The sequence below is a fragment of the Pistacia vera genome, unplaced genomic scaffold (genome assembly GCF_008641045.1).
Source record: "Pistacia vera cultivar Batoury unplaced genomic scaffold, PisVer_v2 Contig673, whole genome shotgun sequence".
Taxonomy (NCBI): Eukaryota; Viridiplantae; Streptophyta; class Magnoliopsida; order Sapindales; family Anacardiaceae; genus Pistacia; species Pistacia vera.
The window spans coordinates 785,540-847,380 of record NW_022196527.1 but is presented as its reverse complement, the minus strand read 5'-3'; the positions used below and the strand labels follow the sequence as shown (position 1 = coordinate 847,380).

At 35.2% G+C, this 61,841-nt stretch overlaps 7 protein-coding genes and 1 pseudogene across 8 annotated transcripts; 1 reads left to right on the top strand and 7 right to left on the bottom strand.

Annotated features, from left to right (window-relative positions):
- Positions 1 to 5,430: 5,430 nt before the first annotated feature.
- On the top strand, positions 5,431 to 8,105 carry LOC116113107 (inositol oxygenase 1-like). The gene is made up of 11 exons (XM_031399256.1): positions 5,431 to 5,461; positions 5,545 to 5,647; positions 6,296 to 6,377; positions 6,490 to 6,694; positions 6,799 to 6,858; positions 6,969 to 7,021; positions 7,149 to 7,271; positions 7,493 to 7,562; positions 7,664 to 7,742; positions 7,830 to 7,911; positions 8,065 to 8,105. The coding sequence occupies exons 1-11, from the start codon at positions 5,431 to 5,433 to the stop codon at positions 8,089 to 8,091; spliced, it is 915 nt and encodes a 304-aa protein (XP_031255116.1). The 3' UTR covers positions 8,092 to 8,105.
- An 877-nt stretch (positions 8,106 to 8,982) lies between these two features.
- Positions 8,983 to 9,388, bottom strand: LOC116113007. Its single transcript, XM_031399139.1, has one exon. It carries the CDS (start codon positions 9,352 to 9,354, stop codon positions 8,983 to 8,985), a length of 372 nt encoding a protein of 123 aa, XP_031254999.1. The 5' UTR covers positions 9,355 to 9,388.
- Positions 9,389 to 10,629: 1,241 nt separating this feature from the next.
- Positions 10,630 to 12,209, bottom strand: LOC116113171 (pentatricopeptide repeat-containing protein At5g66500, mitochondrial-like). Its single transcript, XM_031399331.1, has one exon. It carries the CDS (start codon positions 12,187 to 12,189, stop codon positions 10,630 to 10,632), a length of 1,560 nt encoding a protein of 519 aa, XP_031255191.1. The 5' UTR covers positions 12,190 to 12,209.
- Positions 12,210 to 17,456: 5,247 nt separating this feature from the next.
- On the bottom strand, positions 17,457 to 19,173 carry LOC116113167 (pentatricopeptide repeat-containing protein At5g66500, mitochondrial-like). Its single transcript, XM_031399325.1, has one exon. The coding sequence runs from the start codon at positions 19,123 to 19,125 to the stop codon at positions 17,542 to 17,544; it is 1,584 nt and encodes a 527-aa protein (XP_031255185.1). The 5' UTR covers positions 19,126 to 19,173; the 3' UTR covers positions 17,457 to 17,541.
- An 11,774-nt stretch (positions 19,174 to 30,947) lies between these two features.
- Positions 30,948 to 32,549, bottom strand: LOC116113106 (pentatricopeptide repeat-containing protein At5g66500, mitochondrial-like). Its single transcript, XM_031399255.1, has one exon. The coding sequence runs from the start codon at positions 32,529 to 32,531 to the stop codon at positions 30,948 to 30,950; it is 1,584 nt and encodes a 527-aa protein (XP_031255115.1). The 5' UTR covers positions 32,532 to 32,549.
- A 1,845-nt stretch (positions 32,550 to 34,394) lies between these two features.
- On the bottom strand, positions 34,395 to 40,659 carry LOC116113064 (auxilin-like protein 1). Of its 2 annotated transcripts, XM_031399220.1 has the most exons (9): positions 40,111 to 40,659; positions 37,526 to 39,254; positions 35,852 to 37,486; positions 35,706 to 35,778; positions 35,484 to 35,581; positions 35,339 to 35,404; positions 35,159 to 35,248; positions 34,754 to 34,930; positions 34,395 to 34,657 (listed from the first exon to the last, which is right to left on the bottom strand). In XM_031399220.1, exons 1-9 carry the CDS (start codon positions 40,503 to 40,505, stop codon positions 34,622 to 34,624), a joined length of 4,299 nt encoding a protein of 1,432 aa, XP_031255080.1. In that variant the 5' UTR covers positions 40,506 to 40,659; the 3' UTR covers positions 34,395 to 34,621. The 2 variants fall into 2 exon arrangements, with proteins under 2 accessions (XP_031255080.1, XP_031255079.1); XM_031399219.1 differs by having other exon boundaries at positions 35,852 to 39,254.
- A 7,380-nt stretch (positions 40,660 to 48,039) lies between these two features.
- On the bottom strand, positions 48,040 to 55,750 carry LOC116113069 (gamma carbonic anhydrase 1, mitochondrial-like). Its single transcript, XM_031399225.1, has 5 exons — positions 55,561 to 55,750; positions 54,362 to 54,505; positions 52,122 to 52,247; positions 51,871 to 52,022; positions 48,040 to 48,580 (listed from the first exon to the last, which is right to left on the bottom strand). Exons 1-5 carry the CDS (start codon positions 55,673 to 55,675, stop codon positions 48,302 to 48,304), a joined length of 816 nt encoding a protein of 271 aa, XP_031255085.1. The 5' UTR covers positions 55,676 to 55,750; the 3' UTR covers positions 48,040 to 48,301.
- Positions 55,751 to 58,011: 2,261 nt separating this feature from the next.
- On the bottom strand, positions 58,012 to 60,930 carry LOC116113105 (annotated as a pseudogene).
- Positions 60,931 to 61,841: the final 911 nt, after the last annotated feature.

The window sequence follows — 61,841 nt, the reverse complement described above, 5'->3', positions numbered from 1 at the left end:
GGAGGAGATGGAGGAGCAGCGTCTGAATGGCCTATCCAAATTTGACAAATACAAAGATCAGTTGCAGAAATTGGGTTTGGATGGATTGCTTAAAGATGCATCTCCAGAAGAAGCTGCAGAGCTGGCTCATCAGTTAGGGAGTCCAAAGTTTTTTTTTTTTTTTTTAAAATTTTTATATTTACATTATGGACGGGCATCCTTATTTGCGGACTTTCATCCAAAATTAAGGGATAGTCATCCATAACTGATAAACGGTCGTCCCTAAATATTTTTTAATTTTTTAAAAAGAGAATTGTTAATGGACGGGCGTCCATTAAAATATAAACGTCCGTCCAATATTTAAGGACAGCCGTCCATAACCTATGAACGACCGTCCCTTATTTTTATAAAAAAATTATTTCATTCTACTGATGGACGTGCATCCTTTAAATGGAGACAATCGTCCGTAGTAAATGGACCCCTGTCAATATAATATGGACGGGAGTCCATGTAAGTGAACGAACGTCCATATTTGATGAACGGTCGTTCACTAAAAAAAAATTTAATAACGTGAAACGTATCTAGTATGTTGGTGTGAATCACAGGACACGTAGGTCGATACGAGATTTTGGTATAAAAATACCGGTGTCTGTAACATTATTGTTTTCCTAAACCGTTTTATAAGAATTCATTATCAAACAGGGGAGTTCTTGCATAGAACATAAATTATTTAACGGAAGTCTGTTCCGGCTCTTATTAGTTATTATCAGTCTTTAATAATTATATATATAAGAATTATTTTATTTAGCTATTTTATCTCTTTAAAGTATCTAGTTTTACTAAAATACCGATCCACTATTTTTATCTAGATCAGATTGATTTAAAATTTGATAATCAAGGCTTCAACATTCTTTTTATTTAAATTAGTTTAACTTAATCATAAAATTTTAATAAACTAATTTTATAAATAATCATGTTTAATATAATGATGCGTCACACATCAAACTCAAACATAGAGTAAAACTCTCTCCATTTCAATATATATGTCGTTTTAGACTTATTATTTTTTTTTCTAAAATAAGTGTCGTTTATAAAAAAGTTGAGCAACCCCCTCTCTCTTTCTCGTTTTACAACCCTTGTCTCCTCTCTTTTTCTTTTTCTCTGACCTCTCGTCTCCTCTCTCTTTTTCTTTTTCTGTTTCTCGGTGTGCTCTTTATTTCTAGCAAATTCAAAATCCCTCATCTCAATTTTAAATCTGTCTCTATGGCTTAAATTGACACTTCACTTCAACAAAGATTCGAAAATAGCTTGTTTTTGTTCATTTGTGAGGTTTTTCTAGCTCACATGCATATTAACTTTCTCAGTTATGTCATCAACTTCATTCGTAGCTTCTAATATTGGAAGAACATTCAAATCGATTTTCCCAAGCATATATCTTCTACTATGACATTGTTCACCTATAGTGATTAGTGGGAAAAAAAAGAGAGAGAGAGAGAGATGGAATATGGTGAAAAAAGAAAAAATACTGTAATTTAGAAGGTGTTACTACTATAATGGCATAATGAGAGAAGGAGTAATACAAAGTTATGAGAGGGAAAATACAGTAAAACCAAAAAATTTCTCACCAGACTTTGAGAGGGAAGAGTAGTTTTAGATTTGATAATCTGTCAAATTTTCAAACATTGAAGAGTAAATAAGAGTCGACAAAATCAGAGAGAGACAATTTAAGTCAGCTTTTGCTAATGTAAAAGAGTCTACAAATTATTGATAGGGATTTGTTTACATTAGAAAAATACTGTCTTATAAGGGAGAAGTATGCCATCATTAGTTCATTAAAAATTGTATATTTCGCTGAAACGACAGATATTTTGAGACGGATGGAATATTATATATAATGTAGTCATATCTAAGTTTTAATCTAATATGACTCCACCCTCACAGCTTTACCAACACAATATATTGTACTGTGCTAATATCTTGATTTAGGGTTGGATTGTTTATTTGTTTTGCATCCCATTTTTTGAATGTGAGAGAGAGAGAGAGAGAGAGAGAGAAGGTTATACTTTGAGATAACTTTTAACTAAACAATTTTTATTTTATTTTTTATTTTTTTTATTATAAGTAAAACTAAGTGTTACTTAAGTGTGTGTTCGAGATTATTATAGTTTAAGAAATAATCAATTAACTTTTAAATTACAGAAGTAAAATTGTTCAATAAACAACTACTTTTATGAGTTGCTAAGTTCTTATCCTCACAGGCCATAATAAGGATGATCATTAAGGGGTTTATCTGGTTGTCAATTTCAGGATTTTGAAGGATTAGTTGAGGTGCACGCATACTAATCCAGACACCCTCGATCACCAAAAAAAAAAAAAAAAAAAACTATTTATGAAACTGATGATTAAGTTTGAAGTTGATTATAAAATAATTAGTTTTATAAAATGATTCTAAAAGCTTGTAGGGGTAACCTTTAAAAATCACATTATTTTTTAAATTGATTTTACATTGTAGAAGGTCAAATATACCTCCACACAATTATTCAAATTACAAAATAAACTTAAATCAACGTTTAATTTATTAAAGGGGCCATTTGGATCGGGGGTAAATCAAATAATAGGGGTAATCTTTGTTTATTTTACAAGATTCATGTGTTTGGTTTGCAAGTAATAAAATATTACGGTAATCTTTTATTGCAAATAGTGTTTAATGTTGGTAATGTGGGAGGTAATCTTATTACATTGTTAGGGGGTGTTATTAAAACATTACTGAGGTAATCTAATTATTCTACCCATTTTGCCTTTAATTAAAAACCATTTTAGACACAATTACCTTTAAATGTTTACCAACTAACAATTACCCAACCCTCTTACATTTAAGAAATTAGCTAAAATACACTAGTCACAAAAAATTTTAAAGTTAACAAAATACCCCCAGTCACCCAAGACTACCGCCGACCGTGACTCACCACGGCCAACTGCTGGCGTCAGTCACCATAATGCTGCACAACCAGCGGGATCTGGCAGGTCGTGCGCCGGGAAGGCCTTTTCTAGCCATGATTCATGGCCGAAAATGCCTAGATTTGTCGTTTCTATGGCTGTTTCACAGCAAAAAATGTGGCCATGAAATGGCACGACCACTTCTTTGGCTGTGAAATGGCCATAGATTTGGCTATTTTTCGACAATGGATTTGTGATCTATGGCCATTTCAGGCTTTGCCCGCGCACGACCGATCATATATGGCTAGTTGTGCACCATTTCATCGATTGCCAGCGGTGACCGATGGTGGTGGCTGGTTGCCGGCAGTGGCTTGGGGTGGGTGGGGGTGATTTTGCTACAAATTTAAGTTTTATATGGCTGAGATGTTTTAGCAAAATTTCAAATGTAGGGGGTTAAAAGAAATGATTCAAAAAATAATAATAAAAAATGTTATTATATTAATATTTAAAAAAGACGGTAATTTAGTAATCTATATAACATACCCACCAATTTATCCTCCCAACCAAACATATTATTCACCAATTTATTCGAACAAACTAAACACATTTCTAAACATTCACAATAATATTTATGGTGATCTTTCTTTCTGTTAATATAATATACCCATATAATAAAATATTATATGATCCAAACGTCCCCAAATAGATAATTTTTATAATTTATTTATAAATTTAGACAATATAAAAATAGAAATAGACTATCAATCAACAACAAAACCGATTAACAGTGACACTTCAAGTCATGGTCCCATCGAGACTATAAACTCTTGATCTATCGAAATTCAATAAAAATAATTCTAACATCTATTTTAGCCGTAGAAGGTGGTGAAAGATTCAACCCTTTTTTGTCATCAGTCACACACAAAAGTGGACGCACTTGTATCATGTTGAAGCAATGCTGCACTAACGTGACGTGTCTCCCGTGGGTCACACGTTAATGCAGCCTGGACTAGAGCGGGGCTTAATAAAAATTGGAAAATACTAGATGTATAAAGGCTAAAAGGTCTTTATATAAAGTGATGTGGCACCACTAGTTTCACATCAATTTTTTATTTCTTTTCATAAATTAGTGGTGTGACAGTTATCACATCACTTTATACAAAGACTCTTTGTAAAAGTCTTTGTATATCTAGCATTTTTTATCAAAATTAGTCCATTTTAAATAATACACCCATGCACTAACATTGAAGCAAAAGGCTATGGGCTTCTTTAATGCTGTCCAAAACATGTAAACAAACGGGCTTATTGTTGTATTGCACACTATATTGCACAATTTAGTGTTGTTCTACTCAAGGTTTTAAAACCCGACCTCGATCCTCGGGAGCAACCTAGCCAAGCCATTGGATCACGAGTTTCACGGGTCGAACGGTCTGACCCGTCGGATCGTGAGGTCAACATGATGACATCAACAAAAAAACAAATTTTTTTTTAAATGCATATTTTAATTTTTAATGGGTTTTTTTTTTTAATTTTTCTTCTCTCCTAGTGTTGGTTTTGTCGAATAAAAATGGGGAAGAGAGAAGAGAAAAGCCGAAAAGGGTTACTTTCAATTTTATTATTTTTTTAATATTTTGCTGTAGCAATCCGGGTTATACCGGTTGGACTGGTGGTTCATCGGAAAAAAAGCTGGTTCAACTGTAGGTGGAAGTGGGTCAATTGCTATTTTCAGTTTTTAACATTAACTGACCCGGTCTAGCCACTAGTTCTCAGCCAAACCAGTTCAACCGGCCGGGCCGGACCGGGTTTTAAAACCATGGTTCTACTAACGGTTTAAGACATTGTTAATAACTTAAAGGGAAAAAAATTGAATCACATCAACGTTGCTTGTGTAAGGAATCACAATTTCGAAAGTCAACTAAAATTTATTAACCAAAACCTTACTGCTATCAACTAAATTCTTTAAGTCAATGTAACAAAATGTTTGGTATTTGAAGTTTTGAGCAACTTAAATGATCAAAATGTCATTTTCTAAAATAAGTGTCCTCCATTAAAGTAAGCCGAAACATTCTGGACGGTAAAATTGTTATTTCCATAAATAGGGACTGAGAAAGTTTCCATAAAAAAATCATAAGATTGAAAAAGGACAAAGTAAATGAGTGGATGCCACATCAGATGGGTCCGAACCGATAGTTCTCAACCGCGGAAGTAGTCAAGTAGCTGATAGCTGAGTCAGCAATAAGGGGAGTGCACCCGTTAAGTATAAAAATATCTGAGAGTGCCAGCTAAAAGTTTGCATGCAATAGCAGTACTGCCTCTGTTCTTTCGATTGTGTGGTTTTATAGAATTTCAGAGAAGGACTTAATCAGAGTCCTTGGCAACAAAATATGGCAAGGACACACATAATCGTAATTCTCAGGGAAGGACTTCCCCGCTGTTATAAATACTGCCCAATTTTCACCACCAAAATGCATCACAAACACTCATCTTTCCTCTGGTTTAGCTCTCTAATTCAGAATGACGATCCTTGTTCTGCAGTCTGAATCTGGTATTTTAATTTTTCTTTCTTTTTATGTCTCTGTAGTTTTTTTTTTTTAATTTATTCAATTGTTTATTTTATTTCTTGAGTAGTTGAGAGTGATGAGCAGCAGAATGTTACTATAGAAGAAGAAGAACTGATTTTGGAGGGAGGATTCTCGGTCCCCAACACAAATTCATTCGGCCACAATTTCAGGTTCTCCTCTTTTAATTCCTGATATCATCGTTTATTTGTTTCTGTATCGTATGTTCTCAACCAATTTTCTGGTTGATTTATGGGTTCAAAATGCTGTATCAAACAATGATACATGTATTTTTTTTTTTTTTTAAGTAAAATTTCGTCCATAAAAAATGAATTTATCCCGCTTTTTCATTGTGCATTCCTTTTTATTATTTAACACACTAATTGTAATAAATATTTGCAGATCTACTTCTTTGAAAGTTATTAAAAATTAGCAATCATAAATTTCTCTCAGAAGTTTTTTGAGTTCTTGACAGTAGGGGTCTCTGCTTATATCCGAAGTAGATGAGTCTATTAGGTCTCACGGGACAGACACCCTTCACTTGTTGTTAGAGAATTTATGCTATCTACACATAATAGACAGTTAGTTTGTTCATGGTATTGCAAAGTCTGAAGGTTACAGACAAAGGATACAATGTTTGTTAACTATAATGAATGACAATACTTGGTTTTTTAACAGCATTTATGAAGAGATATTGGATAATTTTTTATGCTGTGATTTAGTGCAACTCAATTACCAAATCCTTTGGATTTATATCTATATATTTTTTGCCCTGAATCGATATGATAGTCATAACCAATTTAACCTGCAATGTCAAGCAGGGATTATAATGTGGAGAGTGATAGGCAGAAAGGTGTTGAGGAGTTTTATAGAACTCAACACATCAACCAGACGTACGACTTTGTAAGCAAGTTTACTTTGGATGTTATTTCATTCCAAGAATTGTCATTTATTTTTATTTTTGTAATTTATGATGTGGGGAAACTTAATACCATTGAATAACATCCTTTGGCAGGTGAAAAGGATGAGGGAGGACTATGGCAAACTGAATTGTGTAGAAATGAGTATATGGGACTGCTGTGAACTGCTTAATGAATTTGTAGATGAGAGTGATCCCGACCTGGATGAGCCTCAGATAGAGCATTTATTGCAGACTGCGGAGGCCATTCGCAAAGATTATCCTAACGAGGATTGGCTTCACTTAACTGGCCTAATTCATGGTAAAACTTCTCTTGATATTTTAATTAGGAAAGCTAATATTTACTGATTTTAGCCATGTTGCTGGAGAAGCAGTTTGTTAACTTTGTTTGTTGATGTATCTTAGATCTGGGAAAGGTCCTTTTGCATCCAGATTTTGGGGAGCTTCCTCAATGGGCAGTCGTGGGTGAGTTACCTTTTCTACATTACTGATTACATTGTTAAATAAAACAGACTCCATTCATTTGAATGTTTACGGTTTATTGCTTAATTTACTGACCGGGAATATAATTACAGGTGATACATTCCCTGTTGGATGTGCATTTGATGAATCAGTTGTTCACCACAAGGTCTTACTTTTCATGCATTTCAAGTTCAACTTCTTCTAAACATTATGAAGCAACTGCAATACCTGAACCTTTACTCATTTAATTTCTCTTTCAATAGTTCTTATATCATTTTGGCATGGTCCTACAGTATTTCAAGGAGAATCCAGACTATAACAATCCTTCTTACAACACTAAATTTGGAGTTTATTCAGAAGGCTGTGGACTAAACAATGTGATGATGTCATTTGGTCATGATGACTACATGTACTTGGTATTATTTCTGATCTTTCTATTGTAAAAGATCGTAGCTCTATATCTTTTCCACTTTATGATGCACACACCACTGTCCATTTTTTTTCATATAATCCTTTTTCTCAACAAGCTAGAGTGAAGATTATGTGGCCAATTAGATATGTATACTTATTATTATGATAATTATCTTAGTTTTAATAAAAGTACAAATGACATAATTATTGGCTTCCCTTTTTACAGGTAGCTAAGGAGAATAAGACTACTCTACCGTCAGCAGGTCTTTTCATAATCAGATACCATTCTTTCTATGGTGAGAAACTAGAGAAATTGAGGAATTTCCATACATTAGCTAGTGTGTCAAAAGCCATTCTTGTGACGAATTTATGTTAATGGAACCAATCTATCTTGCAGCTTTACACAGGGCAGATGCATATAAGCACTTAATGAGTGAAGAAGACATTGAGAATCTCAAGTGGCTCAAAATATTCAAGTAAGAATGCATGTTTCATAATGCTTTGGCATAAAAAAATCGTTGTTATATATGAAATTTCTAATTCATTTTGCGTTAAATATGCAGCAAGTATGATCTGTACAGCAAGAGCAAAGTTCGAATTGATGTAGAGAAGGTCAAGCCATACTATCTTTCCCTCATTGAAAAGGTAAACACCAGTTTATATTCCAATCCTTTCAAGAAGGAATGGATAAAGAAAGTGAACGTTGTTATTTTTGCAACCGAAATATAATTTAATTCTAATGTTTTAACTATTCCTATTCCACTTCTTCTAAAACAATTTAAATTTACTCTGTTGCAGTATTTTCCAGAAAAGCTGAGGTGGTGATAGTGGCAGTACCTTTTAAGATGTGCTTTCTAGGCGTTGCTCAGCTCTATTTCTTTTATGTATTGGAGATGTGGGCAGGTGGCTCTTATGTTTTCTTTCATTTTCAATAATATTTGTACTGAGATAATGTATTACATGCAATCGTTGATTGAGTCCAAATCTGCATTTATTCAATATATTAGTAAGTAATCAATATATTAATGATCATTATTAAACAATTTTTTAGTGTATAAATGAAGAAAAATTTATTCAAGTTATATTTAATAAATATATTAATAATCTGTGAACCGATGTGGGCATGAGTTTATGATATAATCTGTAAAGGTGAGATGAACTAATTGATTAATTTGTAAGGATGCATTATGTGGTTGTGGGTATTTGGTAAGCTCTCAAACACAAAGCAATGTGTGCTTTCATCATCTCCAAACACTGTGGGGGGTTGAGAAAGTTTGGTATCAGACAAGAACAGAGCAGCCACAAACAGTACACACTTTGAGTTTGAGTGGTCCAAAAGATAAGCCATTTTTCATTGAATCTCATTTGAGCAGCAACAAACACCTTGATTTGTATGTTTCGTAGAAATTATATCTTCTTCTTATAATTATATACAGAATAAATCCTTACTCTTCCAACTCAATTCTTTGTAATCTGTGGGAGAACAAATTTCACGTTTGTAAATGGTGGTGGAATCTATTTTCAGATAGATTTTGCATTTACTCTCATCCACTCTCTGGAACCAAATTAATTAACACTTCTGAATTGATACTTCACAAGATTGAAAACATCAAATCAACAGATGGAGATCATGGTAAATTTTGGCTTAAGCCAAAATTCTGATTCTTAAATTGCAATCTCCTAAAGAAAGAAAGAAACCAAAAAACAATTACATATTTATTTATGATGAATGATGGGCGTATTGGAATTACCATCCCACATCCCTCCCTGCTTTACATACTCCAAGTACCTAGCGAATTCTGGTTTCGCAGTAGTTTTCTTCTTACGTCGGCGGTCGAAAAGACTAAAGAGGGGATGAGTCTTGACAACCTCTTTGGCGGGCTTCGCCTTAGGCTTAGGATTATCTGCAACTGGGAACGTAACCTCTGCTTTTAATTTGGTTGAAGAACCAAATACGAATAGTCGAGAAGCTGGTACACTTGAAGCTCTTTTCAATTTTCCCTCCCATTCCAAAAGACCGATTGCAGGATCATCACCTACCCGTTCATATTTGTGACAGCTTCTTCGTGTACTCAAAGCTCTAAGCATGGTTTGATGTTGATGAAGAAACTAAAGTAGACTGCAGAGGTTCCTGGAATTAATGGTAGATAATAAGAATTTTGCATGAGAAAAATGAAGTATAGTGACACAGGAATTTAAGCAACAGAGCATAGTTTGATTAATTAGTCAGTCATATATGGTATGCAACCTGTCTTTTTTTCTGAATATCTTATGCATGCTTTGCAAAGCATGATTGAAATTCATTTAACTTATTGGCCTACAGATTAAGAAAATTGGGGGGTGTTCTTTTGACTTTGCTGCAATCTCAACAACTATAAGAAAAACGTTTGTTAAATCTTCATCTTTGATCAGACCAAGCCTACTAATTTTGACTCACCAACCTCTTCTTTTTAATTTAACATAAAAGGTTTGGGGTCATGTAATTAGGTTCAGCTACCTCAAGTTTGCATCAATGGTTGTCAAATTTTTGTTTGTAAAAAATGGTGGTGAAAAAAACCCCTTAACTGTAAAGGAATTGACTAAAAATTAATATAAACATCCATCTTGAAATTAAAGAATTAAAGTTTGAATCACTCGAAATACTTGAAATTAAGGAATTGTTATTAATTTACTACCATGAATAATGAATAAACACCGTTTACTCTTTGAACCAAAATTTATTTTTCTCCTGTTTCTTAAATGATCATTGACTTAATAATGGAGAAGTACAAAACAAGAATTCTACTCGTTTATACCTAAGAATGGTGACACATCCTTGTCATACATTGAAGTATAATGTAGAGTTTCTTGGAATGAAATGTTTCAATAAGATACAAATGACAAGGTCAAGCGCCGATTGATCCAAGAAATGGAGAATCAAATAACTCTTCAATAGCCTTCAAAACTGAACATTGTTAATGACTTTTCTTTAATTGGTGATTGCGAGAATTTCCAAGTGTAAACAGTAAACACTGATTACAAGAGAAAGATGGAGCATCTGGATGTGGTTGCAACAAAGGAAACGCAGATGAAACAGCTAATTTAGTTGAGGACCAAGACAAACGCAGTTTACGAGTCTTCTTATGGATTGAAATCCAATCTCTGTTCTTACTGTTCAGTAATCAAAATAAATAAAAACTCTGCACAAGTCATCTTCCTCAAAAGAAATGCCCAGCACTAATTTAAACACCCACTTCAACATCCTGATGTGCTTAACAATGAAAAGATAAAAATTTGACTGACTTAAAAAACATTTGAGGAATTTTTTGTAGCTAGTGATTGAATTTTCTCAAACTTAGTTTACTGGCATTTTCATGAGAGTTTTCAACTGACCCAGCTACTCCCTACTGCCTTAGGCAATCCTTTCTTTCTCATAATGCTTCTCAAGTGTTCTGCAGTTTCCCACTTTCCAATGGTTGCATAGAAATTTGAAAGCAGCACGATATACGCAGGCACATCTGGCTCTAATTCTAAGAGATGCTTTGCTGCAAACTCTCCCCTTGTGACATCTAAACTATAACTGCAAGCATTTACTAGCGCTGCCCATACAGCAGGTGTGATCTTGGTACCATTCTTGACCATATCATTGAACAAACACCATACTTCTTCTATTTGACCAGCCCGGCCTAAAGTGTCTATGAAGCAGACATAATGTTCTGGACCCGGATTCAAACCATACTTCTCCCTCATCAAATTAAAACATTCTCGGCCCTGCTCCACCAATCCAGAATGTGCACAAGCTGATAAAATAACAAGAAAGGTCACAGAATTTGGCGAAACCCCACTTCCTTCTTCACCCATCTTTTTGAACAATTTAAGAGCTTCAAGCCCATGCCCATGACTGCCGTATGCATCTATCATGCTTGTCCAAGAAACAACATCTTTCCGACAAATTCTATCAAATAAGGACCCAGCATTCGATATTTTACCACATTTTGAATACATGTCTAGCAGGACATTGCATATTTGGGTATCAGAAGTAAACCCAAAACGAATAGCCAAACAGTGGATCTGCTTCCCAATCCACAAATCTGAATTCTCAGAGCAAGCAGCAAGAGCACTAGTAAGTGCAACCACATTTAGTCTCATTGTACTGATAATCGAAAACGCCTCTTCATACTTCCTATTTCGAACACATCCAGAAATTAAGGAATTTCTCATAACATCATCCACTCTACCATCAAAACTATAGAACACTTTCATGGCATCACTAATACATCCTACAACCGAGTAGAAATCAATAAGTGCAGTACCCAAAACCACCATATCCCGACCTAACACAACAACCAAACTATGCACCTGTTTCCCTTGTTCAAATGCCTTCAAAGAAGCACAAGCCTTAAGAACAGCAGATAAAGTAAACTCACTAATCTCAACTCTTTCCCTTCTCATTGCCTCAAAAACACCAAACGCTTCCTTAGCAAGACCGTGCCTTAAGAAGCTAGAAAGCAAAGCATTCCACGTGACAACATCCTTAAACTCCATCTCTTGAAAAGCTTTAACCGATTCATTCAAGAACCCAAACTTGGAATACATGTCCATCAGCGCAGTCTTGGACACAGTTCCAGTATCTGAACCAGTTTTGATCATTAAACCATGGACTTGTTTGCCGCGTTCTGGTCCAGGCAAAGAAGAACAAGCGCCCAAAACTGGCGTGAAAGTATAAGCATCAAGGTTAAGGCATGCGCCATGCATGTGACAAAAGAGAGTCCATGTGGCAAGAAAATTGCGGGTGCGGACGAATGAAGCAAGTTGGGAGTTGAGGGAGCGGAGGTCTCTGTAAGGAATTTCATCAAACGAGTGGTGAGTGTATACGTTGCGTTTTTGGAGGTGTGTTACATTTACATTTGAGTCGCAAGTCCTGGGGCTTTTGGTGGGGAACATTCGGTGACGAATTAAACGGATCATGATTCATGGAAGGTTGGGTCTAACTTCTAAGGTTACCCCGTAAAACTTGGAGGGGACGTTTGGTTCAGGAATATTAGATTATTAAGAATGTTAGATTACTGGAAAGATAGATTATCTTAGAAGATTACTAGAAATCTGTAGGAAAGATAGATTATCTTAGAAGATTACTAGAAATCTGTAGGAAAATGTGTTTGGTTAGTTGATGGGTATGTTGTATTAATATGTTTGGTTATAGGGAATAAATTGGTGAGTATGTTATTTAAATTACTAAATTATCCCTTTTAAAAATATTAATATAATATTATTTTTATTATTAATCTTTGAATAATTTCTTTTAACCCTCAATATTTTAGATTTAGCTAAAACACCCCCGTTTATATTAAACTTTAATTTATGATGAAATCACCCCAACCTCTTGCCGCCACCGCAAACCACCGCTGGAAGTCTTCGAAAGTCCCCGTGAGTAGCTCACAGTGACTGAGAGGCTTCGATATGGTCGTTTCTGGCCATAATGATGGTAAAAAACAACCATATCAGGCCAGATCTGGACGAGATCTGGCCGTTAACGGCCATTGACCTGGACGTTAGCGGCCAGATCTATTCCGGCCAGAATAGATCTGGCCATTAACGGCCAGTTCCAATGATCTGGCCGGAGATGGCCAGAATAGATTTGGCCACTTCCGGCTAGATCTGGCCTGATATGGCTATTTTCGGCCACTAATATGGCCGGAAACGGCCACATCGAAGCCTCCCACCAAATCTGGTTCTTTTTTAGGGACTTCGGCGAGTTTCCGGCGGAGGCCCGTGATGGTTGGCCCACTATCGAAGGTGGTGGCTGGGTGGCAATGGTGGTCTGAAAATTGTTTTAAACATAAGGGCATTATTGTCTAAAATTTTAATTAAACAAGGGTAAAATTGAAATAAAATATTATTGTAAATTTCTTTTAAAATACGGGCATTATTGTCCAAAATTTTTATTAATAAGGGATAAAATTGTAACAAAAAAAGATAACTCTGGTAATCTTAGAAAACCTAAGAAAATTGAGGTAATCAGATTACCTCCAATATTACCAATAGTAATCACTATTAGTATTTAAAGATTACCGGTATCTTATATTACTTGACAACCAAACATGGAAATCAAGTAATATAAGATCACTTACCCCTAGTCATGACAGATACACCCGAACCAAACGCCCCCTAAGAGGGTGTTTGGTTCAAGAAGGTTAGATTACTGGAAATATAGATTACCTTGAGGGGGCGTTTGGTTCAGGAATGTTAGATTACTGGGAATGTTGGATTACCGGAAAGATAGATTACCTTGAAAGATTACTGGGAATCTTTAAGAAAATGTGTTTGGTTAGTTGGTGGGTATGTTATATTAATATGGTTAGTTATGGGGAATAAATTGGTGGGTATGTTATTTAAATTACTAAATTGTCCCCTTTACAAATATTAATATAATATTATTTTTATTATTAATTTTTTAATAATTTCTTTTAACCCCAATATTTCATATTTAGTTAAAACACCCCTGCTTATATAAAACTTTAATTTATTACGAAATCACCCCCACCTCCTGCCGTTGCCTGCCGCCACCGCAGACCACCGTCGGAAGTCTCCGAAAGTCCCCATCAGCAACTCACCGTGATCAAGAGGCTTCGATATGGCCGTTTCCGGCCATATTGATGGCTGAAAATGGCCATATCAGGCGAGATCTGGTCGGAAATGGCCAGAATAGATCTGGCCTGATATGGACGTTTTCGGCCATCAATATGGCCGAAAACGGCCATAGCGATGACTCCCAGAGCCTCCCACCGAAACTCGTTCTTTTTTAGGGACTCCGACTAGTTTTCCGAGGCGGTCCGTGGTGGTTGGCCGTTGTAGGCGATGGTAGCTAGGTGGCAGTGGTGGTGGTGGCTGAGTGGCAGTGGTTTGTAAATTGTTTTAAATTCAAGGACATTATTGTCCAAAATTTTAGTTAAATGAGGGTAAAATTGAAATAGGATATTAATGTAAATTTATTTTAAAATGAGGGCATTATTGTCCAAAATTTTCATTAATAAAGGATAAAATTGTAACAAAAAAGGATAACCCTGGTAATCTCAGAATATCTAAGAAAATGGAGGTAATCAGATTACCTCCAATATTACCAATAGTAGTTACTATTAGTATTTGAAGATTACCGGAATCTTATATTACTTGACAACCAAACGTGGTAATCAATTAATATCAGATGATATTAACCTAATAATCTGACATTACCGCCAACCAAACGCCTCCTGAAAATCTTTAGGAAAAGGGAGAGCTATTTTTTCCCACCCAAGGTTTGGCGAAACGACACTTTCCCACCCATCGTTAAGATCCGTTAATGAAATCTGTTATTTGACAAGAATAAAATTATAAAATACTATAATACCCTTTTTATTTGAGTTTATAATTTTATAAACTTTGCTATTATTAAAAAATATTCTAAATCTTTTTAAAAAAAAAAAAAAAAAAAACCCAATTCACTATCATCTTTATGCAAGAACATCTCTCTCACCCACCGCCTAACCGACGCCACCACTCCCTCTTGTTCATGGCAAGCCAGTAGCAGCGTCACCAACGGTGTCATATTTGTTCTAGCGCCACTCCCTTTTGCCCAAAAAAAATTTCTTTGTCAAATCAAAAGGCCTCGGGTGGCAACCTCCCTCTCTCCTCCAATAAGCCCACCACAATTACTCACGACCCCAGCCGCTAGTGTTGGCAGCCTTGCTCTATAATTTATGTCACATAGCCAATGTCAAAAGGATTTATTTTTGCATTTATTTTCATGGATTTTATGGGTTTGATTTAGTATCTTCTTGTTCTTTTGTTTTGTTTATTATGAATTTATGTTCATGGAGTTGAAGTGGGAGGAATTTTTGATGGAATTAGAAGTGAATATTTCTGTAAACCAAATTCTGGGTTGTTTGGAAGATGTATGTGAACCAAATTTTGGGTTGAAAATTTGTGAATGCAGAATCCTTTGCTCTTTTTTCCTTCTCTGTTTCAATTCTCTCCCTCTACTTTATTTGATTGCTGTTGTGTGTAACTACCTGGTCGCCGGCGATTGCCCATCATTTATAACCTTCTCACAGCCAACTCACCCACTACCTATTAGATGAAATTCCTCACGCAAACTAAATTCTGTATTTTTTTATAGCAGTTATGTGTTAAGCAAAATCTGGATTGTGTGAAAGGTTTATGTGAAGTAATTTCTTGGTTGTATTGAAGAATTATGGAAAGCAAATTTGGTCTTACAAAAGAATTATGTATAATCTTTTTATATGGAAGATTTCTTTATATGGAAGAAATATGTAAAATTTTATTGTATGGAAGATTTAAGTTTAATTTTTTTTTCATAATATTCATATGATATTAATTTATATATTATATTTGCAGATTTATTAATTAACAGTATATATATACATTGTAAACTAACAAAAATACCATTTTTACTGTTAAAATTAACGTCTGAATTTAACTATGGGTGGGAAAGTGTCGTTTTAAAACTTGGCGGGTGGGCAAATGTCATTTTGCCAAACCCTGGGTGGGAAGATGTCGTACTCCCTTAGGAAAATGTGTTTGGTTAGTTGGTGAGTATGCTATATTAATATGTTTGGTTATGTGGAATAAATTGATTTAAATTACTAAATTGTTCCCTTTTCAAATATTAATATAATATTATTTTTATTATTAATTTTTGAATAATTTTTTTAACCCCTAATATTTCAGATTTAGTTAAAACACCCCCGCTTATATAAAACTTTAATTTATTACAAAATCACCCCCACCTCTTGCCGCCACCGCAAACCATTGTCGGAAGCTCTGAAAGTCCCCGTGAGAAGCTCACTATGATCAAGAGGCTCCGATATGGCTGTTTCTGGCCATATTGATGGCCGAAAACGACCATATCAAGCCAGATCTGGCCGTTAGCAATAAAATCTGGGCGAGATCTGGCCGTTAATGGCCACAGACCTGGCTGTTAACGGCTAGATCTATTTCGGCCGGAATAGATCTGACTGTTAACGACCATGTCCGTGGCCGTTAACGGCCAGATCTAGCCCAGATCTGACCGTTAATGGCTAGGGATTTGACTGTTAAAGGCCAGTTCCATCGATATGGCCGGAAATGGCCAGAATAGATCTGGCCCGATATGGCCTTTTTCAGCCATCAATATGGCCGAAAACGGCCATATCGAAGCCTGCCACCGAATCTCTTTTTTTTTTTAGGGACTCCAGTGACTTTTTGGCGACGGTCCGTGGTGGTTGGCGCTATCGACTGTGTTCGCTGGGTGGCAGTGGTGGTGGTGGCTGAGTGGCAATGGTGGTCTGTAAATTGTTTTAAATATAAGGACATTATTGTCCAAAATTTTAGTTAAATAAGGGTAAAATTGAAATAGGATATTAATGTAAATTTATTTTAAAATGAGGGCATTATTGTCCAAAACTTTTATTAACAAGGGATAAAATTGTAACAAAAAAAGATAATCTTGGTAATCTTAGAACACCTAAGAAAATGGAGGTAATCAGATTACCTCCAATATTACCAATAGTAACTACTATTGGTATTTAAAGATTACCGGAATTTTATATTATTTGTCAATCAAACGTGATAATCAAGTAATATAAGATGACATTACCCCAATAATCTCACATTAGTGCCAACCAAACGCCCCCTAAAAAGTACATAGTATTTCTAATGGATTTGGATCATTTTATTTTGACTTAATTATGGAAGGGAGTAATGCTATGCTTACTCACGATCTTACTAACCATCTAACTATCCTTTGTTAAAATTACATATGATACTCGTACTATGCTTATGGTACCTATACTATACTCTATATTTACACAGGTTAGTAAGATCGTGAGTAAGCATAGCATTATTATTATTGAAGGACTTAAAGACATGACAGTTATAACGTGCTACAATCTATTCTCATAAAAAATAAAATATAGGGACTTTACCTAGCAAAATTATCATAAAAATAATACTTTATTTAACCTAATCTTTGAAGGATCTAGAGATACATAATAATAACCAAACCCTGGGTGATCGAATGGTTTGATAAAATCTCTTGAGTGTATTACTTAAGAGGTTTTAAGTTTAAATCCTTTCTCGGTTACTAATAAGGATGGTCATTGAAGTTCTTACACGATCAGTAGTTTTAAGATCTCGAGAAATTAGTTGAGGTGTACGTAAACTGTTCCAAACACCTCCGATCATTTAAAAAAAAAACATAACAATTATATCATCGATTACAATCCACCAAGAGAAGATCCAAATTCATTAAATAAGTTTTCAACTGACCCAGCTACTCCCTACTACCTTAGGCGATCCTATCTTTCTCATACTGCTTCTCAAGTGTTCTGCAGTTTCCCACTTTCCAATGGTTGCATAGAAATTTGAAAGCAGCACGATATACGCAGGCACATCTGGCTCTAATTCTAAGAGATGCTTTGCTGCAAACTCTCCCCTTGTGACATCTAAACTATAACTGCAAGCATTTACTAGCGCTGCCCATACAGCAGGTGTGATCTTGGTACCATTCTTAACCATATCATTGAACAAACACCATACTTCTTCTATTTGACCAGCCCGGCCTAAAGTGTCTATGAAGCAGACATAATGTTCTGGACCCGGATTCAAACCATACTTCTCCCTCATCAAATTAAAACATTCTCGGCCATGCTCAACCAATCCAGAATGTGCACAAGCTGATAAAATAACAAGAAAGGTCACAGAATTTGGCGAAACCCCACTTCCTTCTTCACCCATCTTTTTGAACAATTTAAGAGCTTCAAGCCCATGCCCATGACTGCCGTATGCATCTATCATGCTTGTCCAAGAAACAACATCTTTCCGACAAATTCTATCAAACAGGGACCCAGCATCCGATATTTTACCACATTTTGCATACATGTCTAGCAGGACATTGCATAGTTGGGTATAAGAAGTAAACCCAAAACGAATAGCCAAACAGTGGAACTGCTTCCCCATCCACAAATCTGAATTCTCAGAGCAAGCAGAAAGAGCACTAGTAAGTGCAACCACATTTAGTCTCATTGTACTGATAATCGAAAACGCCTCTTCATACTTCCTATTTCGAACACATCCAGAAATTAAGGAATTTCTCATAACATCATCCACTCTACCATCAAAACTATAGAACACTTTCATGGCATCACTAATACATCCTACAACCGAGTAGAAATCAATAAGTGCAGTACCCAAAACCACCATATCCCGACCTAACACAACAGCCCAACTATGCACCTGTTTCCCTTGTTCAAATGCCTTCAAAGAAGCACAAGCCTTAAGAACAGCAGTTAAAGTAAACTCACTAACCTCAACTCTTTCCCTTCTCATTGCCTCAAAAACACCAAACGCTTCCTTAGCAAGACCGTGCCTTAAGAAGCTAGAAAGCAAAGCATTCCACGTGACAACATCCTTAAACTCCATCTCTTCAAAAACTTTAACCGATTCATTCAAGAACCCAAACTTGGAATACATGTCCATCAGCGCAGTCTTGGACACAGTTCCAGTATCTGAACCAGTTTTGATCATTAAACCATGGACTTGTTTGCCGCGTTCTGGTCCAGGCAAAGAAGAACAAGCGCCCAAAACTGGCGTGAAAGTATAAGCATCAAGGTTAAGGCATGCGCAATGCATGTGACAAAATAGAGTCCATGTGGAAAGAAAATTGTTGGTGCGGATGTATGAAGCAAGTTGGGAGTTGAGGGAGCGGAGGTCTCTGTAAGGAATTTCATCAATCGAGTGGTGAGTGTACACGTTGCGTTTTTGGAGGTGTGTTTCATTTACATTTGAGTCGCAAGTACTGGGGGTTTTGGTGGGGAACATTCGGTAACGCATTAAACGGATCATGATTCATGGAAGGTTGGGTCTTAGGTTACCCCGTAAAACTTTAAATAGTATTTCTAATGGATTTGGATCATTTTACTTTGACCTAATTATTGAAGGACTTAAAGACATGACAGTTATACTGTGTTAAACCATCTCTAACCCGTCGCATTAAATTGATGCAAATTTTAGTGTAAAATACTTTGGATCTCCAATCCATTACATCAAAAATAATATTTTTTTCTTTTTTTTATTATAATAATTAATAATTTATTTATTTCACTCATTATTTATATATATATTAATTAAATATTAAGAATAATATTTTTATTAAATAATAATTACTTTAAGGTTTATATTAATTTAATAAAATTAAGCATTTATTTAATCAAATAAACATTATATTTAATATAGAAAAACATTACATCTAATATAAAATGATATAAAAAAAAAAAAAAAAGACAACACAAAAATAAAATTCCATATTGATAATAATTTAATTTTCCAAATTAGTATGTTCTTCCCACAAATGATCAATTAATGCATTTCGAAGAGCATGATGAGCCTCTGTATCCTTGATTTGTCTATGTCGAGTAAGAAAATTTTGAATTATATTATTATTATGAATTTATTATTATAAATAATAATCAAATTAAATTAAATTCAAATAATAAAATTTGGTGTGATTTTTTGTGTAAAATTTAATAATCAAATTAACTTAACAAAATTTAAAAACAAAAAATTTAATATTGCTACAGTGCCACATCAAATTGGCGTGGCACTTAGAGTTGGGTTGGAGCAAAAACCCACGTCATTTTGGTGTTTTTTACCCCCAAATGGCGTGGGTTGGAGATGCTTTAGACCATCTCCAACCCATTGCACCAAATTGGTGCAAGTTTTGTACCAAATTGGTGTGATTTTTGATGTAAAACACAATTGCATCTCCAACCCACTACACCAAATATTACACCAAAAAGAATATTCTCTTTCTTTTTATTTCATTGTAATAACCAATAATTAATCTATTTCACTCATTATTTTTGTATACATTAATTAAATATTGGGAATGATATTTTTATTAAATAATAATTACTTTGAAAATTATACTAATTTAATAAAATTAAGTATTCCATATTGATAGTAATTTAATTTTCCGAATTAGTATGTTTTTCCCACGAATGATCAATTAATGCATTTTAAAGAGCATGGTGAGCCTCTGTTCTTTTCAATATTTTGATGATCTTATAGGATTCAGAACTAATCTACTGGAATACTAAATTGTTATTTTAGTTTATGTTGTATTTTCTTTTAATTTTAGTGTTTTTAAATTAGTATTAATTTTTATTTTGAGTTATTGCAGTTTAATATTTGCATTGAATAAAGTTTTATTTTTAATTTTTCATCATTTTTTGAATTATATCATTATTATAAATTTATTATTATAAATATTAATATAAATAATAATCATATTAACTTAAATTCAAATAACAAAAAATAAAATAAAATTTTTGGTTGCATGAACAGTACCACGCCAATTTGGTGCGGCGAATAACGCTGCATTGGAGCAGCATTTCACGCTATTTTGGCGTTTTTCACACTAAAATAGCATGGGCTGGAGATGCACTTACAATCTATTCTTATAAAAATTAAAATATAAGCTGAACGACATGTACCCACACATAGTTTGCCATAAATACAATTTGATATCCAAAAGGTTTGAAAATGACAATTACCCACTTTCTATCCAAATCTGTTAGTAAATCCATTTAACTAAGGGCAATATAGTAATTTTATATCCAACTAAAAAATAAATTTTAATGTTCATCATTAATTTTAAATTAATCCATAAATCCCTAATTTTTTTATTTCATTTTTCTCTTCTCTCTCTTATCTTCTTCTTCATCTCTCCCTTCTCTTTCTTTCCTTTCTTCTCCGTCTTTTCCCTCCTTCCCTTCTCTTTTTTCCTTCAAAAATGCTATACCCACCGAACAATTGCACCGAAAAATTGCACTGAAACACGTGGAAGTTGCCACATTGGACGAACGTGGTGGATTGAATATTGACATAAATGGACGTCTAAAAAAAAACAATGGACGCCCGTCCAACTTTTATGGATGGTCGTTCATAGTGGAATGGACGACCGTCCATAAAAAAGTTGATTTGTTTTTAAAAAAAAACAATGGACGCCCGTCCAACTTTTATGGATGGGAGTCCAGTTAATATGGACGCTCGTCCACATTATGTGGATGGGCGTCCATACATCCTGGACGGTCGTTCATAGTGGAATGGACGACCGTCCATAAAAAGTTGATTTGTTTTAAAAAAAAAAAATGGATGCCCATCCAAATTTTATGGACGGGCGTCCTGAAACGATGGACTGCCGTCCATTGTTTGTGAATTTTTTTTATAAAAATAGTTTTAAAATATAACGGACGGCCGTCCACAAAGATGTTGAGAAGGTGGACTACTGAACAACCAACACTAGATGGACTGCCGTCCCTAGTTTCTGAAATTTTAATTATTTAAAAATATTTTAATTATTTAAAAAATTATTTTAAAATATAATGTAAATATGGACGTCAGTCCATGTAATTTGGATGGTCGTTTCTTGTGTATGGATGCCAATCCATGTCATTTGAACTGTCGTCTGCATTACATGGACTGGCGTCCATATTTGTTGGAATTTTTTTTTGTTTAATTAATATTAATGAATGGCTTGTCTAATACGCTTCATTTGTAAGCGCCAATTTTTTTTTCTTCTCTCCTCCTTCGTCTCTGTCATTTATTTTTCTTTTATTCTTCGTCTGCGCCATTTATTTTCTTCGCTTCTCCTTCGTTGCTCTTCACCTTCGTTGCGTGTTGTGATTCCTTACTTCGACGTCGGTTGCTTCCTCAACAGCCAAGCACCAGCAGCAAACCAAGAAACAAAACACTTCTATCAAACCTGTTAAAGCTCGGATTTTTTATTAAGGTAAAGATTTTTTGACTTATTTTATATATTTGTTTAGTTTCATATTCTATTTTGGATTGAATATATGTTTGATAGATAATATTTGTTGGCGACAGTTGTGAACTAGATTCGTAACGCGAAAACTTGTATTAGTTGTGCATGAAATAACTGACTATAGAAGAGTCCAGTTTGCCTCGTTTCAATGATGTTGAGGTAAATTGTGTTTGAAACTTTTTTAAATATGGTGTATTGTATTGTTTATTATGATGTGTTGTATTAGCACATTCTAATTTTCTTTATTATAAAACCATTGAATCAGGAAAATGAATGTGATGAATTAGGAGATACGGGATGTGCAGAGGAAGAAGTGGAGCCTCATATTGGAATGGTGTTTGATTCAGTTGATAGTTTGGTGAAGTATTACAGAAGGTATGGGAATAAAATGGGTTTTGAAGCAATGATACGTACGTCAAAGAAAGGAGATGATGGAATTATGAGATACGTGACAGTGGCGTGTTCTTGTTCTGGGAAGGAGAGAAGTAAATGCAGAAATACCTTGAAAAAATAACCTGTTGCAAAAACAGATTGTAAGAGTCGGATTAGTGCATCTTTGAATGGTGAATACAAATGGGAAATTAAATCAGTTGTGCTTGAACATAACTATGATCTTACAAGTCCGACGAAAAGAAGATATTTCAAGGTAAATCGAACAATACAACCTTTTGTGAAAAGGAGGCTTGAAGTTAATGATCAGGTTGGGATTAGTTCGTGTAAAAATTTTCATTCATGTTCAGTTGAGGTAGGAGGTGTAGAGAATTTTTCATTTCTTCAAAAAGATTGTAGGAATTACATTGAAAAAGTTAGAAGGCTACGACTTGGAGTTGGAGATGCTTCGGCAGTGCTAGATTATTTTATGAAAATGCAAAAGGAGAATTCAAATTTCTGGTACATGATTGATGTAGATGGAGAGAGTCGATTGAAGAATGTGCTATGGGTTGATGCTAGATGCAGAGCTGCATATAAAGATTTCGGTGATGTTGTGACCTTCGACACAACGTATCTGACGAATAAGTATGATATGCCATTTGCTGCTTTTATGGGGGTTGATCATCATGGACATTCGACATTATTAGGCTGTGGGTTAATTTCACATGAGGACACAGAGACATTTGTATCACTATTTCGTTCTTGGCTTGAATGCATGGATGTTGCTCCTAATGGAATTGTCACTGATCAAGATAAGGCCTTGCAAAATGCAATTGAGATTGTTTTCCCTGGTACAAGACATATGTGGTGTTTGTGGCATATAATGAAGAAACTGCCTGAGAAGTTAAGAGGGTATAATGAATATGAAACTATAAAGTTTACATTATAAAATATTGTATATGATTCGTTGACACGTGAAGAGTTCGAAGAACGGTGGAACAAATTCATTTATGTGTATTACCTTCATGAGAATGAATGGTTATCTGGATTGTATAAAGAAAGAGTACGTTAGGTGCTTGCATTTCTTAAAGATACTTTCTAGGCAGGTATGTCTACTACCCAACGTAGTGAAAGTATGCATACATTTTTCGATGGATATATAAATTCCAAAACAACATTGAAACAATTTGTGGAACAATATGATAATGCATTGCGAGATAAAGTGGAAATGGAGGCTAATTTTAGATCTTTCAATTCTTGGATACCATGCATAACTAATTACCCCATTGAAAAACAATTTCAAAATGCATACACAATTGTAAAATTTAAAAAGTTTCAAGAAGACATTGCGGGGAAGATTTATTGTGAATTATCTTTCCTGAAAAAGTCCTATTCATGTGAGGAGTATCAAGTTTTAGAAAATGTTTGGTTTGGAGATAGTAATCGGCGCATTCCTTTTCTAGTATACTTTGAAGAAATTTCATGTGATATTCGCTGCAATTGTCATTTGTTTGAGTTCAAAGGGATTTTATGCAGACATGCCATTATTGTGTTGATTCATAAAAGGGTTTCACACATTCCAGATAAGTACATTCTACGGCGTTGGAGGAAAAACATAAAAAGATGTCATACGAAAATGAAGGTAAGTTATAATAGGTGGAGCACAAATGTTGAGGGACAATGTTTTGAGAAGTTGTCTAATCTAATGCTGACAATAACTTATATGACATCAAACAATGAGGAAGATTGTAACATGTTGATGGAATTGATGATTGGAGTGAAAAATAAGTTGGAGCAGAAGGAAAGTGAGGGAGGGTTTGGTAGTAAAGAGGGGGACAATCCTCCGAAAGAGGGGAATAGTCTGATTAATAGTCCACAGGTAGCTCGCAGCAAAGGTCGTCCTCCATGCAAAAGAAAACAATTGAAGGTTGACGAAATTGTACGTAGGACTAAAAATAAAAAATTGCAAAAACAAAGACTTGGTATGAGTTATACACCTATTTTGACATGATATTTATTTTTTTAAACATTATTTACTTATTTGAAGTTTATAATAATATTTACTTGATTATTAATGTGTTATGCTACTTTATAGGGAAAGAATTATTAGCAGTGTGAGTCAACTTTTTTTAAATTGTATTTTGAACTCAAGTGTTGTCAAATGATATTGTTGCTACTCAGGTATGTGTTATGTATGTTGCATAATTATAAAAACCTTAAGTTTTCTATAACATGTGCTAAATTTTGGTTATTAAACATTGACAATTGTCCACTGGTCCGGTTCAGAATCTCGCAGCAAATAGTAATTTATGTACTGGACATCAGGATGTAAATGATGAACATGTTTCGTTGGGAGAGATTTGAAATCGTTAACCGGTTGGAGCATTGTTGCATTTGTATTCGGTTGAAATTATTTGCGTTGTGGTTAATTTCTGATGAATGCAGTTGAGCTATATGCTGAATCAGTTGTTTTGTTTTTTATTATTTTTGTTGCTAGTTGGGTAAGAGTAGACTGTTGGTTGTAGGGTGTTGAATTCATAATAATAACGTAAATGTATATATTATCCTTATTCTGAATGTTTTCAGTATATATTATCGTCACATTTCATTTCAGATTTTAATTTTGATATGTCTTTTGGTATGTTTGTTTTGTTTTTATTATTTTTGTTACTGGTTGCGTAAGAGTAGACTGTTGATTGTAGGGTATTGAATTCATAATAATAACGTAAATGTATATATTATCCTTATTCTGAATGTTTTCAATAAATATTATCGTCACATTTCATTTCAGATTATTCTACATTTCATTTCAGATTTTACTTTTGATATGTCTTTTGGTATGTTTAGTATTACATATACATGAGCATTCAGATATGTATTGAACAAATATTAATGATAGGATACTGTGGCAAATATAACCTTCGTACATAACATTTATACTGAGAATTAACATTCATATGATATTGGAGAAGTTCAGCTAATTGAGAACATATTGTGAAATCAAACTTTATTAATTAACATATTTCTGTTCATACAGTTTAGTATTTGAACTACACATAATTACAATTAACATTGATAGTCCGTTCCCCAAAGATGTTGAGAAGGTGGAGGTTGTTCAGTAGTTCTTCATCCTAGTGTACGGGGTGGAGGCTGACTCGAGGAGGACGAGACTGGTGACAATTTCTTCATCATGTTTGATATTTTTGTCATGTGTTCCCCAAGGATGTCAACCGTTTCTTCTATTCTTGATGCGAATGAATTGAAATCACTTTGCAATTGATCCTGTTGTTCCTGCATTTTCCTCTCAATACGTGAAAAACTCTCTTCTTGAAACCTTTCAATCCGATCAATTCTTCTTACTATTCCGTCTAAGGTATGAGAAGACATTTCTTCTACATTCTGAGAGGATCTAGGTTCAATACTTGTTCTTTTTCTTTTGTGCACATAGACTCGTCCTTCATTTTCCCCTTCTGGAACAGGGACACCTTCTTGAACTGTTGCCTCTTCCTCCATTTCATCCCTAATCAACAACCATTCTCCTGACACATTCTTTTTAATCAAACCCATTTTAGACAATGTGACATCCCCAACAAATTATTTGTAGAAAATGTTATCTTATTGGCTTCATCTGAAAGGGTGATCTCAAAACCCAACTTCTGACATATTAGCGTAACAATCATCCCCCAATAAATGTCACCTTTTTCTGCTTTAATCTATCCCAACTTCTTAATCAATAACTTAGCTAAATTTACTTACTTCCCTGTTATTGCTGCTTCCATCAACAATAAATCTTTCATTGTCACATTTTCATTTGTCTCTTTCCTGCCATTAAATGTAAATGTTAGAAATCTGTAAAAAACTCTTATGGCAGGATTCCTTAACTTTGTAGATTTACAACTATGTGGATGATAAACCCATATTCCAGAAACATCTGTCCAAGCTTGTTTGGAATCCCGCGTTCTTGGTATGTTATCCAAACCTTCAAAATTAATCCCTATCCAGTTTGCTAAGTCATGTGGGCTCACTACACAATTCTAATTTTTTAATCTAAAAAACATTGTATACGGCGGTAAATCATCAGTACTTGTCTCCACAACTTCCAAACTACTAAAAAACTCGTAAATCAAATGCTTATATCCGTCATATTTAATATTTTCCAACTGCTTCTATTTCAAATTACGGATCCAACCATTAATCTCATCACCTAAACCCAAACTAGTTATAAATCCTAAATCCAAACTTCTTCCAAGACAAATATCTCTTTTCGCCATCTCTTTGTATTGCTTTTTATGTTGCACGTCTCGAAATTGGATTCCAGATGACGATTTGCCTCCATCCGGAGTGGTTATGTTTTTTGCTCTTGCCATTTTCTGCTTTCTTCTAAAACTAGCAACTTCCTAGAAAAAATATATCCATAAGTAATTCATGTTATATGACAAAAACATTAAACCAATATTACAACCATAATCTTAACCATAAACTTTAAAGCACATACAGCATAACTATGTATCCCACTTTAACAGCATACTATCAAAATCAATCACATTGCAGACAATCGAAATAGAAATTAATCAAAATGGCAGCATATTTTGTTTATTGCAAACGTAATGATTTTAAAGCCAAATCTTTATTCTTTGCATACTCCATTTCAACAAAGGACAAAATAACAAACACAAGCAGGTTCCATCACAGAAGAGAGAAACATGAAAGGTCAAATTTTAATTTTAGTTAAGAAGAATTGAATATTAGCCTTGGCTTGTTGTGGGACTGGGATTATTATATGCTGATAGATTTAGTGTAAAAGCTCATTTGTCTTGCAATCCAAAACTAGCAAAGGCAAGTTGAGCTTATCTTCAATATGCCTTTGATGGTATATTTATATTAATATTAATTTACTTTATGATAGGAGATTATAAGGCCAAACACATGGGGTCTTAACCCTTAACAACATGTGGGGTTTCATATACTCAAAACAATCTTAAAGTATATATTCACTCTTTGACCCTTCCAATACTTCGGTCCAAAGATATACAAAGAACCCTTAATTTTATCCTCTAATATAATACTGCATAATATTTTCCAAAATTTTAAAATTTGAACTACATAAGGGGTTAAAACTTGAAAATGTTACAAGATTAAAGTTCATTATGTAACTTCTAACTAGTATTGTCACTTCTTACAATTGAAAAAAGATCGAATTTTTTAGATCAATTATTGAGTAAACGACTTTTTACCACCCAAATAATGGCTTATTGACACTTTTCCACTTACTGATCAGATTCGCCCTCTAAATATTTAGACCTGATAGATTTAACTGGATGCAGAAGTTTTATTGTGTTATGACATTTGGTGATTTGATTTTTATATTGTCTAGCTCATTTGATGCTTGGTATCTAATTGTTGGAAATGTCCGTGCAATATAAGAACCTATTAAGAAGGATTTGTTTCTAAAATGCAGTTCTCCACAATTAATCTAGCTTTTTGGTGGTGATTAAATCTCATAATCTCTGTCTGTATTTTGATGCAAGATATACAAAGACTGAATTATCGAATTTCTATCATTGTCATGTACATACAATACTGAACTCAAAGCCTAAAAAGTCTAAAACCAAAGACTAATTTCTCTAGTCTCTACCCATTGGCAAGAAACTAGAGCACTTCCAAGTACAACTTTTCCAAATCCATTTAATTTACCTCTGTATGTTACAATAAGGTTATTATTTAATCAGTAGTTATTGATGAACATTAGTTTTCAGAGTAAAGACTATATGCATACTTTTTATTAGGAAGGAAAACAATCAAATTCTTCTGTGATACATCTGGAAAATTGATGTTTGGATCAAATGAGTTTGGTCTCAAGATAAAAGGGGAATGATTTCGAGTTTGAATGAGGACGCTAAGGGACATTATATAAGGCAGGAACTGCACAACCCCTATCATCTAACCTTGTCCACTGGACACACTAATTTTTGCCTAGCAATGCAATGGTTGACTACAAATTTTAGACATAATCAACAGAGAACATTATATAAAAAGTTTCAAATTTCCCAGTTCTATTTGCTCCCAACCAACAAAAATGTTAGCTTTTTTCAAGCCAAAAACACCCGAAACAGAACATTTCTATGTGTCAATCACACAAACCAGTCCCACCAAATTGACTGGATTTTTCTTTATCAACTCAAAAAAAAAAAAAAAAAAAAAAAAAAAAAAAAAAAAAAAAAAAAAATTGAAAAAAAAAATTGAAAAACGAAAGTGTCTAATTACCAATGGCAGATGAGGAAGACCAAGAACAACAGCGCAGATGAGATGAAGGAAGACCAAGAACCAGAGCGCAGATGAGATGAAGAAGACGATGAACCAGAGCACAGATGGAAGAAGAAGAAGGAGACCGCGGCTGATTTGTTTTTTGAAACACTTTCCCCAAAAACTTTTAACCTAAACATTTTTTAATTCAACATTTTTTTTTTAAATTAGAGTAGGGACGCCCGTCCAAAAAGGACGACCATCCATTCCTTATGGATGGGCATCCATTATATACAGACAGTTGTCCTTATACAATGGATGGGCATCCATACGTAATGGACGGGCGTCCATTCATTATGGATGCCAGTCCATACTTAAGGGACATCCGTCCATAATTTATGGACGAGCGTCTAAATATTTTTTTAAATATTTTCAAACCAAATTATAGACGGGCGTCTATTCTATATGGACGCCCGTCCACACATTACGGACGCCCGTCCACAATAGATTTTTTAAAATTTTTATATTTTAGAAAAAGGACGGGCGTCCATCCAAAATTAAGGGACGGGCGTCCATTAACATATGGACGCCCGTTCATAAGTTATGGACGTCCAATATTTATGGATGGCCGTCCATAACCTATGAAAGGCCGTCCCTAATTTTTTTAATATTTTTTATTTCATTTACCAATGGATAGGCGTCCTTTGAATGAGGATGCTTGTTCGTAGTAAATAGACCCTCGTCCATATAATATGGACGGAAGTCTATGTTAATGAACGATCGCCATATGTTTTGGATGACCGTTCATTAGAAAAAATTTAATAACGTCAAATGTGTTGAATGATCTCAGTCAGCAGACACGTAAGCCGGTACAAAATTTTGGTGTAAAAACCCCAGTATCTATAGCATTGTTGTTTTTCCTTTTCTTCTATTTTAATTCAACAAGAAATTAACTAAAAGATGATGCAATTTACACATTCAGAAATTATTACAGAATCTTTCTTCAACACAAAAGCATTATGAATGCAAGAAATATTCCTAAAAATACAAATTTAAAAGAATAATGTTACAATCATCGATGATAATATACCGAATGACGTGATAAAATCTTAACTGTTGATTAATATTAAGTTAAAATTAATTAATAGTCAAGATTTTATCATGTCATTCAGCGTACAAATTTAGTGTAATACCGCTGACCGTATTGTTTTTCAATTTAAAATGCCTAACTAATGAAAAATCTGACCGAATTTAAATGAACTGATTAAAGACAGTTTGCCGAGATGATATTAGCGAAAGAAAAGAGGAGAAAATTAAATATTATTCCTTGAAATAGATCCTCCAGTGTCGTCATCCTCTCCAAAAGCTGCAAACCCTTCTTCTGCACCATTATTGCTCTGCAAACTGGACTCTATACATTAAAAGGAAAACTAAAGACAGAGAACAAAAGGAAAAAAGAGAAGGGGAGGAGGGAAAAGACGGAGAAGAAAGGAAAGAAAGAGAATGGAAAAGAGGGAGAAGAAAAGGAATAAAGAGAAGGGGAGGAGGGAAAAGACAGAGAAGAAAGGAAAAAAAGCGAAAGGGAGGAGGGAAAAGACAAAGAAGAAAGGTAAGAAAGAGGAGGGAGAGATGAAGAAGAAGACGGGAGAGGAGAAAAATGAAATAAAAAAATTAGGGATTTATGGATTAATTTAAAATTAATGTTGAATATTGAAGTTTAATTTTTGGGTGGATATAAAATCAGTATATTGCCCTTAGTTAAGCAGATTTTACTAACAGATTTGGACAGAAAGTGAATAATGGTCATTTTCAAACTTTTCGAGGATCAAATTGTCTTTTCGGCAAACTATGAATGAATGCATATCATTTCGTCCTTAAAATATAGGGTTTTACCTAGCAAAATTATCATAAAAATAATATTTTATTTAACCTGATCTTTGAAGGATTTGGAGATACATAATAATAACCAAACCTGGGTGATCAAATGGTTTGATAAAATCTCTTAGATGTATTACTTAAGAGGTTTTAAGTTCAAATCATTTCTTGGTTACTAATAAAGGTGGTCATTTAAGTTTTTACCCGATTAATAGTTTTAAGGTCTCGAGAAATTAGTTTAAGTACACATAAACTGATCCGAATACCCCAATCATTTAAAAAAAAAAAACATAACAATTATATCATCGATTACAATCCACCAAGAGAAGTTCCAAATTCATTAAATAAGTTTTCAACTGACCCAGCTACTCCCTACTACCTTAGGCGATCCTATCTTTCTCATACTGCTTCTTAAGTGTTCTGCAGTTTCCCACTTTCCAATGGTTGCATAGAAATTTGAAAGCAGCACGATATACGCAGGCACATCTGGCTCTAATTCTAAGAGATGCTTTGCTGCAAACTCTCCCCTTGTGACATCTAAACTATAACTGCAAGCATTTACTAGCGCTCCCCATACAGCAGGTGTGATCTTGGTACCATTCTTGACCATATCATTGAACAAACACCATACTTCTTCTATTTGACCAGCCCGGCCTAAAGTGTCTATGAAGCAGACATAATGTTCTGGACCCGGATTCAAACCATACTTCTCCCTCATCAAATTAAAACATTCTCGGCCCTGCTCCACCAATCCAGAATGTGCACAAGCTGATAAAACAACAAGAAAGGTCACAGAATTTGGCGAAACCCCACTTCCTTCTTCACCCATCTTTTTGAACAATTTAAGAGCTTCAAGCCCATGCCCATGACTGCCGTATGCATCTATCATGCTTGTCCAAGAAACAACATCTTTCCGACAAATTCTATCAAATAGGGACCCAGCATCCGATATTTTACCACATTTTGCATACATGTCTAGCAGGACATTGCATAGTTGGGTATAAGAAGTAAACCCAAAACGAATAGCCAAACAGTGGAACTGCTTCCCCATCCACAAATCTGAGTTCTCAGAGCAAGCAGAAAGAGCACTAGTAAGTGCAACCACATTTAGTCTCATTGTACTGATAATCGAAAACGCCTCTTCATACTTCCTATTTCGAAAACATCCAGAAATTAAGGAATTTCTCATAACATCATCCACTCTACCATCAAAACTATAGAACACTTTCATGGCATCACTAATACATCCTACAACCGAGTAGAAATCAATAAGTGCAGTACCCAAAACCACCATATCCCAACCTAACACAACAGCCCAACTATGCACCTGTTTCCCTTGTTCAAATGCCTTCAAAGAAGCACAAGCCTTAAGAACAGCAGTTAAAGTAAACTCACTAACCTCAACTCTTTCCCTTCTCATTGCCTCAAAAACATCAAACGCTTCCTTAGCAAGACCGTGCCTTAAGAAGCTAGAAAGCAAAGCATTCCACGTGACAACATCCTTAAACTCCATCTCTTCAAAAACTCTAACCGATTCATTCAAGAACCCAAACTTGGAATACATGTCCATCAGCGCAGTCTTGGACACAGTTCCAGTATCTGAACCAGTTTTGATCATTAAACCATGGACTTGTTTGCCGCGTTCTGGTCCAGGCAAAGAAGAACAAGCGCCCAAAACTGGCGTGAAAGTATAAGCATCAAGGTTAAGGCATGCGCAATGCATGTGACAAAATAGAGTCCATGTGGAAAGAAAATTGTTGGTGCGGACATATGAAGCAAGTTGGGAGTTGAGGGAGCGGAGGTCTCTGTAAGGAATTTCATCAAACGAGTGGTGAGTATATACGTTGCGTTTTTGGAGGTGTGTTACATTTACATTTGAGTCGCAAGTACTGGGGGTTTTGGTGGGGAACATTCGGTAACGAATTAAGCGGATCATGATTCATGGAAGGTTGGGTCTCAGGTTACCCCGTAAAACTTTAAATAGTATTTCTAATGGATTTGGATCATGTTATTTTGACCTAATTATTGAAGGACTTGGAAGACATGACAGTTATACCGTGTTGTAATCTATTCTTATAAAAATTAAAATATAGGGGCTTTACCTAGCAAAATTATTATAAAAATAATACTTCATTTAACCTAATCTTTGAAGGATTTAAAGATACATAACAATAACCCACCCTTGAATGGTCAAATGGTATGATAAAGTTTTTGGGTATATTACTTAAAAGGTTTTAAGTTCAAATCCTTTCTCGGTTGTTAATAAAGGTGGTCATTAGAGTTCTTATCCGACCAGTAGTTTCAGAGTCTCATGAGATTAATTGAGATACATGTAAACAGTTCTGAACACCTCCGGTCATTTAAAAAAAAATATAACAATTATATCATCTAACGATTACAATCAATTTAAAAAACATAACAATTATATCATCTAACAATTACAATCCACCAGGAGAAGATCCAAATTCATTAAATAAGTTTACGTGTTCATATTAAAGACTTATTGAATGAATATTTAGGATATACTTAACAAAATTTATTTCTATCACATTAATTTGTATAAATAAATTTATAGCTCTTGTTAAATTAACCTTCCTTGGATAATGGGATGTTTTGTCTTGATTTAATCTTGTCTTTCCGAAAATAGAAAAGGAATTAAAGGATTTACCTATATGTTTAATATGGTCATCATTTGCATTTGAATTCACATTAAACGGATCCTATATTTGAGAAATTATTGAGATTTTGAGTGTTCATAAAGTTAACGAGCAAATGGTAATGAAATTAATGAATCCAGAAATTCAACACCTATGAATTTAGAAGCATAATAATCCCTTTAAGTCATGCCAACAAAGATTAGGTGTGAAATCCTTTACTTCTTATTTCTTTAACCTATGAAGTATAGTACATGTGGAAAACATTAATTTAGATAGATTTTATTTATTTAGTTCTTGCCATTCTTAAACACGGTTCCTGTCAATCTACGCTTTTAATCTTGAGAAAATTTTTACGCTATTATATCATTTCATGATTGTTTATATCAATATCACATCACCTGCAGTACAAAATTTGAAATTTGAACCTTAAATACAAAAAAGTATTATTCATGCGATTACCCCATATGAGTGGGCATATACATATCTGAATGAATGAACAAAACTATGACTGTACATATTTCCTGCAATATCTATCTTTTCACAAAAACATTGACAAATAATGCCAGGAAAAGCGTTCATCATTGATTTTACAGCATTATAGCAACTCATGTTATAGGCCATTGATGACTGGTGGAGGTTTTTCATAATAATTACCATAAATTAGCAGGCTTTCATAATACTACCCCATAAGCGCTATAATCATCCTGCCCCCCCCTAAAAAGATGAAAATATTAGGCTCAAAATACATATTGGTTATATTTTAACAAAAAAGAAAAAGCTCATTACTTAATTAGAAAGCAATGCTAGTCCCAGAACTTGGATCATCTTTCCTAAGCTAATCACGCCGGCACTCCAGAATTAGTGCCTGCTAATTCTGACTAAGATTTGATAGCAAGATTTCTTTTGCAAGCTGTCTCCATGAGTTGATTTAATTGCGCTAAAAAAAAAGACAAAGTTTCCAACTTCCACCTTTTACTTTTTCTCTTTAGCTAAATGAGACTGATTTAGCAAGAGGGTATCTGCCCTTTATCCATTAAACAACAATTTCTACCACCCAAAATTCAAATATCCAATACCTGCTTTTTTTTTTTTTTTTCTTTGTTTTGTAAATCATCATTGAAATATACTCTATTCATGGTAGATTAGCAGAATAAATAAATAGCCCATATATTTGAATGAATATAGCCATTTTCTTTTAGCTAATATCTGTTTCATACCTATTTCTTTAAGCTTAGCTTAGCTTAGCCTAGATTTACCAACTACATAGATGACTAGAATTATCAAATAGACATGATCGATATTACTTACAAGCAGCATAAATTTACAGGATGAGTGTAAATATGCGTTCAGCATATACACTAAGTTTGACCTACCGCTCTTCTGAGTTGAATTTGTTCCAAGCTTCCTGAAAATTAACAATTAAAGAAAAATTTAGATACCGACAGGTCATAAAAGCAACATTCAAAGAGGGCAAAACTGCAACTGTAACAGTATAACACACCTTGAGAAGATCAAAGACCTTCTCGCAAATGTACTTCTGCTGGATACTTGCACCTCTTTGTTGTAATTTGTCAGGGTGAACGCAAAGAGTGGCTTTCCTGTAAGCTTTCTTTACAGCAGCAGAAGTTATAACTTCAGTCAATGGAATGGGATGCCAACCACTATCAGGCCCAAGGATCTGCCAAGGAATAAAACTTGGTTAATTCAGATGCTAGCACAGATTGATTTTTACAAAAACTCCGAATAGAAAAGGTTTGGTAATTTATACATTCATTTATTTCACAAAATACTAAGATCAAAGATAGAGATTGAGGATTTTTTTCCTTCCGTTAAATAATATAGTGGCACTAAAGGAAAACCAGAATTGAAGCTTGTGCATGAAACATTTGATATGAATAACACATACATATTGCAATGTTGAAAGCAAAGCTCGTAGGTTGCCTTCCTTTCCGCTTGACCACCTCTTGACATCAGCATCCAGTGTTTCTGCTAGTCTCTGCAAACGGAAATAAATTGAAGACAATAAGCAAAATATGGCACTAGTTCAGAGTTTGAGAAATATTTTTTAGTGGAGTGAAGGTTTTACATTTCTTTCAGCTTGCTCTCTTTGAGCAAGAAGATCACGCATATTCTTCTCTGCAAGAGCTTTTGCCTACAAAAACACCAGAAGCAAGAAGTTTGTAAGAAATGGAGAAGGCATTCACAAATTTTGATAAAATTAGAAGTCATACCGCACGTTCAGCTGTACGGCGATGCCTTTCTAGTCTAGCTTTACACCTCTGAGCTGTTTCACATTCAGTCCCTTCAGATCTCTCAGTATTATATGAAGCTTCAAGTAGAAAAGATAATGGTTAGAAGCAACAAGCAGAACATAATAAAAATTTTAAAATATTCATTCACTTAAATATCCCATCTACAAGAAACCAACACCTGGTACTTCAAAGATTACATACCAACATAAGCTGAGGAATATGGATATCTTGAACCACTAAAGTTGGCACTCTGATATTTCTGATCCTGTAGATCCTGCCATTTTCCATCAGTTAAAACACTGCCATGACTATGCATGCTACAAAACATCAATTAAGTATATACTCACATTGGATGAAATTGGTCTCAGTGTACTGTGTCTGGAAGAAGCAGATAACTTATCTGGAAAAGTTCCACGTTCTCTCGCCTCAAAAGCAGCCCTGTCTGCCATTGCTTTCTCCACAGCACGCTCTCTCGCCTCCGCAGTTGCTCTCTCTACAGCAGCACGCTCTGCCCTCAGTCTGGCCTCCATAGATGCCTTCTCGGCTAATGATTTCTCCTTAGCCTCCGCACAAGCCTTCTCCAATCTCTCCCGGGCCTCTGCCAAAGCTCTTTGTCGAGCTTCGGCAGTTGCTCTCTCCAAAGCAGATCTTTCTGCCCTCCCACGAGCTTCAAGGATTGCTATGTCGACAGCCATCCTATCTTTCTCTCTCTCCCTCTCTCTCTCCCTCTCTTCTTCTATCCTCCTAAGACGTTCCTTTTCCAGTTCTCTCTCCCTCTCTTCTTCTATCCTCCTAAGATGTTCCTTTTCCAGTTCTCTCTCCCTTTTCAACTTTTCAACTTCTTTCTCTTCCAATATAAGAGTCTCATGGAAATTCTTCTCTTTTCTTTCTGCACTCTTAATTGCATTTGCCCACTGAGCTGTTTTCTGGACGTTTCCTTTCCCTTCCAACACAGATGGTTGATCAGCTTCCAGTTTCCTTCCATTTTGAACGGATTCTTTCACCAGTTGAGTTGGCATAAATTTGTCCTTATTTTCCTTCTGATTCAAGCCAACTTGGGCCTGCTTGACATTATTTTCTCTCTCCCTCCGTTCATTAGCAAATTTCTTCCCTTCATTTTTAGTATCAGAGTCTACTTGGAAGACGCTATTAGTTTTTTCTGTTCCAATGCCACCTCCAGATTCTCCTGTTTTTACATTCTGTTCTTTACAAAGTGGCTCTACAACATCTTCTTTCTTAAATCCACACTCTTCATGTTCTAAGTTGCCTTGGGCTGTACCAGATAATTCAAATTTTCTGTTTTTCAGCACATTTGTGGTTTCAACTTCCAGTTCCATTTCATGATCTCTACAGTCGGTCTGAATCTTTACATTTTCTCCATGCACAAAGGTTCTTTGAGTTACTTGTACGGTACTACTGCTCTCCTCACGTAGGCCAGTAGGTTGAGTTGCTTGAATGTTCTCATTGTTATTCAGCATAAATGCCTTGTCTGATACACGGAGAACTTCTCCCTCCATGTACAAATGAGGCCCTCCAGCCATTTTCAGCTTCTTACAATTTTCATCCCATTGGGTTTGCTCATGTGCTTCACTTAATCCTTTCAGGTCTGCAGTGTCACCAGCATTTTCAAGCCTCTTTTCCTTCTTCTCTACTTCACAAGCCTCTTGAAGTCTCTTCTCAGTTTCCTCCCTTTCAGACGCCCCTCCCTGTTTTCTTTCATTTTCTTCCTTCTCAGGAGCCTCTTTAAAACTCTTCTCATTTCCTCCTATTTCAGGAGCCTGTCTTTGCTTCTTCTCATTCTCTTCCTGTTCACAAACCTCTTTTAATCTCCTTGCTTTCTCCTCTCGGTCAAAAGCTTGCGTTCGTTTCTCATTCTCCTCTTTAAGTCTCTTCTCATTCTCTATCTGCTCAAGAGCCTCTCTCGCTCTTTTATCAGCTTCTTCTCTTTTCTGAGCTTCCTTCCATTTCTTGTCATTTTCTTCCTGCTCAGCAGCCTTCTTTAATCTCTTATCTTTTTCTTCCTGCTCAGCAACCTTCTTTAATCTCCTATCTTTTTCTTCCTGCTCTGCAACCTTCTTTAATCTCCTATCTTTTTCTTCCTGCTCAGCAACCTTCTTTCTCTTATCTTTCTCTTCCTGCTCTAGAGCCTTCTTCAGCCTTTTCTCATACTCTACTTGTTCAACATCCTGTTTAAACTTGTTCTCATTTTCTACCTGCTCAAAAGACTCTCTTTGTCTTCTTTCATCATCTGCTCGTTCACAAGACCCTTTGAAGCTTGTTTCTTTTTCCACACTTCTCTTAGTCTCTTTCAGTGGTTGCTCAAACTCTTGATGCTTAATACCTTTCTGACAATCAGATGGATTTCCTTTTATCTGAAGCTTGGCTAGGTTAAGATGCTTTTCTGATTCATCAGCTCCACTTGGTTTCTTCTCAATATCTATAAAATCTCGAGCCACTACAAATTTTTTCCCATTCTCTCCCTGTTGACAAACTTCTTGAGCCACTTTTGGCTTCTTATCATGCCCTTTATGCTTGCGAGTTGCTTTGGAGCTTGATCTCTCATTTCTTTCCTGCTGTTCACAGGCTTCTTTGGCAACCTTTAGTTTCCTCTCATTTTCTCCCGGTTTAGGATCTTCACTATTTGCCCCCTTTTTTATCTTCGGCCTGTGCTCATGAACTTGTGTATCTGGCACCAAAATCTCTTGACTCTTTGCCTGCTCAACAGTGGATCTATCTGTTTTCACTAATTCAAAAAATTGTGTTTCTTCTTTCCACTCACTAGCTCCATCAATTCTATCAGGTTGTCCATGCTTATCCAGCAAACCTTTATCAAACATGAAAAACTTTTCTCCTTCTACAGAATCTGGAACTGCCTTTGTTGTCTTGATACCTTTTTGCTTCATTCCAATGTCTTGCCTTTCAAGAGTGACACACAAATCCTCATCTTTTAGATAACTGGAACCATCGATATTTGCATACAACTTTCCTTCCATATCCTTCCTCCCATTCTTACGGCGTTGAACACCTACCCTCTTCCTCTCTAACAGTTCTTTTGCAGTCTTCAGTCTTGCTTCAGCTTTCTCCATTACTTCTTTCATAGCAGCAGCAGAAGCTGCAGCAGATGAACTTGCATCTACTTCCACATCAAAGAAAGGAGGAGAAGTATCACCCACGGTCCCTTCTGAAGTAGTTTTACAGTTTTTAGCCATGCTACTGGAATCTCCCTTTTTCACATCTAATAGAGGTGCTGGCCGGCGGGGAGGTGGCACTTCAGAAGGTTGAGTTCTAAGGCTTATTTCAGAAACAGTTACAAATGTTTCGTTATGGAGAGAGTTGTTTCTGCCATACCCTCTTTGAGATTTAAGGCCATTTTCAAATGTCTGTTCACCAGCACTACCACTAAAGGGTTGTGACATGGTTTTTCTGAGATTTTTATCTTTTATCATTCCCCCACTAAAATCCATGTGAAAATTGTTTTCATCAGTCACCTGCAAGGGTGGATTTTCATGTGCCTTCTCCAAGGGGTTGGTTTTTTCAACCAGAAAAGTGAATCCTGGAACTGCTTGTAGCTGAGTTACATGCGTAATCCCATTTGACATGTCTTCATCACTTCTTTGATTAGCTTTATGATAGGATATGTTGAACTCCATGGTGTCATCAATTGACTCGTAAGAATCTCCATTTGACAAGCTATGATTCTTTCCAGAATGATCTGATTCTTCTGACAAAGATTCAGTTTCCGGTGGGGTCCTATAATAACCAAAACAAACACATAATACCATCAATTTGTAGCTTCGTTCACAACAACATAAGGGTTTCTTTCATGCTCACTACTTAGAAAAACACACTACTATCCATACAATGGATACAAACAAACATGAAGACAAAAAAGTACAAAAGACCCAAGATAAAAAATTTTGCAACAACAGCATAAAGAAAACATATGAAATTATTCAAATAACAAAAATTAATGAAAAAAGGGTTATCTTCATACACATTAGCGCTTAATGTTCTGCATATACCCACTACTTTTCTTATGGAGCCTGGGTGAAGAAATTAATACAGCATCTAAAAGACTTAACAGCAACGCCTATTATACTTCATGTTCATGATCGATAACAGAAATTTGCCAAAATGGACCAAAGTTTCTCCCAGAACAATAAACCATACACATCATCAAAGCACATTTACCAGCAGCTAAGCTAAGAAGTTACTCAGACCAAAATAAGAAAACAAAAACAAACTGCTCTCAGTTAATCTTTCTCTCCTAAAGAACCCTATAGCCAACCTACCTCAAAAAAATCAATTCCTTTATCCTGGCTAACAAAGTGAAAACTTTACTCAACAAAACAGAATCTAGTTTTTGCTTAAAACCACATACAGCAGCACACATATTTAACTTGAAAACGTCCAAAGCATTAACACTCATCTTCAAGTTCAGACATTGAACAGAGAGAGAAAGAAAATATTAACAAAAAAACAGAAAACATTAACTAGACATTCTTTATTCCACTAAAAATAAACCAAATAATAATAATTAAAAAAAAAAAAAAAAGCAAAGAACTTTATTCTTCTTAATTTCTCAAAAAAAATTTGAAACACTTACCAAGCTTCTTCAGAGGAGTCAACATCACCAGTGACGCCGTCGTTTTGTTCCATTATCAATTCTTCAAAGGAAACAGCAGAATCAAGATCATCATAACCACCGAAAACTTCATCATAGTCAAAGCCAGAGCTCCGAACATCAAAGAAGACGTCTTCCTCGTCGACTAATGGAAGATCGAGCACTGGTATAGAGGTAGCGCGTGAGTTTTGGAAGCCACCGAAAATTTCGCCGTAATCCTCGACTCGCGGAGCGAGTGTCGGGGCAGCGAACTTCGGAGGACCTCCGAAGACGTCGTCATAAGTAGTTTTAGTGAGTAAGTTGGTGGCATTGCATGACTTTTTGGAGTGAGAAGCAGAGGACTTGTTTGGTTGGCGAGAATGTGAGAGTTTTTCCATGAAAGGGAGAGAGATTCTAGGGTTTGTTTGTGTTTGCGTTTTTGTTTTTGCTTTTTGAGCTCTGTTTTATGTTAAACTTCTCCCTCTCTCTCTCTCTCTCTCTCTCCCCTGTCTGCAGAGTCTCTGCAGAATCAGAAACAGGACGACGAAAAAGCGAACACACAAAAAAAAAAAATGATAACTAAAACAAAACGGAAATTACGAAACAGGACTTGCATTATTGTAGTAGAAAAAGATTAGGGCCCGCTGAAATATGTATTTGGGAAATGAAAGCCTAAAACATGAAAGTTTGTTAATGTTTTAACAATATAAAATTCAAAACAAAATAAGTTAAATAAAAAATGAGATTTAGGTGTAGCTTAGGGAGTGGACAGAAACACGCGGGAAGGAGTGTGGTTGGGTGCGGGGGATAAAACAAGAGTTAAAAGGGTGGAGTTGAGTTGATAAGGACAATACTCAAGAGACAAGCAGGTGTTCACACTTCACCGTCCTTTTTGTTATTTCGCCACCATGTCTAAGGGTATAACTTTTGGTGGGGGGGTATTCGTAATGTCAAAATTCCATTGCGAAACGAATGAAATATAAAATGATTGAAACAATAATGTTTGTTTTCTTAATTACTTAAGCAGTGTTGGATTCAAAAGATTGAATCGTGTTTAGTGTCATATCTAACATAGTCCCCATATGTTATTAATAGGGATAACCATTAAAACTTGTACCCAATCGATAATTTCAGGGTCTCAAAAAATTAATTGAAGTATCCGTAAACTGACCCAAACACCCATATAGATATAAAAAAAAAAAAAAAAAACGTGTGGTTTAAAAAGGAAGAGGTTGAGGTGCCTATTTCTAATAATAAAACTCACCATTGTGTTAAGGAATGTTAGGATGTAGCATCAACAAAATAGTGGTTCCAAATGCAACTAATTATGAGCTGTGGTATACGCTAGTAATAATGGAAGAGTTACAAGTACCCTCTACACCCTACTTCTGTTATGTATTATAAAATACTAAACTCTTGTATAACCAATTACAGATTGAATGGGTCATTCAATTTGACTCCTTGGGTTGATATGAAATAAGTAAACGTTACATGAATTGGGTTGTTTTGATAAAGAAAATGTGTATAATAATGAAAGACAGTATGTGGAAACAATAAATAGTTGCTTGGAAAACACTCTTAAAACATTCCCTAACAAACTCACATAATTATGAGATTAAGTGTGTGTGTAATGAAAACTGAAATGATAAAGATGCATGGGGATGGTGGTGGTAGCCATGTCTATTCAAAATTCAACTCTCAATATATTTATTTAATTTCAAACCCAAATCATGAATAAAGGTAGTTGCAGCCAACGAACTATTTAATAAAGAAAGACCCACTGTTGCTATCAAAATTACACCAACAGCATTGGTTAGAGTTAGAGGCTTTGGTGAACGTGGATAACATGCACACTACTACTCTCATCCCGATTGAGACTTGACCTCGTCATTCACAGATTTATACTCACCTTGTTTTTTCTTGTATGTTCGTGTTTATTTTATAGTACTGAAAATGCCAGCAGAGACAGCAGACATATACAGAAGAATACATTCAAATTAATGATTTGAGTATGCGATTAAAAATTTGTATGGATATTTGATCACCAAACATCCATCATCTTGCCTTGTTTAGAAGATTTTCTTAACTTAATCCTATTGTCTTTTGTCTGTCTTCTCTCAGAGCTGGACAAAACAATAAATTATTACTCTAAAGACAAGCTTCTTGGAATCCGAATGCTATTAATTTAANAGGTGCCTATTTCTAATAATAAAACTCACCATTGTGTTAAGGAATGTTAGGATGTAGCATCAACAAAATAGTGGTTCCAAATGCAACTAATTATGAGCTGTGGTATACGCTAGTAATAATGGAAGAGTTACAAGTACCCTCTACACCCTACTTCTGTTATGTATTATAAAATACTAAACTCTTGTATAACCAATTACAGATTGAATGGGTCATTCAATTTGACTCCTTGGGTTGATATGAAATAAGTAAACGTTACATGAATTGGGTTGTTTTGATAAAGAAAATGTGTATAATAATGAAAGACAGTATGTGGAAACAATAAATAGTTGCTTGGAAAACACTCTAAAAACATTCCCTAACAAACTCACATAATTATGAGATTAAGTGTGTGTGTAATGAAAACTGAAATGATAAAGATGCATGGGGATGGTGGTGGTAGCCATGTCTATTCAAAATTCAACTCTCAATATATTTATTTAATTTCAAACCCAAATCATGAATAAAGGTAGTTGCAGCCAACGAACTATTTAATAAAGGAAGACCCACTGTTGCTATCAAAATTACACCAAGAGCATTGGTTAGAGTTAAGAGGCTTTGGTGAACGTGGATAACATGCACACTACTACTCTCATCCCGATTGAGACTTGACCTCGTCATTCACAGATTTATACTCACCTTGTTTTTTCTTGTATGTTCGTGTTTATTTTATAGTACTGAAAATGCCAGCAGAGACAGCAGACATATACAGAAGAATACATTCAAATTAATGATTTGAGTATGCGATTAAAAATTTGTATGGATTTGATCACAAACATCCATCATCTTGCCTTGTTTAGAAGATTTTCTTAACTTAATCCTATTGTCTTTTGTCTGTCTTCTCTCAGAGCTGGACAAAACAATATATTATAACTCTAAAGACAAGCTTCTTGGAATCCGAATGCTATTAATTTAAGCTAAACAATCAACTCTATTCTTTCGCTTTCTTTGGCGTTTGTCCCCGGAGCAATAATAGCTCAATCAATATATATATTATATAGAGTACACGCCCTTCCACCCAAAAAATTTTAAAATACCGCTTCCCTATTCAAAGTTTATATTCTGTTACTATCTAAAGTTGATTCTGACCACGAAAATTATTTCTGTCATCATCATTTGAACCTCCGGTCTCCTCTCTACAAAAACCCTCTCATTTCGGCACTTGATTTCTCATCGATTACTGACCATCGTAAAACTAGGGTTTTATATTCTTAACTGATTTCGGCAATGAATAATCAATCGATCATCACCATTCGATCCACCGGTCTCCACCTTACAAAACCCCTCTCACCTTGACTCCTAGTAACTCGCCAAACACTAGCTGAGAAAGCGAAGTATATTTTGGGTATTAACAAAATATAAACTTTTGGTGGAAAAGTGGTATTTTGAAACTTGTTGGGTGGGAAAGGTCATTAAGGCAAACCTTGGGTGGGAAAAGGTCGTTTACTCTATTATATACGTACCAAATACTAAATGCTTTCCTTTTTCCTACGGATATATCGTATTCCAAAATCCAAAGATTTATAGAAACGTCCCTCTAAAACTGTTAGAACAAAAGCCAAGATTCAAAATGTTTGCAATCTTCTATATAGTAATACTACACTCACTAACTCTCTCTCATAAATGAGAGATGTCAGTTCGTAATTTGTCAGCTAGGGCTCGCTTGCCCAATAATGGGTTCCATTTGACCAAATACGAACTCATCAATTACGAGCTATTACATGTGCATTTGTGAGAGAAAATTATCGGGTGTTTGGTTTAATATTTTTCACTATCTTATTCATACTATTTCCAAAATACCAATTTGTTTACCTATTTTGAAATACTATTATATTCTATTCAACTTTTTTAAACCCCTTAAGTTTATTAATTTAACTAAGCACCCCTCGAAAAAAGTTAAAAATTGACAAAAACACCCTCATACACCCACATTTACCAGATTTCAGCCACTACCACAAGAAGGTGGTCAGAATCTAGTATAATGGCGCACTACTGACTAGATTTGGTCGGTAGTACGCTGATTTATCATTTTCTGACCAGATCCACCGTGGATCTGATCGAAAAAGGCTAGATCTCGTAGCTAGTTGTCAACGACGATCATATCTTTGTCCGTCGTTGATGATCAAACATGGCTAGATCTGACCTTTTCTGATCAGATCCATGGTGGATCTGGCTAGAAAAAGTCATCTCGGCGCATGACTGGCCAAATCTAACTAGTCATGCACCGATACGGTGACTCCGGCCATCCTCCGATGGTGGTAGCCAATTGTTGGTATTTAATGGATAGGTGAATGTGTTTTTGTAATTTTTATTTTTATTAAATGAGTGTTTAGTAAATTTACAAACTTAAAAGATATTTTTATTAATCGTTATTCTCGTCTAATTCTAAAAATATCTAAAATACTAAATCAACCAGACCCATCATTGTCAACCTAACAAAAGCGATGATGAAAAAGATAGTGTTTTCGCATCAAAACTTCTGAGAAAGGGCGGTTGTGTGATTTAGAAGATCTATTTTTTTACGAGGAAAGTAAAATAATTGAAATCCGGATAGGGGGGATTGTACAAACTGATAGCAATTACCAATACCAAGAAAAGATAGGTCCTGCCTGGAATCCTGGGACCCTTATGTTGGCCACTTTATGTCAGTCAGTCACTTGTTTTCAAAGCTCAAAAAGTAATCATTCTTACACTTATTTAATATATAATCACTACACATTACATTATTAAGGAACTTCTCTATTCTATTCTCTACACTATACAAACAATACGAAGGGGAGATTTTGAAATCTTCACATGCATGTCTGCTAACCTGTAAATGCAACTGCACCTGCCCAGTAGTCAATTTTCCTGATCATCATAAAATATTTTATAGCTCGTGAATAGTGTTATGTATGCAGCAGATGATTTGGGTTGGCAAATTGAGAGGGTAACTGGGGAACAAACAGAGTTAGGTGGAGTTAATATAGATGAATAGTTTTGGAATAATTCAATTAGTCAATGTTTTGATTAGAGAGAATATATATATAGAATAGAATAGAGAACAAATATGTTGGCCCGCGAATCCCAGCTAAGTGTTTGAGTGAAAAAGCATATTCCTGATCCTGATGATTGAGTCTAAGCTAGCTAACCAACACTGTCTCAGACTGTTCAAGAATAAGCATCAAGTTTCACCATCACTCAAGCTCAACCTCAATTTACCTACAACAACCAATACCAATACAATACAATTTGCCATCACTCACTGGTTTTTGATATTTACTCTAGGAAAGAGTAGGGACGTCTCAACTTTTTCTGCAAGCAGAAGAGATACAGGCGGTTTGAAAAGAACTGCATATTAAAAATGTGAAAACGTAGAAAAATTGGGTAGTGGGTGATTAAAAAAAGATGGAGCACAAATTATTGGGTACAGATTAGCTTCATTTACATTTATCGTTGTTTTTAAGCATTAATAATGAAGATGGCATCATTAAATTAATTAGGAATTAAGAGACAAGTAAACTTCAAGTTGAGTTATAGTCTGTATAGTTAATAGCTATGATTTTGAATCATTCATTTGATTATAATTATAAATCCACTAGAGAAGAGAAGAGAACCCCTTCAATTCAATCCATATAGCAGATGCACCACTTATTTTGATTTCATTTCATGTATCATAAAAACTACAAAACCAGTGGTGTTTCAGTCAGATAATTATTTTATAGTCCAGTCTCTCTATATGAGGATAAAGAACAAAAAGGAAGTAGGTAGTTGATGGCGAATATTTAATAATTTTATTTGTCAAACGTATCTCAATCAGAGACATCAGCTTGGTCATAAAAGTAATGCTTATCGTTGGTATTTCTAATTTTAAATAGGTTGGCCCAACATAGTCAACAAGTTCAACATGATACTCTTAATTTTAAATAAGGATAATCATTGAAGATCTTAATTCAGCGTCGTAAAAGATTAGTTAAGGTGTACGGTTGGGATAATATACTGTTTATATCTATATTCATTAAGTTTCCTCAGTAGCCCTTTGGTTAAGCTAATGTTACCCTTCCACGATAGTCTTTGTATTTGCCCCCTTCACTTTGTTGAGAAGCACATTACGCCAATTTTACGGCTTTCTCTGCAACCAATTGTAATTGCTATTACACGGGTAACTAGTTTCATTTCATTCTTGAGTTTTAAAGCCTTATCTGCAGCCAATTGTAATGACTATTACGGGAGTAACATTACACCAATTTTATAGCATTCTTGAATTCTAAAGCTTTCACTTCAACTAATTGTTTCTCAACACTAATTTTATATTGGGCAACTCTTTGAGAAAAATTTCTGTGTCTTGTTTTAATTTATCCTTCTGGATGTCTTGTGCAGGATCTGTAAATGGGAAGATGATTGAGGTTGGTAGATTGTTCTTTAACGGCAATTACAAGGGTAACATTATAACAGTTTTATAGCATTATTGAAATCTAAAGCTTTCTCTGCACCCAATCGCATGCTCCAAATGTTTGAATCAGCACTTTTATTTCTGGTAAACAAATGCAAAGCAATTGCGCTCTAAAGTACAAATAAATTAGACTGTTTTGGCTGACCAAAACACCCAGAACATACGTTCCATTATAGAATACTCTCTTCAAAAGAGGAAAATGTAGTTTCTAAAACCAAAGTGAATGAGCACAACCATTTATGCCTGAAATGCACCGAGATTTGACCTCTGACATTTTGGCATGCTCCCAAAAATTATTGGAATAGAAAAGCACCCATTTCCTATAAATCCAGCACTTGACAAAATATCCAGTGACTTTGAATTTCAAGAGAAGAAACCTACCCAGGATAATCACCTTTAAGCCGTTTTCGGCACTTTGTCGGGCATAATGTTATTAGGAAGGATAAGCTCTTGAGGTGTTTCACGAACAACACCAAGCATTGAATCATACTCCTCATCACGATGAGCATATTTCTTGCGAAGCGCCTTCTCAAACTCAATTTCATCAAAGCTCTTTGCATTTTCAGCTGCATGAACCTGGGCCAAGTTGGAATAATTTAAGGCTGACTGGGAGATAAAGGCCATCTCTTCTTCTGTGAGCTTCCTTAAAAACCTCGCTGGATTACCTCCCCAAACCTGCAACCAGTAAAAAATTGTTTTATCAACAATTCTAGAATCATAATAACTCTAATTTCCAGCCATGGTCATTTTGGAATAAGAANTTGTATTTGCCCCCTTCACTTTGTTGAGAAGCACATTACGCCAATTTTACGGCTTTCTCTGCAACCAATTGTAATTGCTATTACACGGGTAACTAGTTTCATTTCATTCTTGAGTTTTAAAGCCTTATCTGCAGCCAATTGTAATGACTATTACGGGAGTAACATTACACCAATTTTATAGCATTCTTGAATTCTAAAGCTTTCACTTCAACTAATTGTTTCTCAACACTAATTTTATATTGGGCAACTCTTTGAGAAAAATTTCTGTGTCTTGTTTTAATTTATCCTTCTGGATGTCTTGTGCAGGATCTGTAAATGGGAAGATGATTGAGGTTGGTAGATTGTTCTTTAACGGCAATTACAAGGGTAACATTATAACAGTTTTATAGCATTATTGAAATCTAAAGCTTTCTCTGCACCCAATCGCATGCTCCAAATGTTTGAATCAGCACTTTTATTTCTGGTAAACAAATGCAAAGCAATTGCGCTCTAAAGTACAAATAAATTAGACTGTTTTGGCTGACCAAAACACCCAGAACATACGTTCCATTATAGAATACTCTCTTCAAAAGAGGAAAATGTAGTTTCTAAAACCAAAGTGAATGAGCACAACCATTTATGCCTGAAATGCACCGAGATTTGACCTCTGACATTTTGGCATGCTCCCAAAAATTATTGGAATAGAAAAGCACCCATTTCCTATAAATCCAGCACTTGACAAAATATCCAGTGACTTTGAATTTCAAGAGAAGAAACCTACCCAGGATAATCACCTTTAAGCCGTTTTCGGCACTTTGTCGGGCATAATGTTATTAGGAAGGATAAGCTCTTGAGGTGTTTCACGAACAACACCAAGCATTGAATCATACTCCTCATCACGATGAGCATATTTCTTGCGAAGCGCCTTCTCAAACTCAATTTCATCAAAGCTCTTTGCATTTTCAGCTGCATGAACCTGGGCCAAGTTGGAATAATTTAAGGCTGACTGGGAGATGAAGGCCATCTCTTCTTCTGTGAGCTTCCTTAAAAACCTCGCTGGATTACCTCCCCAAACCTGCAACCAGTAAAAATTTGTTTATCAACAATTCTAGAATCATAATAACTCTAATTTCCAGCCATGGTCATTTTGGAATAAGAAGCTGCAATTTCAAGTCAAATTAGAAATTAAATGAGCAAAACCAATGTTCACCATGGAGTGTGATTTCACTAGCGGTAGGAAAGGGAGTGTTAGAACTCAAACCCAAGGGAGAGCCCAATCCAAAAGACCGGCTTGATAGGTGGGAGAGCCCCTAGGCTTAAGTACCGCACTTGGTGGGTATGAGATCCCGATGTGGGATCCTAACATTGCACCCCTCTTCAAGAGCCGACGTCCACGGTGACTTTCGCTCTATTGACACTGACCCAATGGTAACCCTTTCCCCTTTGGGTGGCTTTACTCACTTATCAGTTATTCGATGCAACACCCCTTCACAAGGAGAGCACACTGCACTTTAATTTAGCCTATAGGTAGCCCTTTCCGCAGCCCAACTCTCAACAAAAGCACCAATGTTAGAACTCAAACCCAAGAGAGAGCCTAACCCAAAAGACAGGCCTAATAGGTGGAAGCCCCTATGCTTAAGTACCACACTTGGTGGGAGTGAGATCCTAACAGGAACCCACTGCAGTATATTGACTTTCGTTTATCTGACAGTAATTAATTAAGAAGTCCTAATCCTATCCCTATATTAATTCATTAAATTTCAAATCCATTATGATTATTTATATCGACTTCTGTTTTCTGCGGTACGTGTCTTCATGTTTACCTTCATAATCTGAGAACAGCACCTTCGCTAATACTTTTATTAATTTATATAAATTCTATTAATTCAAAGTCTTCATCAGAGATATTGTCCATGCATGCCATTATAAGAATTAAGAAACAAGCATAGTATAAAGGCCTTAGAGATTTTATTCTTCAGAAACGTAATTTCCATAAGTAACCGAAAATGAAAGATTTTACATAACTATGACTAGCTTTAGCTTAACAAAACTTCCAACTGCACAAATATTAAAGCGAAATTCTGCTCAAATACTTGTGGAGCCATCCAGTAGGCTAAATCTACTGCATCAACCTCAAGATTAATAATTACATAAAAAAACTACTAAATCAGCTAGCTTTAAGAAAGCATTCTGGATGTTGCTGCTATGAGATTTTTCAAAACCCTATAAAAACAAACAATGAGAGTAGTTATTCAGCCTGTCTTAATACCAGCTGGGAGAAGTAACTAACTACTATTGCTAGGCCTAAAACTCATGGATTTCCATGTGAAACCTGAAGTTTCCAAACAATTATTTCAACCATGTGAAACAAGGGGAAAGCAGGAACAACTAGTTCTGCCAATTCGAATGGGGTATCAACTTCATCAGACACGAGCAAAAGACAATATTATGATCAGTGAAAAAGCACATTTGGAAAAAGAAGAGGGAAAGAAATAACACCAGGATGTATATCAAAGAAAAAGGCACTTGGATTAAATCAGCGACCAAATGAGGCACAGGGCAGCACTTATTACCACAGTCTCTATTATTAGGTATCCTATAACCAATATGATATGCATATTACACACTATTGTTTTCAAATTGAATTATTAGTTCCAGATTCACTACATAACTAAGTCATAGTTCACCAAAAAGTATCCAAGCTACGTTTGGCCATATAGCCTAAGCAACTTAATGTAGCTATTGCATAGCTTTATCATTCTAATATTCTTAAGAATCTTTAAACCATAAATTTTTTCATTTACTCCACTAATACAAACATCAAAAGTTCTCTAAATAATTATAATTTTGAGGAATTTTGGTTGAAATAACTAGAAGTGTTTACATACCTCTCCACAAGGAATTTTGGTATTCTGCCTTACAAGAGCACCAGCAGCAACCATGGCATGCTTCTCAACATAGACTCCATCCAGTAAGGTTGCACCCATACCAACAAATGCTTCATCTTCAACAGTACATCCATGTAAGACGGAACTGTGACCTGTCCATTCCAAAACGATAATCATGAATTCAAGCCCTTCAAGAAAAAACTCCATGCAGGGCCTTGTTGACATTTCAAAGGTGATTGTCTGTTACTCACCGACGGTAACATTATCTCCAATGATAGTTGGTAAAACCTTCCCAGCTAAATTTGATTTCGCTACATGAACAAGGGAATTGTCCTGAATATTGGTTCCAGAGCCGATGCTGATGCTGTTAACATCACCTGAACACATAAAGTCACAATCAAACAAGAACCACTGAAATCTACTAAGTGCTTGTGCTAATATACTCACAGAGAAAAAGAGAAGACTAACAACTCAAATGGTTTAAACAGAAAAATCTAATTCATTGGAAAACAGTCACAAGCATACTGACATAATAATAAATAAAGTTCATTTTACTACATTGCTAACAACTTCGTATAACAGCTGCACTCTCATTTTAGTTTATGTTCATCATTTCCTCAAATTCTATTGAACTATGANCTTCCAACTGCACAAATATTAAAGCGAAATTCCACTCAAATACTTGGGGAGCCATCCAGTAGGCTAAATCTACTGCATCAACCTCAAGATTAATAATTACATAAAAAAACTACTAAATCAGCTAGCTTTAAGAAAGCATTCTGGATGTTGCTGCTATGAGATTTTTCAAAACCCTATAAAAACAAACAATGAGAGTAGTTATTCAGCCTGTCTTAATACCAGCTGGGAGAAGTAACTAACTACTATTGCTAGGCCTAAAACTCATGGATTTCCATGTGAAACCTGAAGTTTCCAAACAATTATTTCAACCATGTGAAACAAGGGGAAAGCAGGAACAACTAGTTCTGCCAATTCGAATGGGGTATCAACTTCATCAGACACGAGCAAAAGACAATATTATGATCATTGAAAAAGCACATTTGGAAAAAGAAGAGGGAAAGAAATAACACCAGGATGTATATCAAAGAAAAAGGCACTTGGATTAAATCAGCGACCAAATGAGGCACAGGGCAGCACTTATTACCACAGTCTCTATTATTATGTATCCTATAACCAATATGATATGCATATTACACACTATTGTTTTCAAATTGAATTATTAGTTCCAGATTCACTACATAACTAAGTCATAGTTCACCAAAAAGTATCCAAGCTACATTTGGCCATATAGCCTAAGCAACTTAATGTAGCTATTGCATAGCTTTATCATTCTAATATTCTTAAGAATCTTTAAACCATAAATTTTTTCATTTACTCCACTAATACAAACATCAAAAGTTCTCTAAATAATTATAATTTTGAGGAATTTTGGCTGAAATAACTAGAAGTGTTTACAGACCTCTCCACAAGGAATTTTGGTATTCTGCCTTACAAGAGCACCAGCAGCAACCATGGCATGCTTCTCAACATAGACTCCATCCAGTAAGGTTGCACCCATACCAACAAATGCTTCATCTTCAACAGTACATCCATGTAAGACAGCACTGTGACCTGTCGATTCCAAAACGATAATCATGAATTCAAGCCCTTCAAGAAAAAACTCCATGCAGGGCCTTGTTGACATTTCAAAGGTGATTGTCTGTTACTCACCGACGGTAACATTATCTCCAATGATAGTTGGTAAAACCTTCCCAGCTAAATTTGATTTCGCTACATGAACAAGGGAATTGTCCTGAATATTGGTTCCAGAGCCGATGCTGATGCTGTTAACATCACCTGAACACATAAAGTCACAATCAAACAAGAACCACTGAAATCTACTAAGTGCTTGTGCTAATATACTCACAGAGAAAAAGAGAAGACTAACAACTCAAATTGTTTAAACAGAAAAATCTAATTCATTGGAAAACAGTCACAAGCATACTGACGTAATAATAAATAAAGTTCATTTTACTACATTGCTACCAACTTCGTAAAACAGCTGCACTCTCATTTTAGTTTATGTTCATCATTTCCTCAAATTCTATTGAACTATGAGAATCAAAAGAAAAAGAGAAAAATAACATATAATTTTTTCAAGCACCGATTTAAACTTCAAGTCTATACTCATGCAATTGCACATTGACTTGAGCACAAAATTCATCATCTCACAGTAAGGCACCAGTGGAATTAGTAATGCTAACACCGATATTCTAGTACCAAAGATTTTTAGGACTAATTGTCCAACAATCTAACGGTATTCACCTCTTCAACATCAGAATGCATTTCGAATACTCCAGGAAGAGATTTACGAATTAACACATTTTTATCCAATTTCCAATAAAAGTAAACATTCTTAGTTCTGTATTTTTTATTGTCGTAAACCAGTAATATTACCAATCAATAAAGAAACCATTACCAGTTTCCTGTTACCAATCACAGAGGATGTTTCCCAACACTCTTTTTTATTTTACAGTTTTTTAATGTTTATTAAGGGCACAGAATAATGTTTATAATTGAAAGATTCAAATAAAGTAACTTGATGAAATATTTCCAAAAATAAAGTGAGACCATCTCATGAGAGAAAATCACTTACCAGCCCTGATCTCTCCAAAATAAGTACTTAGCTAGTGACTATTGAATTTTTAATCAAACTCCTCTTTAAACTATTTAAAATCAATCACCAACCACACTTAATGGTAACTTTGTTAACCTTCTGTTAAGACCACATGGATAAAATTGTGCTTTCACTTTTATTAAACAAAATAAAAAACTAAAGCAAACCTGCATGTTCATCACCCGACAACCACCTTAGCACCACCAAGTCAAACACAACCAAAACTCCATCACCCCAACAAAGTGAACACAGCCACCAAAAATCTCCTCAATTTACACAAACTTGTCTCAGATTAACACAAACCCATTAACCACCGCAACAAACTCAAATAACACCGGAACAAATGATTTTACACGCCTGAAAAATAAAATCTCTTTTATTTCTAAAATACAGCCTACTTAAAACATCCATGAGGATCAAATCTGTGAAGGGTGCTGTGGGAGTGAGGGAGAGCAGTAAGGAGAGGGGTGAGATGTACTGGATTTGTGGAGGTGCTGTGTGATGGGGGTGAGCTATGAAGGGGTGGGTTGCGGTGGGGGCCTGCGAAAGGGTGTATTGTGGTAGGAGTCCATGATTGGGGTAAGCAGAGGTGACAAGTGGTTGCGAATGGTGTTAATGGTGGGGGATGGGTAGTTTGCTAGGGTGTTTACAATGTTTATGGTGGTGGGGTTGGGGGTATGTGCTGCAGCAGTGTGTTTCAGATGAAGAGGAGAGAAAAGGGTAGGGGAAGGAGAGAGAAAAAATTGTATAACAATTTCAAATAGAATCCTCGACGGAATATTAATGGAGTGACTAATTGGGGTGTTAAATGATAGAGTTTAAACACTTCTTGGGAGAGTTTGACTAAAAGTTCAATAGTTACTATCTAAGCGATTATTTGGGAAAGATTAGGGGTCAGCATCTCACTTCTATTATTTACCACTTTTAAAATGCTTAACATGTAAACTTAGTACACTTGTTTACCTAATCCATTATCTTGAGGCTTAAGGTTATATGATAATTAATCCATCATTTACTTATGTCCAGCATCTTGGTCAAAAATCAAATCTTTAAGAATGTCCTCATCAACAGAAACCATAATTCTTTAATCCATATTTCCTATAGAGTTAAGTTCCCACTTCAATCAATATCTCTTTATAGCATGAAACTCAAAAAGCATGTAATTGATAGTCATACTGATGTAGGAAATGTAATTCAGAAATTATGATTTTGCATACTACTTTTTAAGATCTCAACAAGAAGGGGGAAACAAATTTAAGAATTTCCATCTAATGGGATTAAAATGCTGGCTTACCTCTCAAAACACACCCATACCAAATGGATGAACCTCTGCCCACCTGAACATCACCAATTATAGATGCACTAGGGGCCACAAATGCATCCTTATCAACTACAGGAGCTTTGTCAAATATGTTCATGAGAGTCCGATGCCTAGACACTTCCATAACCAAAAGCAAGAATCAGTATAAAATGTATTAGACCTCACAAATGAAATTGAGGTGCAGTTACAAATAAGCCAAATGAGACTTAATAAAGAACTTCGTGTACAAATAGGCAAATATGATCTTGATATATGGCATTTGACAAAATTCCCGGCTTAGAATTCATAAGAGAAGTATATTTAGAAAAGAAAGGAGTATTAGTTCACATGTATATGAGTTTAGGAAACAAGGAACATGAATAACTAAATGGCCATTTGCTCAAAAAAAAACCAAACACCTCAGAAAAGGAGGCCGGCTAGAGGCCATAGCTTCTTCCAGATTTAACTGTTGTATAGTCATACAGAAAAAATTATAGTCCCCGAGTGTAAACACGGGCATTACAAAATCCCTACTAATCTAAACCATTAGTTACTAATAACAATAATAGAAACCCATGTACATAGTTTAGCCAAACTGTCAAAGTTAATAACAACTCGATCTAAAATCTTAGTTTTTAATAAAAATGAATCCAAAAATTCAGCATAAAATAGACGAAATAAAAGCTACAAAATATCTAGGGCATTATCCGCCTTCCCAGGTGGAATTTGAAAACCATCCAATACAAACCCCTATTCCATTTCTCTACAATCTCATTTACAATTACCAAACAGTCCACCACCATTCGAGATACATAAATTCCTTTCCATGCGTTAAATCTTACCAAGTGAAGAAAGAGCCAAAATGAGAACATAAACCATTAAGGAAATGTTTAACTTCTGAGAAACCAAGCAGACCGCTAAACATGGTGTTACGATACATGATCATCCATACCTAATCTAAAATCACAATCAACAACAATCAATAAAACAGAACAATCACATTTTTTAAGTCCCAAACAGCAGCAATCACATTTTAAGTCCCAAACAGCAGGAATCCAAAATTAATTCATTGTTTACTGATCCGAAAAGAAATTTCAAAACGCAAAAACATGGGGTTCTAAGTCATAAACTACAATAACATGAGAAAGATAAAGAAAATCGAGAAAAGCTTTAAAGAAATTTTTGAGACTTACGTTGTTCTTGAAAGTAATAATTGCCTTGGAGGCGGCAACCAAGGCGATCAAGGGCTTGACCGGTTTCTCGGATCCAAAATCCGACGGAGTAGATTGCTTTCCCTAACGTTCCCATAGTCTAAGCTCAGACTGATGGTTCTGATTTAGAGAAGAAATGCAGATTAAGGTACTGAATTTCAGCTGAGAAACGAAGGCTACGAAATGAGTGGACTATCTCTAAATGCAGGCAGGGACTGTGTGTTAGCTCTCCTTCAGAATGACTAGGGAAGGACCTTTCTCTACAGTTACTTTTGTTACAGTTCCTAACATTACTAACCACTTCCTGACACGTATGTTTTTCTTTAAGCTATTGTATTGTTTTAATTTGTTCATTTAAATTAAGGATAAATTGATTTTTCAAAGGTATGTGATGTTTTTTTAAAAACAATCGGTACCAATTAAATTTAAAAAAAAACCTTTAAAATTAGACGTCTATGATAATAATCCTTCGTTTAAATAAATATAAAATGATTTAATTTAGAAAATAAATAAGACTTATTTCACAAATTTCAAGCCATCAGAAATTTAGAATTTATTTATATTCTGGTACAAATTTAATTCAGTAGTAATTTAATTAAGAGGATGTAATTCAGTATGTAATTCAGTAGTAATTTAATTAAGAGGATGTAATTTAGTATGTAAGGCCTTCTCCAACCCACACCATTTTGGTGTAAAAAACACTAAAATGGTGTGGGTTGTTGTTCCAACCCAACGTTAAGCGCCACGCCATTTTGGTGTGGCATTGTAGCACCATTAATTTTTTTTTAATTTTTTTATTTTATTAAGTTAATTTGAATATTAAATTTTACACCAAAAATCACATTAAATTTGATTATTTGTATTTAATTTAATTTGATTATAATTTATAATAATAAATTCATAATAATGATATAATTCAAAAAATGATGAAAAATTAAAAATAAAACTTTATTCAATGCAACTATTAAACTACAGTAACTCAAAATAAAAATTAACACTAATTTAAAAACATTAAATCTAAAAAGTTTGAATGGACAACATATCTTTTTGAGCTTGAATGAATAATATATCTTTTGAAATAAGCGTAATAATTTTTTTGTTAATACTTAATACTATTATTTGTCAAACGTATCTTAATCAGAGATGTCAAAACATACCATATGGCATCAGCTTGGTCATAAAAGTAATGTCATGGTTGGTATTTCTAATTTTAAATAGGTGGCCAACAAGTTCAACATGGTATTCCTAATTTTAAATAAGAGTAATCACTGAAGTTCTTATTCAGGATCCCAAAGGATTAGTTAAGGTATGCGTAAACTGGTCCAGACAACCAATTTTTAAAAAAAAAATGTTCAACATTGTGTTAAAATTTATTCAATAAAAAATAATTAATATTCATCTGCTCCTATATAATTTATTTCGCTCTTAAAATATAAAAAAGATAAGGGAAAAATGAAATTTTGCAGGCCCAAGACCAGTCCAGATCCTGGAACTGCTCATGGGTAACTGGTCCAAAGGGACCAGTCCCAAATGGGCCTAGACCCGGGCCTGCTTGAGACCGGTCCTTGACAGCTCTGTTCTAATGTATACATTACTCCTTAATAAGTAAGCTGATTTCAAAGATGTTTACCAACTAATTCTCCTTTCGCTGTTCTGTAAAAGGTTTTAAGATCAACTTCAGTTTCACACCACGGTTGGGATAATATACTGTTATAGCTAAGGTTTTTTATTTGCCCCTTCACCTTGTTGAGAAGCACATTACGCCAATTACCGCTTTCTCTGCAACCAATTGTAATTGCTATTACACGGTAACTAGTTTCATTTCATTCTTGAGTTAAAGCCTTATCTGCAGCGATTGTAATGACTATTACGAGAGTAACAACACCAATTATATAGCATTCTTGAATTCTAAAGCTTTCACTTCAACTCATTGTTTTCAACACTAATTTTATATGGGCTCTTGAGAAAAATTTATGTGTCTTGTTTTAATTTATCCTTCTGGATGTTTGTGCAGGACCTGTAAATGGGAAGATGATTGAGGTTGGTAGATTGTCTTCAATGGGAATTACAAGGGTAACATTATAACAGTTTTATAGCATTATTGAATTCTAAAGCTTTCTCTGCACCCGATTGCATGCTCCAAATGTTTGAATCGCACTTTTATTTCTGGAAAAAATGCAAAGCAATTGCGCTCTAAAGTACAAATAAATTAGACTGTTTTGGCTGACCAAAACACCCAGAACATACGTTCCATTATAGAATACTCTCTCAAAAGAGGAAAATGTAGTTTCTAAAACCAAGTGAATGAGCAAACCATTTAGCCTGAAATCACCGAGATTTGACCTCTGCATTTTGGCATGCTCCCAAAAATTATTGGAATAGAAAAGCACCCATTTCTATAAATCCAGCACTTGACAAAATATCCAGGACTTTGAATTTCAAGAGAAGAAACCTACCCAGGATAATCACCTTTAAGCCGTTTTCGGCACTTTGTCGGGCATAATGTTATTAGGAAGGATAAGCTCTTGAGGTGTTTCACGAACAACACAAGCATTGAATCATACTCCTCATCACGTGAGCATATTTTGCGAACGCGCTTCTCAAACTCAATTCATCAAAGCTCTTTGCCTTTTCGCTGCATGAACCTGGGCCAAGTTGGAATAATTTAAGGCTGATGGGAGATGAAGGCCATCTCTTCTTCTGTGAGCTTCCTTAAAAACCTCGCTGGATTACCCCCAAACCTGCAACCAGTAAAAATTTGTTTATCAACAATTTCGAATCATAATAACTCTAATTTCCAGCCATGGTCATTTTGGAATAGAAGCTGCAATTTCAAGTCAAATTAGAAATTAAATGAGCAAAACCAATGTTCACCATGGAGTGTGATTTCACTAGCGGTAGGAAAGGGAGTGTTAGAACTCAAACCCGGGAGAGCCCAATCCAAAAGACCGGCTTGATAGGTGGGAGAGCCCCTAGGCTTAAGTACCGCACTTGGTGGGTATGAGATCCCGATGTGGGATCCTAACATTGCACCCCTCTTAAGAGCCGACGTCCACGGTGACTTTCGCTCTATTGACACTGACCACTGGTAACCCTTTCCCTTTGGGTGGCTTTACTCACTTATCAGTTATTCGATGAACACCCCTTCACAAGGAGAGCACACTGCACTTTAATTTAGCCTATAGGTAGCCCTTTCCGCAGCCCAACTCTCAACAAAAAGCACCAATGTTAGAACTCAAACCCAAGGGAGAGCCTAACCCAAAAGACAGGCCTAATGGTGGAAGCCCCTATGCAAGTACCACACTTGGGGGAGTGAGATCCTAACAGGAACCCACGCAGTATATTGACTTCGTTTATCTGACAGTAATAATTAAGAGTCCTAATCCTATCCCTATATTAATTCATTAAATTTCAAATCCATTATGATTATTTATATCGACTTCTGTTTTCTGCGGTACGTGTCTTCATGTTCTTCATAATGAGAACAGCACCTTCGCTAATACTTTTATTAATTTATTAAATTCTATTAATCAAAGTCTTCATCAGAGATATTGTCCATGCAGCGCATTATAAGAATTAAGAAACAAGCATAGTATAAAGGCCTTAGGTTTATTCTCCGAACGTAATTTCCATAAGTAACCGAAAATGAAAGATTTTACTAACTATGACTAGCTTTAGCTTAACAAAACTTCCAACTGCACAAAATTAAAGCGAAATTCTGCTCAAAACTTGTGGAGCCATCCAGTAGGCTAAATCTACTGCATCAACCTCAAGATTAATAATTACATAAAAAACTACTAAATCAGCTAGCTTTAAGAAAGCATTCTGGATGTTGCTGCTATGAGATTTTTCAAAACCCTATAAAAACAAACAATGAGAGTAGTTATTCAGCCTGTCTAATACCAGCTGGGAGAAGTAACTAACTACTATTGCTAGGCCTAAAACTCATGGATTTCCATGTGAAACCTGAGTTTCCAAACATTATTTCAACATGTGAAACAAGGGAAAGCAGGAACAACTAGTTCTGCCAATCGAATGGGGTATCAACTTCACAGACACGAGCAAAAGACATATTATGATCAGTGAAAAAGCACATTTGGAAAAAGAAGAGGGAAAGAAATAACACCAGGATGTATATCAAAGAAAAGGCACTTGGATTAAATCAGCGACCAAATGAGGCACGGGCAGCACTTATTACCACAGTCTTATTATTAGGTATCCTATAACCAATGATATGCATATTACACACTATTGTTTTCAAATTGAATTATTAGTTCCAGATTCAACATAACTAAGTCATAGTTCACCAAAAAGTATCCAAGCTACATTTGGCCCTTAGCCTAAGCAACTTAATGTAGCTATTGCATAGCTTTACATTCTAATATTCTTAAGAATCTTTAAACCATAAATTTTTTCATTTACTCCACTAATACAAACATCAAAAGTTCTCTAAATAATTATAATTTTGAGGAATTTTGGCTGAAATAACTAGAAGTGTTTACCGACCTCTCACAAGGAATTTTGGTATTCTGCCTTACAAGAGCACCAGCAGCAAACATGGCATGCTTCTCAACATGACTCCATCCAGTAAGGTTGCACCCATACCCACAAATGCTATCTTCAACAGTACATCCATGTAAGACAGACTGTGACCTGTCGATTCCAAAACGATAATCATGAATTCAAGCCTTCAAGAAAAAACTCCATGCAGGGCCTTGTGACATTTCAAAGGTGATTGTCTGTTACTCACCGACGGAACATTATCTCCAATGATAGTGGTTAAACCTTCCCAGCTAAATTTGATTTCGCTACATGAACAAGGGAATTGTCCTGAATATTGGTTCACGAGCCGATGCTGATGCTGTTAACATACCTGAACACATAAAGCACAATCAAACAAGAACCATGAAATCTCTAAGTGTTGTGCTAATATACTCACAGAGAAAAAGAGAAGACTAACAACTCAAATAGTTTAAACAGAAAAATCTAATTCATTGGAAAACAGTCACAAGCATACTGAAGTAATAATAAATAAAGTTCATTTTACTACATTGCTACCAACTCGTAAAACAGCTGCACTCTCATTTAGTTTATGTTCATCATTTCCTCAAATTCTATTGAACTAGAGAATCAAAAGAAAAAGAGAAAAATAACATATATTTTTTCAAGCACCGATTTAAATCAAGTCTATACTCATGCAATTGCATCATTGACTTGAGCACAAAATTCATCATCTCACAGTAAGGCACCAGTGGAATTAGTAATGCTAACACCGATATTCTAGTACCAAAGATTTTTAGGATTAATCGTCCAACAATCTAACGGTATTCACCTCTCAACATCAGAATGCATTTCGATACTACAGGAAGAGATTACGAATTAACACATTTTTATCCAATTTCCAATAAAAGTAAACATTCTTAGTTCTGTATTTTTGATTGTCGTAAACCAGTAATATTACCAATCAATAAAGAAACCATTACCAGTTTCCTGTTACCAACACAGAGGATGTTTCCCAACACTCTTTTTATTTACAGTTTTTTAATGTTATTAAGGGCACAGAATAATGTTTATAATTGAAAGATTCAAATAAAGTAACTTGATGAAAAATTTCCAAAAATAAAGTGAGATCATCCATGAGAGAAAATCACTTACCAGCCCTGATCTCTCCAAAATAAGTACTTAGCTAGTGACTATGAATTTTTAATCAAACTCCTCTTTAAACATTTAAAATCAATCACCAACCACACTTAACGGTAACTGTTAACCTTCTGTAAGACCACAAGGATAAAATTGTGCTTTCACTTTATTAAACAAAATAAAAAACTAAAGCAAACCGCATGTTATCAATTGACAACCACCTCAGCAACACCAGTCAAACACAACCAAAACTCCATCACCCCAGCAAGTGGACACAGCCACCAAATCTCCTCAATTTACACAAACTTGTCTCAGATTAACACAAACCCATTAACCACCGCAACAAACTCAAATAACACCGGAACAAATGATTTGCACACCTGAAAAATAAAATCTCTTTACTTAAAACATCCATGAGGATCAAATCGTGAAGGATGTGGGAGTGAGGGAGAGCAGTAAGGAGAGGGGTGAGATGTACTGGATTTGTGGAGGTGCTGTGTGATGGGGGTGAGCTATGAAGGGGTGGGTTGCGGTGGGGGCCTGCGAAAGGGTGTATTGTGGTAGGAGTCCATGATTGGGGTAAGCAGAGGTGACAAGTGGTTGCGAATGGTGTTAATGGTGGG

Excerpts from the sequence above, each read along its gene's own strand:
- LOC116113064 (XM_031399219.1), bottom strand. The coding sequence starts at position 40,505 with ATGGAAAAACTCTCACATTCTCGCCAACCAAACAAGTCCTCTGCTTCT. Across the intron at positions 35,405-35,483 it reads GCCGTACAGCTGAACGTGCG|GCAAAAGCTCTTGCAGAGAA; the intron begins GTATGACTTCTA and ends GTGTTTTTGTAG. Across the intron at positions 34,658-34,753 it reads AGGTCTTTGATCTTCTCAAG|GAAGCTTGGAACAAATTCAA; the intron begins GTGTGTTATACT and ends GTTAATTTTCAG.
- LOC116113069 (XM_031399225.1), bottom strand. The coding sequence starts at position 55,675 with ATGGGAACGTTAGGGAAAGCAATCTACTCCGTCGGATTTTGGATCCGA. Across the intron at positions 54,506-55,560 it reads TTATTACTTTCAAGAACAAC|TGTCTAGGCATCGGACTCTC; the intron begins GTAAGTCTCAAA and ends TGGTTATGGAAG. Across the intron at positions 52,248-54,361 it reads GTATGGGTGTGTTTTGAGAG|GTGATGTTAACAGCATCAGC; the intron begins GTAAGCCAGCAT and ends TTATGTGTTCAG.
- LOC116113167 (XM_031399325.1), bottom strand. The coding sequence starts at position 19,125 with ATGATCCGTTTAATGCGTTACCGAATGTTCCCCACCAAAACCCCCAGT.
- LOC116113171 (XM_031399331.1), bottom strand. The coding sequence starts at position 12,189 with ATGTTCCCCACCAAAAGCCCCAGGACTTGCGACTCAAATGTAAATGTA.
- LOC116113107 (XM_031399256.1), top strand. The coding sequence starts at position 5,431 with ATGACGATCCTTGTTCTGCAGTCTGAATCTG. Across the intron at positions 6,378-6,489 it reads TCAACCAGACGTACGACTTT|GTGAAAAGGATGAGGGAGGA; the intron begins GTAAGCAAGTTT and ends ATCCTTTGGCAG. Across the intron at positions 6,695-6,798 it reads CTTAACTGGCCTAATTCATG|ATCTGGGAAAGGTCCTTTTG; the intron begins GTAAAACTTCTC and ends GATGTATCTTAG.
- LOC116113007 (XM_031399139.1), bottom strand. The coding sequence starts at position 9,354 with ATGCTTAGAGCTTTGAGTACACGAAGAAGCTGTCACAAATATGAACGG.
- LOC116113106 (XM_031399255.1), bottom strand. The coding sequence starts at position 32,531 with ATGATCCGCTTAATTCGTTACCGAATGTTCCCCACCAAAACCCCCAGT.